The 72089-nt window shown below is 34.8% G+C and overlaps 3 protein-coding genes and 1 long non-coding RNA gene across 5 annotated transcripts; 3 read left to right on the forward strand and 1 right to left on the reverse strand.

Annotated features, from left to right (window-relative positions):
- The first annotated feature begins 18280 nt into the window (after positions 1 to 18280).
- Positions 18281 to 23024, forward strand: LOC107955727 (uncharacterized). The gene is made up of 11 exons (XM_016891535.2): positions 18281 to 18439; positions 18774 to 19022; positions 19416 to 19628; positions 20065 to 20145; positions 20237 to 20323; positions 20424 to 20519; positions 20661 to 20714; positions 20844 to 21835; positions 22040 to 22088; positions 22207 to 22246; positions 22651 to 23024. The coding sequence occupies exons 1-11, from the start codon at positions 18374 to 18376 to the stop codon at positions 22800 to 22802; spliced, it is 2079 nt and encodes a 692-aa protein (XP_016747024.2). The 5' UTR covers positions 18281 to 18373; the 3' UTR covers positions 22803 to 23024.
- Positions 23025 to 23227: 203 nt separating this feature from the next.
- Positions 23228 to 27464, reverse strand: LOC107955728 (protein-tyrosine-phosphatase IBR5). The gene is made up of 5 exons (XM_041116560.1): positions 26941 to 27464; positions 25244 to 25343; positions 24731 to 24788; positions 24270 to 24376; positions 23228 to 23710 (listed from the first exon to the last, which is right to left on the reverse strand). Exons 1-5 carry the CDS (start codon positions 27175 to 27177, stop codon positions 23406 to 23408), a joined length of 807 nt encoding a protein of 268 aa, XP_040972494.1. The 5' UTR covers positions 27178 to 27464; the 3' UTR covers positions 23228 to 23405.
- A 4009-nt stretch (positions 27465 to 31473) lies between these two features.
- LOC121231803 (uncharacterized) lies at positions 31474 to 35211 on the forward strand. Of its 2 annotated transcripts, none has more exons than XR_005929857.1 (3): positions 31474 to 32621; positions 32707 to 34220; positions 34305 to 35211. It is a non-coding gene; the product is annotated as an uncharacterized lncRNA (long non-coding RNA). The 2 variants fall into 2 exon arrangements; XR_005929858.1 differs by having other exon boundaries at positions 31474 to 33160; positions 34078 to 34220; positions 34305 to 35209.
- Positions 35212 to 41900: 6689 nt separating this feature from the next.
- LOC107955729 (eukaryotic translation initiation factor 1A) lies at positions 41901 to 43475 on the forward strand. Its single transcript, XM_016891537.2, has 2 exons — positions 41901 to 42347; positions 42798 to 43475. The coding sequence occupies exon 2, from the start codon at positions 42810 to 42812 to the stop codon at positions 43236 to 43238; it is 429 nt and encodes a 142-aa protein (XP_016747026.1). The 5' UTR covers positions 41901 to 42347; positions 42798 to 42809; the 3' UTR covers positions 43239 to 43475.
- The last annotated feature ends 28614 nt before the right edge of the window (positions 43476 to 72089 follow it).

Below are 72089 nucleotides of genomic sequence, written 5' to 3' on the forward strand. Positions count from 1 at the left end.
AATTAATTTCTCGTTTTAGGAAGAAATATACTTCTCGTTTTAGGAAAAAATTTATGTATATTATAATGATGAAAGTGATGCATGAGACTCAACAATTAACTTCTCTTTTAAGAATAATTACATATAAGAATGACAGAAGTGGCGTTTGAGACCATAACAATCGACTTCTCTTTTGAGAATAACACGTATTTGAGAGTAACAGAAATGGTGCTTAAGACCACAACAATTGAATTCTCTTTTGAGAATAACTTGAATATGAGAGTGAAAAAAGTGGTGTATAAGACCACAACAATCAACTTTCCTCTTTAGAATAACTTGTAAGAGAGTAATGGAAGCAATGCATTAGGCCACAATGATTGACTTCTTTTTGAGAATAAATTTTATATGAGAGTTATAGAAATAGTGCATAAGGCCACAATGATCCACTTTCCTTGTGAAAATAAGTTAAATGTGAGAATGACAAAAGTGGTGCATGAGACCACAACAATCAATGCTTCTTTGAGTATTGTACATAGAAGGAATGTAAGCCTCAATTTAATATAAAAATATTTCTCAATTTAAACTTTCTACATAACACATAATTTAAAATAATAAATTAAAGTTGAAAAAGATATAATAAAGAATAGGCAAAACTTGCTTCAAGATACAAATCAATAATGTTAATAGAGATGTTTAGGTACACACCTTATAAACTGTATTTAGTTCTTAACTCTTACGCAGTAAATTTTCCTTAGAGAATTGCATTCCTTGGTAGGAGGCCCAACCCTTGTATGAAAATAGCAATGCATAAGATTTGTGTTTTCTCTATTAGTAGGTTGGTGTTCAATATCTGGTAGGCTTATATTACCCGCATCCACCTACTTATTCAAGAGCTCAATAATTTTCTCCTTAGAACATGGAAATGACGGTATAGAAACTTGTTCACTATGGCTAAACTTATTTTTCTTGTAATATTTTTATTTTTGTGAATAAAAAAAAATCTCTATGGTGAAAGCAATTTATTTGGTTTTTATATCCCATGATAGTGTCGTTGGTTCTTTTTGCAACCTCCACTAGATAGAAAATAGAGGTAGTGATAAGTTTTGTAGATAATAATGAAATTCATCAAACATTCCTTGCTTTGACCAACTCTTTCTTATCATGAGCTTCTTATATATCTAAAACCTTTTCTCTAAAATGTTGAATGTCATCCACCATGTATTCTTTTGGCTTTTGATACTTTCTTCCTAAATCTATGAGAGTAACCTTCTATTGAGTAGAGAAGAATTTCTCTCTAAACATATTGCACATTTGATTCCAAAATTTCACAAAATTGGAAGTAAGATTAACATACCAAGTGTATGCCTTATCTGAAAAATATTTAGAAAATTCTTTCAATTTCAAGTCATCATCCAACCCAGCTACTTTAAGTGTTTCCACAAACTTCATCACATCTTCACAGGCATCACTAGTCTTCCCATTGAATTGTTTGACCTTTGGAGTAGTATAATCCTTAGGATATGGCTTTGTGGCTACCCTAGTCTGTATGGTAGCTTGAGATCAAAATAAATAAATAAATAACCCAAGTTTTTGTTCTTATCCTTAAGTAACCTTTAAATCTCTTTATTCGTGACATAGCCCTGAGAAGTATTTTCAGAAGCAATTATGGATGAAGTACCAACAACACCAATAAATGCACCAAGAATACTGGGAATAATTCTAACAATAGTGAAAGAAGGATTAACAATATTGGTGTTAGTGTTTCTAAATGAAAAATGATTAAAGAATATGTTGTTTCCTTTGTTGGTGTTCATATATAGAAGAGTTGTCTCATTATAAGTATTCTCATCCCCATTCACAGGTTGATTCTCATCCCCATTCACAGGTTGAATTTGTGGAATAGGATAGAAAGATACAAGCTTCAAAATGGTTTCCTCCATCTGTTTATTGTTCTCCTCCAAGCTTTGTCTCCTCTTCAGAGGCTTGAATCATGTTAATTAGTTCTTGAATGTAGGTAGGAACAACCATATCCTGGTTTTCAGCAAATGTGTCCATGTTTTCTGTAAAATAGTCAAAAAAAGTCACCTAATGCAATCACTCTTCCTAGTGGAGTCACCAAAATATAGAGGGTTCTTTAGTGAAAAGAGGTAGTGTTGTAAACAAGTGAGCAAGATGTGCCAGAAGAAGGCAGAGAGGAAAATTGGAGCAAATACGGTAACACTAAGTGTAGTGGCAATTGGTTGTCCGTAAGATGGGGAAAAAGAAATGTGGTTGATGATAAAGCTTAAAAAATAAAACAAGTTGGGAGAATTATAGAGAGATCTTTGAGAGTTGAATGCCAAAGTGCCGAAAAGTCCCTTCACTAATTGTAAAGGGCTCCTATTTATAGATTTTAGAAAATATAAGTTACAAAGCTAGGTAATTAATATGAGTAATGAATTAATTTTTTGTTACAATGAATTTAAAGGTTAAAAGATAATGGTGAAAGTTTTTGTTGGTGATGTTGATGATAAATAGTAAAGAAGAGTTTATCATGTTTCTAAAATAAGAGAGCACTCAATGTTATAGGAAAATGTAACGCTCCCAAACCCGGCCTAGACGTAATGGCCGAATCTGGCGGCGTCATATGTGAGTGCTTTTTAGAAAAACCTTAGCAAGTCAAAAATCGTCCAACTTGTTACCTTTACTTAAGTCGTGAAATCTCTATTCCAAATATTAAATGAAAATATTTCATTAACGCGGAAGCTCAAACATCATTAATTCATAAATCAATTAGTTTAACAATTTAAAATCCCAAAATAAACCCAAGGATAGTTCGAGTCCAATCACATATTAATCCCAAAACATAAAATTAAATAAAGTAGACAAAATAAAGTGTTTTTCAAAATTCTGTAAATGTCTACCAGTGGTCACCATTGAGCCCTCCGTCACACGGATCCATCTACTGCTGAGGATCACCTGACAAACAAATTAAACAAAGGGGTGAGTTTTCGCAAACTCAGTGTGTGCACCCTACAAACAGATGCATGCAAACAGATAACGGAATATAGTTATTCGGCCTTAGCCATACAGATATCACATGCATAACAGATCAGAATAACAGAGTAAAACCCACCAGCCCTGCACGTCAACTCCGACCAACCCAACACACCATGTGGGGATAAAATTGACCTACTCATCCCTGCACACCGTATATGGGGATATAATCGACCTATTCCAACCCACACACGATAAGGTACCGCATCGCAGCACATATCATAAGTATGTAGCTTTGCTGCCAGATAACGGGCTTATGAAGCCCTTCAAATACTCCCTTCACTTCGTCAGACCCACCCCGATGCAATGAATCATACAAATATGGCATGCTGTAATGCAGACAAACAGATCATACATTTATTTACAGAACAGATCAAATAATCATGCTAAGTATATCATGCAAACACATACATCACAAAATTAAGAGTCTAAATAAGGCTTACCGACCCTACTATAGGTCACAGTCGACTTGGGTGACTCGTGTAACCTTATAAAACATTTCAGATTAAAGGGGCTCACACGCCCGTCTGCCTTGCCCGTGTGGGCCCACACCCCCGTGTCGATCACACAGCCCCAAATTGGCACTGCCCGTGTGGATCACACGGCCTGGCCCAGATTCCTACACTCGTGTGGTTCACCCGTATGGGCCCACACGTCTATATGGCCCATATGGCTTATTTGCCTAAGCCCGTGCCTCACACACGGCCAACGAGCCATCACACATCCATATCTGTCGTGCCTGTGTGGCACGCGCACGGTCTAGCTCATCGAACATACGGTCGTGTATCACCACACGGCCTCCAAACGGGCAGTCCACACGCCCATGTGGCGTCGACAGCAGCATTTTCGGCTTTCGCTGAAATGCGATTTCGAATCGATTGGAGTATACACCTGGTTCGTTTTTGCTGCTAATCCAACCACGAGCACTCCAAAGCCTTCAATGATTATGGTGATTCCTCGCTGTTTAGAACCCCGATTAATGACCCACATAACCTTGAATATCCTCGAATCGACAAAACCGCTAGCAATACACCTAAGCTTATCGAAAAAAAAGGAAAAACGAAGGAGAGGGGGAAAAAGAGAAGAGAATTTTCGACAGCAAGGGGGATTTAGAAAAAAGAGAAGACGGCCTGAAAAAGTTTTTGTTAAAAGAAGGAAATAAGCCCTAATTTTCCTTAAACCCCCCAACTCAAAATTCTGATAAAACCCAACTCTTAACCAAAACTTGCAGCAAAATAAATCCAAAGCCACTGCAAGGATTCGAACGCAGGACCTTGAGCAGCCTGACACTCCTCTTAACCATTAGACCAGCAGGCCCATCCTGTTAAGTTTTTACCAACACTTTCTTAAAAGCCCACTGACCTAAAGTCAGGCTTTATTCAAATAAAAACCAAAATTTAAGCCCAAGTTAAGGCTCGAACTTAGGACCTCCCAACCACACCCCAAAGTACATAACCTCTTAAACCACATATATTTATACCAAAAAGAATCAAAACAAAAGTTTCGATATTTCTATGCTCAACAATTACAAAAGCCAAAATTACAGAAATTTTGGGGCGTTAGAACTCTACCCCCTAAAAGAAAATTCGTCCTCGAATCTTACCTGATCAGAAAAGGTAAGGATACTACTGTCGTATTTAATCCTCTAGCTCCCAAGTAGCCTCCTCAGTGCTATGATTCCGCCACAACACCTTCACCAATGGAATAGGCTTCCTATGTAAGACCTTAACGTCTCAATCTAGAATCTAAATAGGCTCCTCTTCGAACGTCAGATCTGGTCTAATCTCAATCTCCTCCACGGGCACAATGTGCATAGGATCAGAGCGGTAGTGTCTCAACATTGAGGCACGGAACACATCATGTATACGATCTAACTCTGGAGGTGTTCTAACTGATATGCGACTAGCCCTACTCACTTCCGAATCCGGTATGGCCCAATAAAATGAGGGCTTAGCTTACCCTTGCGACCAAACCTTAGAATTTTTTTCCATAGTGAGACCCTAAGGAAAATTATGTCCCCCACCGGATACTTGATATCCTTTCTCTTCAGATTAGCATAGGAATTCTGTCTATCAGAAGCCGCTTTCAGACGTTCTTGAATCAACCAGACTTTACCCTCAGTTTCAAATACCAAATTCGAACCTAGAACATGTCACTCACTCAACTCAGTCCAACACAAAGGAGTGCGAAACTTACAACCATAAAGTGCCTAATACGGTGCCATCTGTATACTAAATTGATAACTGTTATTGTAAGCGAACTCTACTAGAGGCAAGTACTCCTCCCAACTACCTCGAAAATCCATAACACATCCTCTCAACATATCCTCCAGTATCTGAATCACCCTCTCCGTCTAACCATCTGTCTGAGGATGAAATGTAGTACTAAAGTCAAGTCGCGAACCCAAAGCCTCATGGAGCTTCCCCTAAAATCGAGATATAAAACGAGGATCCCTATCAGAAATGATCGAGACAAGTACCCCATACAGCCTCACTATCTCAGAAATGTAAAGCTTGGCCAACTTCTGTAGAGAGAAGTTCGTCCTAACTGGAATGAAATGTGCGGTCTTGGTCAATCGGTCCACAATGACCCAAACAGAGTCCTTCTTAGTAGGTGTTAGGGGCAACCCACTAACAAAGTCCATCGTTACTCACTCCCATTTCTACATCGATATTTTCACTGGCTGTAGCAAACCTGACGGTAACTGATGCTCAGCCTTAACTTGTTGGTACGTCAAACAGTAAGCAACAAAGTCGGTAACCTCATGTTTCAACCCTGGCCACCAGTACAACTCTCGAAGATCTTTATACATCTTGTTCCCACCAGCCTAAGGACTACTATGCGCTTCCCTCAGAATCGACAGTCGCAAATCCTCGTCATTAGGTACACAGATCCTACCTCGGAAACACAGTACCCCATCACTAGTCAGCATAAAATCTGTAGTAGTCTCAGTCTCAACCTGACAAAATCGCATCTCGAGAGTCTTATCCTCTAACTGCTTAGCTCTAATCTATTCAATCAATGTCAGTTTCACTTGTAGCTCTACTAGAAGACTTCCATCGTCATAAAGACTCAATCGAGCGAACATTACTCTCAGATCAGTCATAGCCCTACGGCTTAATGCATCAGTCACCACATTGGCCTTTCCAGGGTGATACTCAATTATACAATCATAGTCCTTGAGCAGCTCAACCCATCGATAATGCGTAAGGTTTAACTCCTTCTGAGTGAAGAGCTACTTGAGGCTTTTGTGATCAGTGTAGATGGTACACTTCTCTCCATACAAATAATGGCTCCAAATCTTCAATGCAAAGACCACTGCAGCCAGTTCCAAATCACGCGTTAGATAATTAGTCTCGTGAGTCTTAAGCTGTCGACACGCATAGGCAACTACCTTACCGTCTTGCATCAAGACACAACCCAAACCCACATGTGACGCATCACTGTAAACCACGAAGTCTTTACCAGGCTCAGACTGTATCAGAACTAGAGTCTGAGTCAAAATTGTTTTGAGCTTCACGAAGCTCTCATGTTACTCGTCAGTCCAAATGAAAGGAACTCATTTACGCAACAACTTAGTCAACGGTGCTGCGATCAATGAGAACCTCTCTACAAAACGTCAGTAGTACCCTGTTGGTCCCAAAAAACTGTAGATTTTTGACACACTTTTCGGCTGTTTCTAATCCAAAACAGCCTCAATCTTAGGAGGATCCACTCGAATCCCCTCTGCAGAAACTACGTGACCTAGAAATGTCACTTTCCAAAGCCAGAACTCATACTTGCTGAACTTCACGTACAACAGTTTCTCACGAAGGATCTACAGAACCACTCTTAAATGCTCGTCATGCTCGTCCTCAGACTTAGAATACACCAAAATGTCATCGATGAACATCACCACAAATAGGTCTAAGTAGGGCTGAAACACACGGGTCATCAAGTCTATAAATGCCACTGGTGCATTGTCAACCCAAAAGGTATGACTAGAAACTCGTAATGCCCATAATGAGTCTTAAACGCCGTCTTATGCACATCGGCCTCCTTTACCCTCAACTGATGATAACCTGACCGCAGATCGATTTTAAAAAATGCTGAAGCCCCTCTAAACTGATCGAATAACTCGAAAGTGGGTACTTATTCTTAATTGTCGACTTGTTCAATTGACGGTAGTCGATGCACATCCTCATTGTATTGTTATTTTTCTTTACGAACAGAACAGGTGCTCCTTACGGAGACACACTGGGATGAATAAATCCACGATCCAACAACTTTTGAATTTGATCCTTCAGTTCTGCCAGCTCATTCGGTTCCATTCGGTAAGGGGCGATAAACATTGGAGCTGTACTAGGAATCAATTCAATCCTAAATTCTACCTCACGGCTTGGAGGCAATCCTGGTAATTCCTCTGGAAAAATATCTGGAAAGTCCTTCATAGTACGGATGTCCTTAACCAATAAGTCCACAGAATCCGAGACACTGATGTAGGCCAAAAATTCCTCACATCCTTTCCTCACTAGCTTCTCTGCTACCAACGCAAATATCACATTACTCAGATAATCCGTCGTTCTCCAATCACGACTATCTCATTATCCTTCTCGGTCTTTAGAACCACCCTCCTTTCGGCACAATCCAAACTTACACGATGCTTCACCAGCCAGTCCATACCTAGAATTAAGTCGAACTTCCCAAACGGAAGTTCTATCAGATCAGTCAAAAATATCGCCCCTTAGACTTCCAACTGAACGTCCCTGAACAATTTACTAACCCTAATAGAATGTCCCTATGGACTCACCACTGAAATCTCACTAGAAGCACTCTCATACGGTATTTTTAAAGTCTCAGACACAGAACATGCAATGTAGGAATGTGTAGAGCCTATGTCTATTAGTGCAACATAAGGTACACTAAGGATTACGAAAGTACCTCCATCCTCACGACGACGTGCAGTATACACAAGCGCAGGCTGCCTTGCCTCAATCAGCCCAACACCTTGGCCCAGTGCTCTTTGTCCTTGGCCTATACCGTTGCCACCCCTAGCCTAGCCTCGGCCCCTAGATGGCTGCTGAGCTACCCTCAGTGACTGTGCAGCCTAAGTAACTGGAGCTTGCAACTGATTAGTCCTTAACACAATGCTCAGAAGATCCACATCTAAGACAAGCTCCAGTAGACCTCCAACACTCGCCCGGATGGCGTTTATTACAAAGCTGACAAATCGCTACCCCAGCAGGTGCAAAGTAAGCCCAACTCTCACGGGCCCATCGAATCTGGCCTTTTTCCTAGGCCTCACCTCAGGCTTCAAACATTCTACATCCCTTTAAGCCTTTCCTCTATCACGGTTCTGGCGCTCAGCGCGCTTAACCTCCTCCGTAATTTTGATCTTCTCGACCAACACGGCAAACTCAAGCTCCCTTTGCGGAGCTATTAAGACCTTTAAGTTATCCCTAAAGCCATCCTCAAAACAAACACAGTGCTCATACTAGTCGCCACCATGCCTCGTGCATAACGGCTCAGCCTCAAAAAGTCAGCCTCATACTCGGCCACCAAACGGTCTCCCTGAGTAAGATTCAGGAACTCACGCCTCCTAGCGTCGATATAATTGGCCCTCACATACTTGCTCTGGAAAGCTGTCTTAAACAAATCCCATGTCAGACTGTCAGGCTGAGTGTCATCCCTAACCGTCAACCACCACTGATATGCTTCATCGCGAAGCAACGAAACAGCCCCTTTGAGCTTCTGCTCGGCAGTAAAATCTAGATCATCCATAATACGCTCCGTGGCCTCCATCTAGTACTCAGCTACATTAGGAACAACTCCAGCGATGCCCCTGAATACCTCAGCACTATTGGACCGGAGTCGTTTCGTAACCGACCCACAACCTCTAGATCCAGCATTAGCCCCAATGACCCTCTCCAGAATTCACAGCATAGCCTGGAACAATGCGTCGTCCCCAGCTACACGGTCTTGAGACTCAGCACCAGTCTCAATAATAGGTGACACTGGAGTCCCACTAGTGTCCATATTAGGGATCGTATCAGATGCAAAAGACTCAACTCGAATCCCTCTACGGCCTCTACCTATGCCTCTAGTACCTCGTCCACGAGTACTACGTGTGCTCATCGTAATTATCGAGTTAATCTGTATTAAAGAGTTTTATGCAAATCAGTCTTCAGTTTCGGTGTTGGTTAACAAATATTTTATGTAATATGTAATAGGGTTTCAGAGTCAGTTTTCGCGAGAAGTAGTCTCACTACAGTTTTAATCCACACTATCTAAAGTGTTTCATTAAAGTACTACCTACAGTAGTCTCATAATACATATACAGTGTTTCAGACAGATACAAATAAAATTTTAGTATAAACATGCTTTCAGACAATACGTAGCAGAGTTTCAGAGAACTTACAAGATCAGTGCTGGAGGCTTAATGTACCACATACTTAATCAGAATATTTGCAAACATTCGAAAGTGTTTCTCTAAAACCAATTTTGGAACCCAAAATTCGCAGTCGAGTTTTGAACTTGGCTCTGATACCACTAAATATAACACTCCCAAACTCGGCCTAGACGCTATGGCCGAATCTAACGGCGTCATATGTGAATGCTTTTTAGAAAAACCTTAGCAAGTCAAAAATCGTTCAATTTGTTACATTTACTTAAGTCGTGAAATCTCTATTCCAAATATTAAGTGAAAACATTTCATTAACGCGGAAGCTAAAACATTATTAATTCATAAATCAATTAGTTTAACAATTTAAAATCCTAAAATAAACCCAAGTATAGTTCGAGTCCAATCACATATTAATCCCAAAACATAGAATTAAATAAAGTAGACAAAATAAAGTGTTACTTAAAATTTTGTAAATGTCTACCAGTGGTCACCATCGAGCCCTCCGTCACACCGATCCATCTACTGCTGAGGATCACCTGACAAACAAATTAAACAAAGGGGTGAGTTTTTGTAAACTCAGTGTGTACACCCCCACAAACAACACGCATGTAAATAGATAACGGAATACAGTTATTCGGCCTTAGCCATACAGATATCACATGCATAATAGATCAGAATAACAGAGTAAAACCCACCAGCCTTGCACGCCTACTTCGACCAACCCAACACACCATGTGGGGATAAAATCGACCCACCCATCCCTGCACACCGTATATGGGGATATAATTGATCCATTCTAACCCTACACACCATAAGTACTGCATCGCAGCACATATCAAAAGTATGCAGCTTAGCTGCCAGATAACGAGCTTATGAAGCCCTTCAAATACTCCCTTCACTTCGTCAGACCCACCCCGATGCAATGCATCATACAAATATGGCATGCTGTAATGTAGACAAACAGATCATACATTTATTTACAGAACAAATCAAATAATCATGTTAAGTATATCATGCAAACACATACATCACAGAATTAAGAGTATAAATAAGGCTTACCGACCCTACTATAGGTCACAGTCGACTTAGGCGACTCGTGTAACCTTATAAAACATTTCAGATTAAAGGGGCTCATACGTCCGTAGGCCCACACGCCCGTGTAGATCACACAGCCCCAAATTGGCATTGCCCGTGTAGATCACACGGCCTGGCCCAGATTTCTACAAGCTCGTGTGGTTCACCCGTGTGGGCCCACACACCCATGTGGCCCACACGACCCACTTGCCTGAGCTCGTGCCTCAACACAGCCTACGAGCCATCACACATTTGTGTCCATCGTGCCCTTATGGCATGCGCACGGTCTGGTTTGTCGAACACAGGGCTGTGTATCACTACACGACCTCTGCACTGGCAGTCCACACGCCCATGTGGCGTCGACAGTAGCATTTTCAGCTTTCACCAAAATGCGATTTCAAATTGATTAGAGTACACACCTAGTTCGTTTTTGCTGCTAATCCAACCACAAGTACTCCAAAGCCTTCAATGATTATGGTGATTCCTCGCTGTTTAGAACCCCGATTAATGACCCACAGAACCTTGAATATCCCCGAATCGACAGAACAGCTAGCAATACGCCTAAGCTTATCAAAAAAAGAAAAAAAACAAAAGAGAGGGGGAAAAAGGGAAGAGAATTTTTGGCAGCAAGAGGGATTTGAAAAAAAGAGAAGACGGCCTTGAAAAACTTTTGTTAAAAGAAGGAAATAAGCCCTAATTTTCCCTAAAACCCCCAACTTAGAATTCTGATAAAACCTAACTCTTAGCCAAAACTTGCAGCAAAACAAATCCAAAGCCACTGCAAGGATTCGAATTCAGGACCTTTAGCAGCCTGACACTCCTCTTAACCATTAGACCAGCAGGCCCATCCTGTTAAGTTTTTACCAACACTTCCTTAAAAGCCCACTGACCTAAAGTCAGGCTTTATTCAAATAAAAATCAAAATTTAAGCCCAAGTTAAGGCTCGAACTTGGGACCTCCCAACCACACCCCAAAGCACATAACCTCTTAAACCACATATATTTATACTAAAAAGAATCAAAACAAAAGTTTCGATATTTCCATGCTCAACAATTACAAAAGCCAAAATTATAAAAATTTTGGGGCGTTACAAAAAGGTTAAGAGGAAAACTCTTAACTACCTCCATATTTGATCCACCAAGCCAAGTTCTTCAAAACATCTCAAAAGTGAAGATAACCCAAGAACCCTGCCATATTTTAGGGTTACTTCCGCTTCTACTTTAGTGAAGTGGCACCATGTGAAACATCTTTCACAGAACATCTCTTGAAACACAAGAAGATGGTTGTCTTGGATGAGAGCTGCTCCTAAATAATGATTATTTTGACTTGTTCCAAATATGAGTTGTTATCAATATAATTATTCTCAATGTAGGGGTTGTTTCGAACAATAGTTATTATGCGGTGATGCTTTTCTTGGTTGGGCTTGGTTAGAATAATGGTTCTTCTGGAAAAATACAATTGTTCTATATACAAGTTGTTCCAAACAATAGTTGTTCTAAACATAGCTATTCCTGAAACGTCGTTATTCTAAACAAGAGTTGTTTTGAACTTTAGTTGTTCTCAAATAACAACTACACTGGATGACAGTTGTTCTACATAAAGCATTGTTATGAACATAACTATTCTCGAACAACAGTTGTTCCTAACAACAACTATTCTAAACAAGAGTTGTTACTCTAGAAGAGATATTAAGTGAAACGACAATGCTAGTTGTTCCAAACTTGGTATATGACACCATCTACCCAACCCGAATCACTTGATCCAGATATAGGATGTTACAATGCAAAAACACTTAACAGAAATTTATACAACAGGCGTAAACTATTCTTAAATATATTTCTTATTGCTTTTGAACTATTATTAATAAAAAAGAGGATAATTAATAATTACATTTAATCTTTGAATAGTGAAAAATGTTATAACATAAATATTTATTAAAAATATACTCTTATGGTGCAATGTACTATGCGCCATACTCCTAAAATGCCCTCTATATGCATAAAATCCCAACTTGCTACTACTCAGGTGCACTCTTGGCTTGGTCCCTCTTGGTGTACCCACTCTTACAGCAGAACCTGAAACATAAACAAACACCTGTAAGTTCAGACGAGCTTAGTGAGTTTTAATTCCAAATTACTTGGAAGTATTTCCAGTTGAATTCATCATCTTGAAGGCTTTAGGTTTCATATATGTTTTTGGTGGATACTTTCCCACAATGACATATACATCTTCATCCACTTCCACAGTTGACTATTCTATTCACTCTTTGGATTGATTCCAGATTTCATCATTCAATATAGATGTCATATCCTTCTCAGAAGATGTACTTCTCAAAAGAATATACATACAAAACCTACCATCGACAGATTTTTTTTTGAACAAACATTGAATACTTTTCCCTCAGGATGGTTACTCACAAACACTATTCTTGGCGGATAATTAAACTGACTAATATTTTAAGAACTTCATACTAACCTTACCTTTGGCGGATTCTCATATTGATTCTGGTGACTATCAAAATACCAATCAAATTGTATCTCAAATCAACCCAAAAATCATAACTTACATTGATAATTGAATGTTTTAATTCAATTTAAAAAATTCCAAACAATTATGTTACAAATCACGAGAACGCTTAACTTGGCAAAACAACTTAGATCCTAGATGGCCTTTATACATGACTGAAAATCATTTATATTTGGCGGTTACCAAATAACTAAGATTACTTTCTTGAATCGCATAGACAAACTCAAGACTGTTGAACACTCACTTGTTCATAATGACGAATACGCCAGATTTTCTGTACTAACATACTAATATGGCGGATTCACCCTTCAGATAACGCTACTAGAGACTCTTTCAAAAGTTTTACTTAGACTATATTTAAATTCCATTATAAAACTAATCATATTTAAATTCCATCATAAAACTAACCAAGAAGAGAGATCATTAAACTTACCAATTCTCTATCATCACATTAATTAGCAAAAAAGTCTTAAAGTTTACCCAGGTCACAACACAAAAGCGTTCGACCAGACTTCGTCACAGGGGCGTTACAGATTACATATCACAAATAACACAGAATAAGCCACACATTCTTCATCAAATACGCCATAAAGACCTTACAGAACATGCCAGGAAGATGTCACAGAGAATTATGTGTTTGTTGTCCTGTCCTACCTTAGAGATTGCCATGGGCTTCTCCCACATAGTCTTATACATAACTTCATGCCATAATCTACTAATTCAGTCCATATCTTTCTAGAGGCATCACCATGAGTGTTTTTATTGACATACAATGCCATGGGTCTTAGCCTCATAGACTCACACATCCTCATTTCGTGTTCTGTCAGTCTGGTTTGTATCTCATCGGAGGCTACACCATCAGTGTTTTCGTGGTCAACGTGATATGCATGTTTGATTAGCACTATACCTGCCTTATCGGAGGCATCACAAATGGAAGATTTACTTACTTAACACCACATTTACTTACCTAGATTTGTGCACTCATCTTACTGATTTGCACTTTTTTTATTCATGTAGTAACATTACGATGCTTTACTTACTTACTAAACATTTGAAATGACATTAACATAAGTATTTCTCTTATAAATTTAACATGCATGAGTTAGGATAAGGACTCACCTGAAACTCACCTACTATAGTTTGGAGTTCTCAAACTCGAACGTTCTTTTCGAACCAACAACAGCAATTGCTTAAAGAACATTAAGCTACCATTAAAACCCATTTACAGACAGATTGCTAACATCTCAATTACAGATGACCCCCATATAGGGTCTCTTATTTGTATCTTACTATTTATACTTCATAACATATTTATTCATTCAAAAACTCTACATGCAAAGTTATCAGACTTACCAGGAGATGGAACATCTACTGATTAACTCAAATACTTGGCTTCCAACTTAATAAAGAATAAGAGAACATTTAAGTTTAAGAAGAAAAACTATAGAGAAATATTGAAGGAAGAAAAACCATCCCAACGTTCCCTTCCTACCATATATATATACACCCAATACCTCTTAATGGATCTTGACAAGTGACAAATGTATACATAAGTTATCCCTTTAATATCCTTTAAAAATCAAAGAAAATATAAAAGAAATCTTATGTTGATGTTATTTGACTAGTCAAACCATTCAATTGACTATCAACCAATCACGTTGAAGAACCTGTTTTGCATATCAATCAAGTAAACTTGGTGTATCTCACTTATAGTGATAAAATAGCGTTGCCTTAAAGACATTTTAACCCCTTATAGCTTTGACATATACATAGTAGGTGCATCATGCTCAACCAACATTTTGAGGCGTACTATTAGTTTGTCACACTCTTTCTTTAATTGAAGAATACTTTATGAATTAAATCTTGAGAAACTTCTATGGGCGGGTACTCTATGCGCCAAACATTAGCTAGCCAGAAGTTAATAAATTGGCGAACTAACTACCAGAGTGTGTCAAAACAAACAACTTTACATCTACACACCTTCTTCTCGAATATTTCAAATTTGGGGTGTGACATGACAACATAATTTCCTAAAATATAATATTATTTATATCAAGGAAAAGATAAAAATGATAGTAGCCAAAACTGAGTATCTACACAAACCATGTCTATTAAAGATAGCATAGGCCACTCCAATTTCTACATTCCCTTTCTTCTAAACAACTAAAGCAATCTAGGCATGTTATGATATGGTGCAATATTTCTAAATACTGTGCCCTGCAATTCACGAATATAGCACACTCTATCATTTCTCCATTGTTTTTCCTGAAAAGCTTGTAACCATTACGCTTGAAGGTTTTGAGCTCTACAGATGACATTGATAGGATTCACTTCATGTCCTTTAAAGTAGAAGTTATTTCTATGAATCAATAAGTTCCATAAAATACAAACTATCATATGTTAAACATCCTCTATGTGCAAAGAAGTAAGGTTTGTGTTGAAACCTTTCCCTCTAACAACCACATGCAAAATGAAACTTCTAACACTTATGTGATCCAATTCTGTTAGTTTTAATTAGAGGTGTGCATGGGCCGAGCCCGCCCGAAAAATGGGAGGGTTTGAATAAAAATATAAGCCCAAAAAATGGGCTTGGACAAAAAACGAGGCCCATTTAGAAAATGGGCCGGGCCCCGGGAAAGATTTTTTTAGCCCGGGCCCGGCCCGATTTTAATATTAATTTTTTTTTATTTTTAATTTTAAGTAACTTTAGTACTTTTACTTTACTCTTTTTGTTGTTTTTAATGTTATTTTGATTTTGTAAAACTTTTGTTATTAATATAATTTGGTTCTTAATTTAGTTCTAATTTGTTTCAATTTTAATATAATTACTTTTTATTATATTTTTAATTTACGTATTATTTTAAAAATTATTTTAGTCTCATTTTTTATTTTTTTTGTTTTAATATTTGTTTTTATGTTTTTAAATGTATTTGATTTATTATATTTTAAAGTTTTTTATTTAATAAAAAAACAAAAAATAATTGATATGGCCGGGCCAGGTCGAGCCGGGCTCGAGCCTACCATTTTTTTCACGGGCCGGGCTTGAACAAGTTTCTAGGCCCATATTTTGAGTCGGGCCAGGCCTGAGCCTTGAAAACTGGACGAAATTTTTTTATGGGCCCAGCCCATACACGCCTCTAGTTTTAATCCTATATTTGATCCTAGCCATACTACTCTTGCCAAATCACAATATAGAAAAAAACGTTCATAATATTTTGTATGTTTTCCACAAAAACTACATGCCATATCAAACCCATTAGTTCTCTTCCCTAGTTCCTCTTTGCAAGGCAATGCTTTCACATAAATCTTGTACAATAATTAACTGATCTTATAACGAATCCTTAATTTCCATAATTTCCTCCAATCAGTAGCTGTACACTCCCTTATAATATTATCTTTATCCCCTGCCATAACGTTATGATCTAAGCATTTATATCCTGATTTGACTGAGTACTCTCTATTATTGTTGAGAGCCTACACCCTTTTATCCATTCCACCAAAAATAGATAATGATCTTGATCTAAATGTATTTACAATCACTTGACCATATAACCTCACTAATCTATTCTCATCCCATTCCTCACTCTTGTTTGCAATCAACTCAGTCAAATTAACGTAATTGTTCAAACCAATGACTACAATATCATCTTTTTCATGTATATGTCCACTTGAAATGATCAACTAATTTCCACTTCTTATTTTCCAGTCTATCCCTTGTTTACACAAATCTCTACCATGAAGAATGTCTTTTCAAACCCAGGAGTCAAAACTTTTACTTGTACCATTATCATACCCAATTGTTGAACAATACTTCTTATGCATAGTATTATGAACTAGTCAATTGTCTCCATTATAAATTCTCCAGGCCGATTTAGTTAGAAGAGTTTGATTCATTAATCTAGTTTTTCAAATACTAAATCCCCCTTTAAATTTTAGCTTCCATAGCCAATCCCAGCTTTTCATATGAATCTTTCTTTTGTCAAACTCATTGTTCCTGTGAAAGCTTTATATAATTTTATCATTCTAATAAGATACTTTGACTGGAGCTTTAAAACATGAGAGATAATATAAAGGTAAATTAGTTAATATGAATTTTATGAGAGTGAGATTTCCTCTTACTGATAAAAGATTAGCTTTCTAACCTTAAAACCTGCTTTATGATCTATCCATAAAAGGTTAGAAAAATACTAACTCTTAGACTTCATTTTATAAAGTGGGAAACCAAGTACTTATCTTTTATTTGAAATTTAAAAAAAAAATTAAATATGATTCATGGTTAAAATATCGTTATATATTGTTTAAATGTTTTTTTCTAATCTAAATGTATCAAATGCTATTATAAATATAAAATTCTTTTTTAGATAATCTTAATAGATCATATTTGTTTTTCTAAATAAATAAAAAAATAATATATTTCAACACATTTAAATTTATATATTTTTACAATGATAATAATACTTATATTAATCAAATTAAAATTTGACAGACAAGGGTTGGTGTAGAGGTGATCATGGGCCGGGTCGGGCCGGGCCCATACAAAATTTTAGGCTCGTCTACTAGGCCCGGGCCCGGCCCGGCCCGAAATATGGGCCTAAAATTTTGCCCAAGCCCGGCTTGAAATAAAATTACTAAGCCCGAGCCCTGGCCCGACCCAGTCCATATTAATTTTTTTTATTTCATTAAATAAAAAAATTTAAAAATATAATAAATCAAATATATTTAAAAACATAAAAACAAATATTAAAATAAATAAAAATAATACTAAAACAATTCTTAAAACAATACACAAATTAATAATATAATAAAAATGGTTATATTAAAAATTTAAAATAATTAAAAATAAAATAAAAAATATATATTAATATATAATTCGGGCCGGGCCGGGCCGGGGCCGAAAAACTCTTACCCGAGGCCCGGTCCGTTTTCTAAACGGGCCTCGTTTTTTTGCTAAGCCCATTTTTTGGGCCTATATTTTTACCCAAACCCTCTCATTTTTTGGGCAAGCCTTCGGGCCGGGCCGGGCCGCCCAGCCCATGATCAGCTCTAGGTTGGTGATATGTTATAAAAAAACAGACGAAATTATAGCAAAATTTTTAAAGTTGTCCATTTCATGGTTATTATTATTATTTTTTGGTCAGACTCGTTTTCATTCGTTTACAAAAGATACGATCTCAGTGTTCCAGATACTTCCCAATTGCGAAACGCCAGCAAATGCGTAAGGAAGACCCAAGACAGCCGCGCATATTAGCTTAACACGTGTTAAAATGTATGTACCGCCTCTTATCCTAAGCTACCCGTTCCTCCTATATATATAAGTAAATTAAAACCCCGACTACTCCGTAATTTTGCTGTATATTTATTTATTTTTGCCCCTTTATGTTAATTGCTCCTCAGGAAGAATATTCCCTCCCCTGTAAGAGAAAATACCCATCAATTCCTCAGGTAAAAACAAAATTCCATCAATTTTCTCAATCTGGCTCTTTTTTCTCATCCTTATTTCTTCATTTTAAACCTTAATTTGCATGTAAAAATTTGTTCAATTCTGCTATAAATTGAGTTTTTTTTTCAATTTAAATAGCGATCTGGGTGCCGAAATTTAGTTGTTAAATTGACAACCTTTATTCAACAAACTTCAATTTTGAAGTCAGATATTTGTTTGGGAATTTTAAAAAAGGAAAAAGATTGTGTTTGTGATTGTGATTGTGATCATGAAAATCTTTTGCTTTAGAAAGTGATTAAAAGTTTTTCTTTTTCTCTTTTTTATTTAATGTTATAGTGCAACACAGAAGAGGGAGAAAATATGGTGAATGTGACTGTTATATGGAGAGGAAACAAGTATATGGTGGAAATGGATTCTGGTGCAAATCTCAAGGAGCTAGGCGATGAGCTGCAGAAGTTGACTGATGTTAAGTCGGATACTATGCGCCTTATTGTTCCCCAATTGTCGGGCAAAGGCTCGCGAATGCTTCACCCTTTCTCAGATGAGCATTCATGCTTAAGTTTGCAAGAGGCTTCAGTTTTCATGGTAGTGTATATATCCATTACAAGGTTTATTGTTTAATGCTAAGTACAATAAGCTTCCTTTCACCCAAACGAGAGGCAATTGGTGAATATGCTAATAGTCTAATCCCTATGAGTCACAATTTATGTTCAGTTGACAATTGGATTTTGAGTTTCAAAAGCCTGAGCATGTCTTTTCAGTTAGAAAGCAACTTGTTTGTGTTGTTTTGTTCATATTTCTTAGCCTCGGGCGTAATTGTCTTTGGTTGAAATTTTTCACAAGAATGGTTTGGAGGATTATTGCTAAAGAGGTTGAAGTAATTAACAGGAAGTGATATATGGGCATGTTTAACTGGATTTTTCACACTTGTTTAACATTCTATGCCAACTTATGGTACTTTGTTTCATCTAATGTCAGGGAAAATCTGTCAGGATGATGGGGGTATCAGAGGATGAAGTTGACCGAGTTATACAAAACTCGAAGGTAGACATGAGAATAATTGGATTCAGTGAAGAGGAAAGGAGACTGAGGCAGCGAATGTCAGATGGACCCTCCAATGTTCCAATAAGACTTCCTCAAGGACCTTATATCTTTTGTGATTTTCGCACTCTTCATATTCCAGGAGTAGAGGTACCTCTGACTTCATTACCATTGACAATATGAATCTAAGTAAAGAATAATTGAAAAAGAAAGGCCATTGATGCAATCTTTGTTTCTCAAGATTCACTTGGATTATATTGATAATTAAAATTTTACACAAAAAAAAAGCACATTTATTAGTACTGAGGGTTATCGGGATAGGAGCGTTGTTGGTAACACAAAAACTGTTGTTATATCTTCATGGTTGGTGTTACAAATAGCAGTTCTATGAAAAAGGTAGCCTCTGTTTGATGAAGAAATGATTTTTGGCTCTAAATTCCTGATTTTGCAAATTAAGAGATGCATAAGTGCATCAGTCATCTTAAATTATGTTATCTTTCATGTACTATTTGTCATTATGTGAATCTAATGAAATGACAGGCAACCATTTATCTTTTCTGATATCCTGATTGCTGTCTGTTACCAGTTACACCCACCAGCTTCTGAGGCATTAAAAAGGATGCACATGCTTGCTGCAGACCCTGGAATCATTGCTATCATGAGCAAGGTACCATCAGATCCATATTTACCCGTACTAATTTGGTTAACTGACTCTTGTAAGCCCTGCTAAACTAATTTCTGCTTGTTCTTTTACAAAGCATCGATGGCGTGTAGGAATAATGACTGAGATGGCTCCAGTTGGTTATGTTGGTGTGAGTCCCAAATGCATTCTAGGCTTTAATAAGGTAATGGCCTATTTTAGCTTAGAAAAACATCATATCTTGAATCTCTCAACTTCTGTACTTCCCATTATTTTTTATTGTTGATCCTTATTTGTTCTTTCAGAATCATGGAGAAGAAATATCTCTCCGTCTTCGAACCGATGACCTCAAAGGATTCAGGAAATATGAGAGCATAAAAAAAACTCTTCTACATGAACTTGTAAGCATTCTTGAACAAATTTTAATTATGAGTAGTAGAAATGTTACCAATGATTAGTTATCGTAATCCCAAAAATGGAGGGAGGTGGTAGAGAAAAATTAACAAATGACTGATTGAGAATTGCGCTTCTTTATATTTCAGGCTCATATGGTATTTTCTGAACATGATTCAAATTTTCATGCCCTTGATAAACAGGTAAAACTACCTTTTCTATGCACACTTTTATAGTAGGAAACAATGCTTCATGATCAAATTATTGTCTAGACAAAGAAACATTATCTTGATCTGATATTACTCTCTCTCTTCCTCTCTCTTTGCTTGCAGTTGAATGAAGAAGCTGCTAGCCTAGACTGGACCAAATCTAGGGGCCACGCTTTAAGTGGAATCAGACACTCGGAGAACTATGAAGAATATTATGTTGAAGATGGCAGAAATTCTCAGAAGGTTGGTGGAAATATGTCAACTTTGCTGGAAAATGCCCGTGCGTCTTCTGTAGCTGCTGCTTTTCGTCGTCTGATAAACACTCCTGCCAATGTGGACGCATCTGAAACACATGATGAGCCAGAACCTGATGATTCTGAGTTGGTTATGGATGATGGAGATGAAAATCTAGATATTCAATGTCAAATTAGGGCTCAGGGGAAACATGCTTATGAATCAGATTCTGATGGCCTTGCTGACAATCAAAACAAGTGTGAGCCTGATCCGGATGATTTGCTTCATGCTGAAACTCTGCAACTGAAACATCATTCTGAATCCACTGAAAACAGTTCTCAATCTCAGATGACTCTTGGGAAATCAACAGCCATGAGTTCAAATGAAGAGCCTGATCCTGATGATTCGGGTGCTTCTTCAAGTTCTGGAAATGTGGTTGAACCTGTGGTGATGCCAGCTCTGGACACCAAGATTCAGACAAGTGAGACCATAGATGAGCCAGATCCTAATGATGTAGAAGCACAATCTAGCATTTCGGGATGTGTGAACAGAGCAAATTATGATCCTCGTCATCACATAACAACTGAAACCTTGGAAGATCAAGCACATTTCAACCAAGGTTATAAAGAACCTGATCCTGATGCTAAAGCAAATGAAATACTACAAGCAGAGCCGGATCCAGATGATAAGCTATTACCACAATTGGGAATATCCAATATGAAAATTGATGAGCCAGATCTGGATGATCAAGAATTACAGAGAATTCAAGACACTGTGACTGGTGTTTGTAGCCGTCTGCAAAAGGCCATTGAGATGTTGCGGGCTGAAGTCAATCCCACCAAGGCAACTGTTGTTCTGCAAACTCTTTTTAAGATTATTAGGTATGTTTTCTTACTTGACTATCCTTAAATTCTATATCCATTTCCTTAAAAACACAATTAAGCATTGATACCATGTAACTGGGCCTGCCTCTTGCAAACTCCTATAGAAGTAGTTCATGCTTATTCCGCCTATCATATTTTGTTGTCTTTGTTTTGTGAACTAAAATTACCAATAAAGGCTGGAATTATTTTCTTTGTTTGCAGAAATGTGATTGAACACCCAGATGAAATGAAATTTAGAAGACTTCGGAAGGTAGAATTGTTGTTACTCTTGTCCATGAGTTAAATCTGTTGTATTAACTCTTTTATGTAGTGGAATCCCTTTTTTCATCCAATCTTTGTGTGCTTACTAATAATGGTGTATGTTGCAGGCCAATCCTATAATCCAAAGAAATATTGCAAATTACAAAGGTTTGTTTCTTTTTATTCTTTCCCCTTCCTTCCACCTCTTTATTTATTTTTGATATATTAAAGAGGCTTTTTCCAGTAGAATTTTAATTAGATTAGGAGGAAAATGTGCATTTCTCTAGTAAGGATAAGAGCAAACTTTCTCAAAAAACTATATTATCCAGACTCTGCTATTTTTTATTGAAGTATCCATGTTTTGACACATTTGACATGGTATGGGGGCATGTTTCTCCAAATACAAGGGGAAACTTTAAGAAAGAAAGAAAGGATACTCAGTGTTGGATATGTACTTGTATTTGAAATTCACCTTCAAGTCTGGGTAGCATAGTTAAAGAGTGCATTAGAATGGAGTTGGATGCAAAGAATTTAAGGCCATCTTTATTGACAGAGGTTTTTTGTTGTTGCAGCTGCCATGGAAATTCTTCTTTTGATTGGTTTCAGTGAAGATGTTATATTGGATGAAATTGGGAAAGCAGAAACTTACCTAGTGTTAAAGCGGAACGACCCTGGTCTTTTATGGCTAGCCAAGTCCTCCCTTGAAACATGTATTGCCTACTAGTTTTATTATAAACCTTTGAAATGTGTGTTAATATATACGGCTAAAAGACATTCAAAATGGTGAAGAAATTGCATAAGAGGTAAATTGTGAAATTGTGTGAATGAACAGACACAGATATAGATGCAGGATTCTGCGTACTTGTATCGTAATAATTCCAGAAATTATTTGTAAAGAACTAACTTGGTTTGGAAATGTTGCAAGTCAATGATGTAAATTTCTTTTCCTTTGTACTTTATTTTTATAGGATGATATGAGAAGAGACATAAATTTATCAATGCCTCGTTGTTTAATGTTAATTGAGTAATATGTTTATTTACTTGCAGTACTCCTGTTAAAATGGGAAGCGCAGCATATTACCTACTATAATGGCATATTACAGGAAACTGTTCATACTGCTTCAGAACAAGAACGTACTAATATGGAAATGAAGAAAAATAATTAGTATGGATGCATGGATGGACGTTATCTTTGTATATGAAATTTGGGACGAGCCATAAGTGTGGGCTTCATTAACATTCAAAGCCACCCAGAGAAAGAAGGTACCAACTCGCCAAATCTAACAAGTCAGAAAATTTAGACATTTACTGGTAATTTACAGCCATTTTAAGTGTTATCCATTGAAATATCACAGCCACTAGGGTTGGCTAGGTTTTCATAGACATTTTTCTGGGTCTGACTGGCTCCAAACGTGAACTCGTGTGGTAGCAGACGGGCAAATATAGATGCACCGCCGAGATTACTGAAAGCAGGAATAGGAACAGGAACAGGAACCGGAACTGGATCTTTTACCTCTGAGAGGCTGAAGTTGAGTGGAGCTCCACCAGGTTGGAAGGAAAGCAGAGCAAGATTGCTACTATTTGATGATCCATACAGCTTTTGCTCATATTCCTGCAATTGCTGGTAGACGGCTGCCAGTCACCAAACAGCAAATGACAATCAGAGTATAGTACAAAATAATATATCAAAAATTAACAACGGAAAAATCACATATGAATAAACATCACAAACTATTAAGTCTACTGGACCTAATGTTTAGCTTGAGTCATGCAATCATGTACGCAAGTTCTGAAGTGCAAATTTCCTATATCCCCGAACAGCGGCCTCAAAAGTCTATAATATCTAAACTAAATTTTAATCATACTGAAATTTGCAACACTTGCTACTTTTTACACAAATACATTATACATGATTACTCGTGAATAAAGCATTTCTACCTCCACATTCTCTCTCAAATGGATGTTAAACACTAGGAAACATAAGCATCAACCCTTCGCACGAGATCTAACAAATTCGGACCGGAAACCAAGAACATAGTGATGGCAGCAGCATTAGACCTTTTCCTCTTTCGAATAATACCAAGTAGCATTCTTAAGTTTTAAATTAAGCGAATGAATTCAATCAGCTAAGGTAACAACATAAAATGGCTTCCATAAATATTAGGTAATCTAAGTCAAAGCTAGTAAATACCTTGACTTATATCAACAGATGGTCTCCGTTCTTTCACCCACTGGTAGCTTTGTGGAAGCCTCCATCCTTTAGATTTCATCAAGAAAGCTACTACAATAGCTGGTGACCTGTTAGAAAGAATATAATCATCCTCACTAGCAATTTGTTCCATTTAAATAAGCGTAAACACACCTGAGCATTTTTGCCTCAATGCTAGTCGATCCCCCTTCCCCAATTAAAAAAAAAAAGAGGTATTACACACATACCAAGCAGGTAATCTCCCATTTTCAGGGGTGAGGTACTAGGTTCTTCCACCGTAGTTTATATGCAAAATCCTATTTTCAGCATTCAAATTTGAATTTCTTTCTTGTATAATATAAGATAAAAGAGAAAGAGGAAAACACTGCTTCAACATACTCATGTTTGTTTTAGTGTGCATTACTTGGATAACAAAATAATGGAGCAGTAAAATAAAAATCAACCTATTTTTTCCTGACATGCAGTGAACAAGGACTCGAGCCTTATCCCTCTCACATTGCTCTGCAGAAATGAACCACATGTCATAATATACCGATGAGAAAATAAAACTATGCAACATGTCAACTCGAAGTGTCTGAGCTACTACAATGCAACTACCAAACATTATTTACTTATTGTTCGTGTATCTGCAAGCAAAACTCTCCAACTTCCATTTTTAACTAGGTTAATGAAAGGGCATCATGAGCAGAGCAAATCACACAAGATTATCAAGTTGGAAAAAATGATTGAGATGTAAAGAAAACATTTCAGCAAGGTTTCAAATTTGTGAACATGCAGAGCCCCTAGGAAGCATATATATTTAATTCTGCTCAGATCAACCTCTTGAAATTTGCAAAGGAAAAAATGTTTGAGGCATCAAAGAGGGAATACCAAAGTCATGCACAAAAGAGGTGATACCAAAATTAACCTTTTGACTGTAAACTGAAACTTGATAATACAACACAAACATTCCGCACCTAAAAATTGTATTGCATCATCAAATAGTAAAATTTTGCCATCTTGCAGGCAGTGATAGGTAAAGGAATTCTTGTAGAGATTTTGACAAGCAGGTACAGTCTGCAAAGAGATGTTGTAAATAATATAAGAATATGCCATAAGTGTAAGCTAAGATGCATGATAGCCATTAATATGTATTTAAGCAGATGCAACATCAAACAAAGAGAACAAACTGTACAATGAAAACTGAAAAAGAATGGATCTTCACACCATCACCCTTACCACCTGCCAAAACGATCCTTCCAATTCCCTCCCTGATGGCATTGGAAGGTGGTTAGAGTATTACTATCAACTTAGTTTAACAGTTATGATTTCCAATATCAAAAGCATATCCTGTGGAGACAGTCCCCAATTCCATTTTCTCCTCATCCCTAATACCATTCTTTGATACAGAAGTGTTCTTACTGCTTTGACCCCATTCCTACAAAATTCCAATTTTTGCCCTTGCAAATGGCAAACAGAATATATGGGTTTGGATATTGTGTAAATCTAACAAAGAAGCTATTCATTGGCTGCTATGTTTAGCCACCTTCTGATTCTATATGTATGATGGCTGTGAATAGAATTGTAATTTACTATCGAAAGGACATCCCTTTACTATAGTGAAAAAGTAGCTCAGTACATCTTTCTCAATAATGCTGCATGTGATCCAGTGCCATGCAAGGTTTAATGTTGTATAATTCTCCATTAAACACTACGAAAATCTTAAAACCTCAATTTATGATGAACCCTCAGGTTCTCCTTTCAAAGGCTAAGGACTAAAAGATCAACAGAACTGCTCTTAGGACCATTTGACTATCAAATCTTACCATTATTTCTAGTTCTAAGTTTGATAAATTGCACCCTCACATCCTGTTCTGGTGTTGCCTCATCAATATCACACATTTTATGTCAAACTTCTTCCCCAAGTTTCCAGCTTAAGATCAATAATAGTGGTCTCAGCCTCATCCGCAAATAGAAAGCACCAACGAATATTACCCATTATTTATCCTAGATATCCAGTTTAACTCAACAGTAAGTTTACCCGAAAGGTTAAGGCCTAAAGTAGAGTCTCAAGGAAAATTCATTAAAACTGGATAGTACACCTATTAACTTCACACTATTCCCAAAGCTATAACTAATCTTTCATTCATACCACTAACCATGCAGATAATCATAAGACTTCCATAATAGGTAGTACAACTGACATAGGAATTTTTTAGATCAATGTAATTACAAGATCCTCCTCCATTAAGCTTTGGTTAAGCTATAAACTAGGAAAGTGGTTATGAATATTTATCATTTAATTAACAAAATTCTCCATTCTCACTCCCTTCCATTCTTCATGCTAAGCAAAGCCACCCTTTCTATACTTAGAAACAAGCAAAGGCAAAAGGAACTAAGTTAGTTACTAATTTCCTACTTCCGATGCCAAATACTTGGAATGCAGAAAACCCATCAATATTATACAAAAACAGCAGCATAAAAACCTTAAACATACAGCACTAAAATCAATTCCTAATTTACCCTTTTTATATGAATTAGAGAACAATCATAAGTCAACTTTTCCAAACTACATTGGATCACAAAACCCATAAATTTAAATATAAAAACCATAAGCTGATAGTAATACCATAAGCAAACATACACATTAATGAAAGGAGAAGAAGGGGCCTACATTAAGGACATGAGTAATTCCCTGGGTCTTTAGAAGCTCAGAGCGAGAGGCGTTATCATAGCTACCCAAATAAAGAAAGCCAGGCAAGATGAGGGAGGGAAAAGCACTGACTTGAAGCGATGATTTGTCAGAAGAGAGGGGAATTCTATGGCCACATATCCCACAAACTTCCTCTTCTTCGTACTTGTGATAGTGGCCGCATATCCCACACGGATTCTCCCTTTCCCTCTTCCTCATCCCCACTCGCCTCCCCCCAACAAATTTTCGATTATACCCAGATCAACAAAACCAACAAGGATCAAAACCAGAGTGTTTCTTTTTAAGTTGTAGGAAGAAGGGATTGTTAGAATGATAATAAAAGAGGGAGAGTGATGAATCCAGAGTACTTTGAATGGGTTTTCGTACAAAAAGGAAAGAGAAAGGATTAATATAATGTTTTGTCTCCCTTGACTCTGGGAAATGAAATTCAAGAACCATACAGACAGTGAGGCTTGCCGCTTACCTTATCGGCACGTGCGTCAATGTACTCATCAAACACCCCATGTGCTTTCTTCTTTTTATGTTCTTTTCTCTCTTTTATAACGTCATTAAATTATTTATTTTTCTTATTTTGACTGAAAAATGATGACTTCTGGTAATCAAAATTTTAATTTTTAAGTTTTAAAATTGGTTTGAATTTTAATATTATTTTTTATGATTTTATTAATAGAATAAATTTAGTGTTATTTATAAATTAATTTAATTTATTTAAATATAATTTGATGGTTGTGAATTTTTTTAAAATTTTAAGGTTAATTTAATAAAATTTAATTGTTAATATTATTAATTAATTATGATTTTTTTAAAATAAATCCTAATTCTTTAAAAATTTGTCAAATAAATGTATTACATTAGACAAATAAATATATATATGTATAAGATTAAAAAAAATTATCAAATAATATATTAAGCTAGAAATTATTTTTTTCATTTAAAATTTGTAATAAATTTCAAACATATTATTTTACTTATAAACAACTTCAATTATTTTAAAATCTTAGGGGGAGTTATGAAAAAAAAGGGTTTTTGATCATTTTAATTATTGTTGTCAAAAAATATTTTTGAAATAATAAAATATTTATTCAGACATGATATTGTAAGATAAAAAAAAATATGTTAGATTTTTTAATAAGAATAATTAAACTAATTTCAATTAAAAGCATTCATAAAATGCCAGAAGTCAAAATATTTTATTTGAGTTTAAATTGCAATTTAAAAATATAATTTAATTAGTCAAAAAAATATAATTTAATTTGAAAAAAGTTATTTTTGGCTTGAAATCGTAATTTAAAATTATATTTTGAATTTAAAAAATAATTTTGAAGCCTCAATGATAAAGGAAACTTTAATTCGTGTCACTTAATTTTATATTTTTTTAATTTAAAAATATTATATTATTACTCATTCGCAAAATTAAAATATTAAAATATTAAATGTAATAATAAAATACATTGCATCCTACAAAAACTGAATTCTATGTCTTAAAAAAAGATAATATTGAAAACCTACGTGAAATACCAAAAAGACATTCAGAAAAATTAAGCTGTAAGAGGTAAAAGGATTGGCGGTGCTTTAAACACGAGGTCCTGTTTAATTTATTGGGACAGTGATGTCCTAAACCTCTATTTATAATCCACCACATCAACCATAACTTCATCTCAATTATAAATTTTGTATTTTTCAATCAAATATCATTTCCTACATTGATTGTCTTGTCTTGTCTGTCCACCTATTGTTAACTTTTTAAAAGGTTTATGTTTATTATTATATTATTATACAAACTTTCTAAATTATATATCTACTAAAATAGTTTATTTTTTTTAGTCAATTTTCCTGCCGACTTTTTTTTTCTATCCGGTCTTTTAAATTTCTTTTTTAAATTATAGAGAAATAGATTGTTTTTTAAGTTGGACTTGCTTTTCACCTTTTTTTTTTAATTTTTTAAAAATTATGGTTAGGTTTTTTATTTTTGTAAAGATTAGGATTATAGTTTTTTTAAAGACTTAGGGTTAGGATTTTAAAGGTAAAATCATGAAAGTTTATTAGTATATTTGAGGGGTTGAGGATGTGTTAGCACGACTCATAACACATACATTTCATATGTTATGTCGGGATAGGACTATTACCTCAAAAACTCATCCTATAGAAATCAGGTTTCGGGGTGACAATGTTTGATACAATCATGAGTCAAAGTCTAAGTGGAGTTCCTAGTCGGCAGCCATAATGCGGTCATGGGTTCGAGTATAATTGGGGCCAGTTGACAATTGTTATGCGGTCACGAGTTCAAGCTTTTTTGATACCCACAAATGATGCCTTATATATGTCATACATAATATGGAGGCCATAATTATAGGGAAAAAACGAAGGGCTTTCTGGTGTAATCAACATAATTGTTTTCTCTATTTCCAAGTAGTGGGCATCTTTAACCTTTCATTCTTATCCAAAAGTTGACACCGAGGTGGACACAAGAGGGCTCTCAGGAGGAAAGCGGATGTTTCGATGAAAGTAGAGGTCAAACTCGGGTCGAAGCAGTAGCAATTGTAGTTATTACTGTGTTGTTTAATAACGACAACCATTGTCCCCCGAAAAGGAACATCACCTTTACTACACCAAAACAATTGCTCCCAACCTGAGAGTCCTCCTATGTCTACGGTAGTGCTGACCTTTGGATAAAAAGGAAGGTTAAATATATCGATTACGTGGAAATGGAGAAAAAAATTACGCCAATTATAGTAAAAAGCCCTACAATGTAACCCCGAAATATGACTTCCACAAGATAGGTTTCTAAGGTAATAGTCTCATCTTGATAGGATATATGAAATGTGTGTGTCTTAGAGCAATATTGCATCATTGATAACTCAAGACTACCTTGAATCAAAAATTATATTAGCGACGAAAATTTTTAACACTGAAGCGGTGAATAAAACAAAAAGAGAGAAATATTGTAAAGTGGAGGGATGGAAGCCAAGAGAGATGATGCTTTTGGGATAATGGAGTATAGAGGGGGAGCCCCATTTTATAAGCACGGGGGAAAGGTAAGATTGTAAAGGAAAAAATCTCTTGGTTGAAAACACGTTGCAGGACTAGCGTTTTCATCGAATATCTTCAAAGCGTGCTTCAAATCTACCAAAAATTTCCCAGGGTCAGTAATACTCTTCTTTCCAGACTTTCTGAAAATGTTAGAGAAAATTCATCTAGCTGGGCGAGCTTCCCTGCTGACAGGGCAGAAAAGCATACCAAGCTGGACACGTTTTCCACTGTTTTAGAGGAAAAAGCGTCTAGCTGGGCGTGTTTTCCTACCATGTCAGCAAGGAAGCTTGCCTAGCTAAACATGTTTTCTCTAAGATTTTCATAAAGTTTGGAAAAAAAAAGTACCTAACCCCGGAAATCCCAGATAAAATCTAAAACACATTTTGATGCACTAATGCCCTCTGAAGCACATGTCTAATTTCAATTAGTGATTTGTGAAACGCGTTTTTGAGCACTGAATAGCGTTTCATTACCATTATTCGACGAAAGCGCTTCACCAAAAACGAATTATGAGCCATTAATTACCTCTCTCCTTGTTTTATTTTGCTATTAAAGCACCTAAATATTCAGAACTTAGGCACGCAATAAATTCATATCAAACATCAAAGAGTTGAGTTATGAGTTGTCTGCATTTTTTTGGATAACCGTTTGAAGATTTTTTTGGTTCTAAATATCCAATTCGTTCTAAATTGAAATGAGACGACTAGTGAAATCTGTCATTTACTATGACGGTCAAATCTGTAATACAGAATTCGATGTCGCATTTGCAGGGGCCCAGACCATGGAATTGACATTTAACCGTACCCTTCAATTGCGTAAGCTACAGACTAGAATAAGGAGGAAAGTCAGAGGTTCGAATCGTGGAAGAAATTTTGAGCTTGCAATATAAATATCTGGCATCGGTTGACCCCTTTAAGTTGGAACTATTTGATGTGAAAGGCGAGTTTGAGCTGGAGGAGATCATATCATCACACTGCTCAAGCAAAAATGTTGTAATGGAGTTAAATGTCAAGTTTGTTGAAGCTGATGGAGCTGGTCTATTTTCAGCCACCGTTGCAGGCTAATGTTGGAATTGAAACTGATAACAAGTTAATTTTATGCTTCTAATGTATTTATTTTTGGCTAATTTTTTAATAGAATGCTACTAAACTTATGATTTCTTGCTTAAATCTTATAAAGGGATGAAATTGGAGTGAAAAAATTTAAAATCAAGCAAAATGAGCTAAATTGGAACAAGAAGCAAAAAATAGGTCGAATTAAAAACATTGCAAAATTAGTGGCTAATTAAATTAGATTTTTGAAGTTTTCAAATTTTATAAATAGAAAAAATCTAATTTTTAGTTGATATATTCTTAGGATGAATCATGCTAAATTTAGCATGTGAAAAATATATAAATACCTTGTATTAGGTGTATGAAAAAACACTTGAATTGAATTAAATACAATTTTCTTTCTTTTATTTCTTCCAAACGTCTGTAGCTTTTGAGCTTACTTCCTTTTCATTTCATTTTCTTATTTTTTGTTGAATTGCTTTGTAAGTCCTTTTTCATTTTCACCTATCACCATTACACCCAAATCCACTTATAAACCCCAATTGAGTATGATTAATTTCATGTTCAACTAATTCTTATTTAGCTTTAGGCCAGTCATTATTTCAATCGAGAATCGTGAGATATGAACCTGCACTAAAACCTTACAATACGATATTCATTATTTCTCCAAAATATGGGATAGTCACAATCGTCCCTTAAAGTTAATTTAATTTCAATTCAAAAAGCACGCGTTTGGTTGGAGTTGTTTGGCATACAATTGGGAAAACGAGATGGTCGTCTGTCGAGTTTGAATTCCCATAAACATGTCCAATCGAAAAAAGCTAGCTAGATTCTGTTAAAAGAGATAATGATTGAATTTAAACAATCCACGCAGTTGAGGCCGTTAATTCTAGTTGGGCTTTTTTAGATCACAAGGCTGCCGAGATATTAAATTGTGGGCGTGTGTTACGTGGTTAAACAATTGGTAAGGGTTGGTTTATAGGTCGTACCGGAACCAACTACACAAGGAAAATTTGGAGGTTGGGGTGTCCTTAATAGATATAACCAGCTTATCGTTCAGAAAGGAAAATTTACTTTCAAGCATCAATTCGATTTCAGAGTGTACCGAGGCTGAGGCTAAGTATTAATATATTTGATTCACCAATTTAATTTAATTTCCTTTATTTTATTTTGTAATCACAATTTTGTTTTTATTTTATTTTATTTATTAACTAAAATCCCTTTTTTATTTTTTAGCTTTGCAACGCATAGATAGTAGGCACGATAGCTGCCTAAACTTAGAAATTTGGTTACATAAATAGGAAAATTATGAGTCTCAATGCTTGTGGGATCGATCCTACTACTCTATGCTACTATTTAATTAAGTTAGAGCATAGGAAATTATAATTGGTGATTTCAACGCCCATCAAAAGCTAAAACAGAAAGTCCTACTACACGGTTGTGCGGTGGGTTCACTAGTTTGTTACAAAGCTTTTACTATAATGTCCCTAAAACATCAATTGGTAGACATTCGTCGGTTTTCAACACCAATTTAAACTTTGGCGACCACTATTAATCAGGGTATGAGTGTAACTCGAATCTTGTCATTCGGACACGACATTCAATCAGTGTTTTTAATTTTAACTTCGGTGGATCAATGTCTTAGGGTGGAAGCACTTATACAAGGGGCATCAACCTACATCAGTTTGCACTTCGATGAAAATTTTATCTGCCAATTAGGGTATAGAAGAATCGATGACTTACTCCCTACGATCTGGTTCGGTGAGGGTACATCGAACATTTTAGGTTGAAAATGACAATGAATGCGCAGATCAAAAGATGTAGTCAAGGAAGAAAGGGCAGTTGATGCAGTTGATGGATCAGAGTCAAACCCCAATCCAATCTGGTAGTTCAGTTCGGAAGTAGAAATCTTTTCTGAATCAGAGCAGGTTTCAACTGAGCTAGAACTTTGCAGTTCTGACAATAACAGTTCAAACAATACTCTAGATCTGGATTAGTGATTCAGGGCATACAAACCTCTATCCCAAATGACAAACATTGACCTCTCTATCGGTGGTGGTTTAGAGTTTTGAAAGCTACCGCACAGAACACTCGACCATGTAAGCTTATCGTCAGATGTTCGAGTATTAAAAGTTGGCATGGAATACCATAACAAATATGCTTTTATTGTTGCATTAAAATGGTATAACTTTAAAAATGGCATGAACTATCACGTCACAGAATCCCATTTGAAGAAATTTGAGGAAAAGTACGTAATGCGAGAAGGGAGGTGCAAATGGAAAATCATGGAATTTTTCGGAAGAAGACGGACTTGTGGACGTTAAAGAAGTATTTTGGTCTACATACTTGTGTTGCAGCAGATGCACAATACGATCACCAGATATTCTGATATAATGTATCCTGATCGGGGTTTTTTTTTTCCAAAACATAACTTTAACTCGTATTTTTTAGGTGTAAGTTAGGATCATTCGAGGTTAGACTCCGACATGATATCTGACATTATTCTACCTATGGTGAAAGTGAGTCCTAGGATTTTCATCTCGGTGTTGATTATCAACATTCTTAGCCAGCATGATTACATGTCATCGTACTATAAAGTATGATATGGAAAACAAAATTCTATGGACAAGTTACATCACGGCTGAGACATGTCGTACAATAATTTATGGTAATAGTGTTAGGTACTGGATCGATACGTACCCGGTTTTATAGTCGATCTGGAAATGCACACAGCGTACTTCGAGAATCATCTGATCATTAGAAAAAGAGTATTCCACCAATTCTTTTGGACCTTCGATCAATGGAAAGAAGCTTTCCGGCACTATAAGTCTTTGGTACAAATTGACGGCATGAGCATCGGTTATTGATGGTCGTTACCCAGGATAGTAATAAGAATATTCTACCAATAATATTTGCAATAGCTCTAGGAGAAAAAAATGGATGGTTGAGATTTTTTCTTTATCCGATTGCGCCATCATGTTTGCCCCCAGCCTGACATATGTGTCATCTCTGACAGGGGATATGGAATCTTGGTCGCTATTGAACGACATTGTAGCCTTTGGGATCATATGCATCATAGGCACTGTATGCGAAATGTCGGCTCCAACTACCACTCAAAATGGCCTTCGAAAAGTGAGCCAGGTCAAGTCATTGACATGAGTATGTAGTTGCTACTATTTCCATAATCATGTTATACCATACACCGTGAGTTGTTTTCATTCATGTATATACTTTTCCCGACAGGGTAAGAGCTATTCCAACATCATTTCCATGAAATGTTGTATTACTTACACGCCATCAATCGCTACGGTGTAGCGTACCTCACCAATATACCTTTCGAACAATGGACACAATAGTATGACAGGTGTCTACGATATGGGCACATGACGACGAACTTAGCCAAATGCATCAATTCTGTACTAAATAGGACTCATCATTATCGATAACCTCAGTTGTCAAAGAAATGTACTTTTTCCTAGTTGTTTTATTTTCAAAGCGAGAGGCAACATATGCTGGGCAGATTGTGAACAGACACATTTGGTGCGAGGATGTCATGAAAGAAATTAGACGAAATACAGCGAGAGCGAACGCTATATATGAAGTGTGCCATTCGTGTCAAAACTTGCAATTTCGAAGCACGGGGTACGTTAGGCCCGACCAGGACATGTTAGAGGCATCATATCGTGTCAAGCTACCAGAAGGGACTTGCGATTATGGAAGATTCTGGGCACTTTAATTCCCATGCGCACATGTAATTTTCTCATTTGTGAATGTACAAATTGAGTATACTTTTTATATTAACGATGTGTACATACTGAAATACATGTACAGTGTATGGAGACCTGAATTCTCACTCGTCCTAGATGAGAACATGTGGTTACCAGTGTCTAACACATCATTCGAGTTGGCCCCGAACATAAACTTGCGTCGTATCCCAAAAGGTTGCCCGAATTCACTTAGATACACACCAATATGGATATTTGAGAAAGAGACAATCAACAGAGGTTATGAGGGTATTGTAGAAACCCATGGCATACAAAGGTAACATGTTCTGGATTGAGGGGTATATTGGGCCTTAAATGTTTCTAGCATTCATTTTTTTTGTGCGATAGAAAATTGATTATAATGTTTTTTTTTGTGTAAAAAAATATTCTTTCTTTTTAACTTCCATTTCAATTGTTTCGCCATGGTCCACTAACATTTACTTAGTCTTGAAATTACTATTTTGAATGCACCTTTAAGTGCCAATTATAACTTCTCGGGACTTAAACTTTTTTCCATTTTTACGAGTTACTCATTGTACCTTTATTAATCACTAGCTCATTAAAGGTGCCTATCCAAAGTTACATATTTCATATCAGATATTAAATATATGAAAATTTACATTAGAATTTAACAAAGACAAATATGAGTTACAATCGAAATAAAAAAATTATTGTTTTCTAGTGATGTCGTCTATATTTACATCACAATAAGTAAATAAAAAAAAACATTATTGGCGTCGTTGGGCCGAATGTGTGTCGTAAGGTAGTGGCTAATGATTGCGCGTAGGATTTCTGCGCACAACTAGTGGTGTCAGCTCCTCCATTGGATCGTGACCATTATCCCCATCTTGACCTCCACCCTCGTGCTCATATTCATTTTCACCGTCTTCTTCATCTTCCAATGCATCATCTCCACCCTCGTCTTTGTCTTCATCTCCACTGCCTTTCTCTGTGCTTAAGTGCGATGTTGTCCTAGTCTTCCATCGTGTGTCTTCCATTCCACGATAAGGTGGTTGCGCCAATGTCCCACCTTGATAAAAAAATGATGTGGTGGGTGTTTGTGACACAATCGGTGAATAACTGTACGATGTCGCAAAACTTGGATACGTCGGCATTGACCCGAACATCAAGACTGGCATCGATGACGACATTGGTATCGACATTAGCGTCTCCATCGGTGACGGTACTAAAACAACATTTGGCTCGATGTTAGGGACGAAATTGCCCTAAAATATGTACTTGCAGAAGAGGTATAAGTAGGATGCTGTTGTGGTACATATTGTGGTATCTAGTGAAAAAAAACACAGGGTTAGTGAAATTAACAAGAATAAGTGAAGTGAACTGGTCGGGGTGTGGCGTAGACATCAGCTTGGGTTGGAGCCGGTGATAAACCCGTCGTTACATTTTTGTTGGACCTACGCTATTAGGATGCTTGCCGTTGCCTCTTTTGACAAAGTTGCCTACTACTTGTCTCCACCGATAGCAGATACAGCTTGTCAGTGACTCTAAACTAGAGCATATACTCCAAACAGTCCATCGTGTTTGATGAGAAAAATGGTTCGCGGATGGGTAAGAATTTCATCTTACGATCCCAAATGTCAATGTACTCCTTGTGGCAATTTTGTCAATTCTCGTCGTTCTTACCTCATAGATCTAACTTGTACAGTGCTTCTATGTCTCGTGGTGGCGGTGGAATTTATTGCCTACACCCGAACTGTCGTATCACTCAATTCGATTTGTGTATTTCTACCACTACGTACACTATCAATGGTACCTTCGCGTCCCACAAACTCCAATTGGCAAAAAATTCTAGTATACATTCTATGATATCTAGTTTAGCTTATGAAATTCATTCAAACTGTTGTGCACAATTGTAAATTTTGCTATGTATGAAATTTTATTTTACAAATCATTGCATAATTATTAGAGGTTTGAAAAAAATAAGTAACTAACCTTGGCTTCCAAATGTTTACCTAACAATAACTAAATATCTTCTTGCTGCTCTGGTAGTCCTACGTAACTTGGTCCATGGCTCCACCTATACAAGCGTATGCTAATTCAAACATGTCATAAATAAACAATATTTAATATACAAACTACATATTTATTAAGAAATGATTTTTACCTTGTCACCAATGGGAATATATACATGTCGTCCACTCAGGGATGTAGAAATGATAATCGCCACCAGGCCTACAACTATAGCAGGAGCAGGCAACCACTGATTGATATCTTATTTGGTTCTATCGCCTAACACAACTCCTAGTACAATATGGCCAACACAGTTGATCCCCAACTCATTTATCCGCTTTCTTTGAAGTCGATTAAGTGTAGTAACTGCCTTATGTGTACCAAATTTTGAGATTTATCAGGCATTAAAATATCCTCGATTAACTTCAGAATGAATGCTCGAGCATATTATTCTTTGACAATGTCGGGCACATTTAAAGGAAGATATTTTAAATTCATTTCCAACCACTTCATATCTATCTAATCACCATAAAACTTATTCGACACATTCCCTAAAAATGCCTCAAAAAGGTTCTCTTTACCAGGAACGACCACTGGCCCCATGACGATTGACCCATACACGTGTAAATCGAGTTGTAAAGTTATGTCCTCAAGTGTGATTGTACACTCACGGCATGAAAGATGAAAAATGTGTGTCTCGAGCTTCCATCTTTCCACCAATGCGCTGATGAGTGTAGGATCGAATTTGTAGCCCTCGAGCATACGAGACATATGCAAGAATCCCTCCTCTTGCAAGTAACATGAATTTCAGTATCTAGGCTCTTTGACAGGTTATGTATGAACCCTTCCAAAACATGATCATCCACCTATTTATATCTACAAAAAAATTTAATTTAAAATATTTTCAAAAATAAAATACTTTAATTTTTTTCAATTGAAAATAATGAAATTTAAATTTTTTTTCTTACCATTATCGCTTGAGTGGTGAAAATGTGCTTGTCATTGAAACGAATCAAAGAGGTTGCCATTTGTGATAATTTAATCAAAACAAATAATATACAAAATAATTAAATTAAACTATAATATTTTTAAACAAACGTATCGGAAAAGTTAAAACAAAACTTGAGAAAATTTAGAGAATTGAGAAAATTGAGAGAGTTGAGAGTTTAGAAAGAATTGAGAGAGTTGGATTTGAGTGAACAGAATGAAAAATGACCTAGTATTATAGGAAAAAAAATACCGTTGGGCCCTTCAAAAATTTTACTATTGCCAACGTTAAAAAAAATGAATGCTGGTGGAAAATTCTCTTAAAAAATAGTCTATTTCTTTAAATTAAAAAGAAACCTAAAAAATCCAAATAAAAAAATCGACATATATAACTTATTTAGCCTTCCAATTTATTTTTGATTTTTTTATACTAGTTGTATATTTATTTAATAATCATGGTGTTTAAATTATATTATATATTTATATCACTTAAAATTTTTATATTACAGAAGTGTTAAAATGTTTATATATTAATATAGTTCTTGTGGGTTTTTAATTAAAATAATTACGAAAATGATAAAAGTTGTAGATTAATTATAAATATTGGTCATTTTTATAGTGTTATTAGGTGTCGCTGACCTATTAAGTGGTGCCACTTTAAATTTCACACACTTATCTGTTAAACATTATCGGAAGAAAAAAATTCTTTTAAATGGTGTCACCAATATGTCAGGTGAAACAAAAAAATATATGAATATTTTTCCTAAATACCAAATAAATACCATATGAGAAGAAAAAAAATCATGTTTTTAAAGTGGTGCCAGGCGACATCAGATTTGAAATTTTTTTAAAAAAATTTGAACCGACGCATCCCACTAGCTAAGTTGATAGGCACAATAAAGTCATTTCTATTCCCAAAGACATGTTTCAGCTTCAGGTATAGTGTTGTTATATGTGCCTTGATTAACTTAGCTATTGCTTGGTAAAAGAGGCTTTACACACTGCGAGTAACCATGTTGAATTAATAAAAGCTCAATTTTGGTTTCTACAATGATTGGCTTTTTTTTATATAACAACAATTTTTTTTAAAAAAAGAAGTTCAAACCAGTGTCGCCACTTACAAAAATGACGTTTTTTTCCCTATATGATATCTATTCTATATTTAGGGAAAATACTCGTATATTTTTGGTGTTGCCCGACATATTTGCGGCACCACTTAAAAAAATTTCTCTTGGTAATGATTGACAAATAAATGTGTGGAGTTTAAGGTGGTGTTGTTTGACACATTAGCAACACTTAGAAATACTGTAAAAAATACCTTATTTTGTTAAATAATCTATAATCAATACTATTTTCATAATTAATTTTTTTATATTTATTTTGATTAAAAAAAACCCAGTTTTTGTATTCTTTTTCTCATGTCATATTTTATATCTTTTTATAAGAGGCATAACTACATCAAAATAATTTTAGATAATATAAATTTAAAGTTAAAAATAAATATAGATAAAGTTTACACATCACTTAATAAGATAAAATTCAAATCTAAATACTTAAAGTGTCAAAACCTAAAATTTGAATCCAACTTATTGTTCATTAGTTGAGGATTTACCTTCCCATGAAATTTTCTGGGTTGGAATTGCAAAAGGTTACCTATTGTGATGTGTGGTGATAATGATTTGTTCTTATCAATAATGCGTGAGAAGAAAAAAATTGCAAACACAGTTAAAGGCCTTTCAACTTTTTTTCATTCGATGGTGTATTCAATATTGTTTGGTTGGATTGGAAAATGGTTAGTATATCAGTTCTTAGATGGTTTTGAACCGATTAAATTGAGAATCGATACAAATTAGTTAAATTGACGATTGAATCGAATATTTTTGAAACTTTTAATAAATTTTAATAATTTTTAATTGGACTGCTTGAATCAGTTGAACCAATTGGACCAATAAATCAATGATTTGATCAAATCAACCACCGATCTGTTGGAAAATGTGTCCGTATTGTAGTAAACATGTAACTATTTTTATTTATTTATTTGAATGATGAATAAATAAATGAAGTTAATTTCACATTTCAGTATTATGTCTTATGTATTTCTATCTTTTATATTTTGCATGCATAGCTAAATTATGACAAGCAAATATTAGCTCATTGATTGTCTAAGTTCAAATTGAAGATAAGTGACATTATAAGAACGTTTACATTGCGAGAAAGACAACTTACTTCAGTAGATAATCTGAATGAGTCCGTAATCCCATAAAAGAATCAAAGTGAGCATTTGATTCAAATACTGAGAAGGATCATTATGTCGTTTACAATTACAATTGGGGAGATGGCTAGTCTTGGCTATCGGAGTAGTTGATTCCACGAGTAGAAACATAGATGTATTCATTGGTAGAATGATACATTGGATTGAACCTAAGATGAATTAATTCTGAATCTGTTTGAGAATTAATTCACTTGTGATGTTCATGGTGTGATTTACCTAAATCCCGAGTTAGTCACTGACCATGTGTATGCAGCTTATGTGATTTGATATAAGTGGAGACTTATACTCTAAAGATGATCAAACTAATAGCTGGTATGTTGGGTATATGGCTTGTGTGTGCATTGACTTTACTAGCAACAGTAGAATTCATAACTCGATTAAAGAGTTAATGATATTCTCTCATTGACATTGTGTGGAATGATAAATATGGAACATGGCCACAGGTTGTTTGTTCTTGAACGAGCAATTTATCATAGTCAGTTGTTGACACTGATCATATTAATCATTAAGAAGACACAACGGTAACAATGAGATAAAATAAAATTGTATTGAGTGAACGGATTTAGCTCAAAGGAATCAAAGATATCATATGAGGGTAACATACACATGACGAGGTCATTAGACAAAACAGTTGGATGAATTGTTTTCATAAAGAGTATTTAATAAGGAGTTTTCAATCATGATACTTTTTGTGGACTGACTCCATGATTAAATAATTGTGAATTATTGGACAATGCTTCTAAACATAATTAATAATTACTAGAGCCTAATTGTATTTGTCCGATTGGTCCCTTCATTAGCTCAACAAAAGCTCGACCGGATTGTATTGGAATCAGAAGAAAATTCTACTACTTTGGAAATAATTTAATTGAGTTAATTTATTCGATGTGAAATTAAATTAGATTGTCTTCAGAATTTTTCAACTAGAGAATTTGATTGAAAAATTTTCTTGAAAAATTAATTTGGAAAGTCTAAGTGATTTTTGGATAAATTAAATTTGATTAAGTAAAATTAAATTAATTAAATTAATTAAAATTAATATGATATTTTTGAAAATCAATTTTCAAGTCTGACAATTGGCCCAATGGGTAATTGAACTTGAAAATTGGACCTGAGATCGTAAATTGGGTCTGGGAGCCCTAAATCGAGACTAAGACCCAAAAATGGTCGAACTGGGCCCAATATGTGAAATCAGGTTGACAGTCCAACAGGTGTCTAGATTGGACCAGTCGGGTTGTCATTGACTTGTACCGAACCGACAATAACCGAACCGACTCAGGGTGCCGTAAGGGTGTCGCACCTGCATCACCGAACACAGCAGTGCCGACGGTTGGTCTTCGGTGGTGGAGTAGTGGAAGAGTTACACTCCTATTGGAACTCTACTAGAGAATTTGATTTCAGATAACTATTCTAAAAATAATAATTTAATGGTTTAATATTAAATTAAATTAAATTTAATACTTATATTAATAATATTTTATTAATTTAATATTAAAGTGATTATCTTAATATTAAATTTAATTTAATACATTTTATTATTTTAATAAGATTTAATATTAAAGTGATTATGTTTAATCATAGTTGAATTCTTTAAATTCTCCCTGTAAAAGAGAACATTAGGTCATTATTTTACCCAAGACTTGAATTCAAGAGAAAGTTATAAAGAGAAAATTCTCTGAAAAAATTAGTTTAGAGAATTTTTAAAGATATTTCTCTGATTTACAATTTGACTCGAAAGTTTAGAAAAATAACGAAATTACTCTACTGATAATTTTTGTGAAAAATTTTCTGATTCAAAATGAGCCCACACTCGAACTTAAGAATAGTGGAAAAAACTACTCGGTCGAAGAGTTTATCTTAGACGAATCGAAAATGTACAATTTTGATTAAGTGTTTATTATTTTAAATATCACAACCAAGATTTTATTTTAAATTTTATTTTTTCTAAATTTATTTTCCCTTATATTTTTCAAATCAATTTTTTTCTAACACAATCTGGTTTTAAAAACATTGATAATATTCATGGATGGGTAAATAGGTTTTCTTCTTGCAGAAAACCCATGATATAGATTAAGAGGGATAGAGAGAGAGACGCACAAAACTCGGGCCGGCACAAATCAATTACCCAAGCCCAAGTTTTGAGTCTTGAGCGTGATAGCCATATGTTAGCGGAAGTCTTAAGCTAGGGTTTGGAGTTTTTGGAATTTGTAGACAAAGAATCAAATTCCTTTCTCCCAATTTCTATTTATCTTCTTCTCCTTCTCTTTAGTCTTTTACGCTGCGGCCAGAAAGGTATTCATTTATTTTCTCTTTTTTGCTTCAAAATTTCATTAATCAATTGCAGTAATTTGATTTTGAATTTTCCTTTTTGTTGCTTTCTGAAAATTTATCATTTAACGGTTGTGTCATGATGATTGAGTTTCTGTTTAATTTCTTGATTATATTTGAGTTTATCAAGTCTGATTCCAACTCCTAACTTTTCATAAGTTTTATATTTACTGGATTATTTTTCCCTAATTCCTTTTTTGTTTATCTCTTATTAAATAGAATATACAATTTCCCCCAATTTTTTGTTAGCAACCTTGTTTAATTTTTATCATGATGTCAGAATTATTAAAATATCTCGTTTGTTTCGTGCATGATATGTTGATGTCAATATCTTCCATTGTGACGATGTTGTGCTTTTTGGCGCTTGTAAAATGACTTGTTTTTTTTTCTTTTTGGGCTTTTGGCACATCATAGCAAGAAGAAACCATGCCGAAGAACAAGGGAAAGGGAGGAAAGAACAGGAAGAGAGGAAAGAATGAAGCTGACGATGAGAAGCGTGAACTTGTGTTCAAGGAAGACGGGCAAGAGTATGCCCAAGTGCTTCGTATGCTAGGCAATGGCCGGTGTGAAGCCATGTGCATAGATGGTACTAAGCGCCTTTGCCATATCCGAGGAAAGATGCACAAGAAGGTTTGGATTGCAGCTGGTGATATAATTCTTGTTGGGCTTCGCGACTATCAGGATGATAAGGCTGATGTGATCCTTAAGTACATGCCCGATGAAGCAAGGCTCTTAAAGGCATACGGTGAGCTTCCAGAGAACACTCGTCTTAATGAAGGTATTGTCGATGAGGAAGATGAAGGAGGTGCAGATGATTACATTGAGTTCGAAGACGAAGATATCGATAAAATATAGGGTTTTGGAATTGGTTTTGTTTGAATGATTTGCTTAAATGTTGGAAGAGAGATATGGTGGATGCTGTTTAGAAGGCTACAATATGTGTGATTTCTCCTGTAAGGTATTTATATGTGCTGAATGTGTCAACTATTAGATATATGTTGTTACTTTTACTGAAACCTTGTTCCATATCTCAAATTTACTTTTGACAGAAATAATGAAAGTTTAAGCTTATTATGGGCTGTTTGATACAAATGTAAATGCTTTAAATGTGTGTTTGATAAAAGATGTTAGTGCTTTCATACAAATCCTGGGTTAAATACAGGCTTGGGTGAAGTAGGTTAGGATGCATAGATATGCATACCATTTCTAATTTCTCCTCAACATCAATTTAAATAGCTTTTATCAATTAGAGAATTAGTTTAATTGGTATTGATGATAGAAGATGTGGGTTTAGACATGAAATGTCTTCATCAGGGAATTTGATTAGATAGGGATTTGGGAATTAATGAGATTAGGAAATATTAAAGAATCATATACTTTTAAATCTAAAGTAGATAACTTTGATTTAAAAAAATAAATAAATTATGCACTGCTTTTTTCATAATGATTGGGGTTAAGGGTGATGAGGATATAAGGGATTGAATTCAAAATCTTAAATGTGACACAAACACTTCATGTCATCACAACAATGCTAAGAAACTTGCCAATATGGTAAAGATCTGTTGGTACATTACAAATAAATTGTACTACTTACTCATAATTAAAATGTTGATAGGTTCCTTAAAATATTTTTGGTAAGTTCGGTTGGGTTTGGACTGAACTCATACATGGTATCAATATCATAATAGTTATTCAAATATGAAAGCTATTCTCATTATGTTAGCTTATTTAGATTTATTTAAATTATTATTTTTCTTAAAAAATATAATTATTTTATTATGGAGTTAATTGCACCCTTTTTCTAAATTAGTTTCTAACTTTGAAACATTCTAATTATTCTAATTACGTTATAAACAATGATTTTTTGTTATTAAAATTATTAAGGGGCTGTACATCACATAGTAATTGGACGGAAGTGTAATTACTATGGTAATAATTACATTATTTTGTAATTACATTATCTTGTAATTACAAAGAATTGTAATTTTCTAGATGTGTTTGGTTGATAGAGTTTAATTATATTGTAATTTCTTATGTATTTTTAAAAATATTAATTAATGTAAACATATTTTCGATATGATAAAAAAAATCCTAAACAAGTCTAATTTTATAAAAAAAAAATATTTTGGCCAGCCATTTAAATTTTCAATTCTTTTTGCTCTTGAACTTGTTTGTTTGTCAAATTATCTTAAAATAGATGAAAAAGTTAAAAAGTCTGTTAATTTGTCTAAGTAGCAATCCAATGCATGTCTATGAGTAATTATTTAATTTTTTTTAAAATTTAAAAATATTAAAAACTATTTTATAATTTTATATTTTTTAAATAAATTTTAATAATAAATTTTAAAGTTTTTTTGAATTTTTAAATTATAAAAAATTAATTAATTTGTGACAACATTCACATATATGCTAGATCAACATCAATTAACTTTTCCATCCATACTGGATGGTTTGACAAAAAAAACGTAAGTTTAAGGGCTATTAGAGGTGAAAAATTAAATATAGAGCTAAAATAATTTTTTTTGTAAAGTTGGAGTGACAAATAAGTTATTTTTTCAAGACTAAAACCAAACCATCATATGTAATATATTAGTCAAAGAAGTAGCCGACAATACAGTTACTAATAAAAATAATAAGAATATACAAATTTATCTAAGTGCTCTAGCCTTCCATATTTGTGAGGGTATTCCCTTTTTAACATCTACCGTATATTTCTTATCACCATTTGTTCTTTATTGACCAAACTATTTTTATAAATAAGCTATGATGAAAAATTGTAACATTTTTTTTTATATAAATAAGGATGTTATTTTTTTTATAATATATAATATGGACACGTAAATAAGTTATATTTATACTTTTTTTTCACCATTTTTTATAAATAAACACAGGGTAAATTACACCAACAGTCATTCAACTTTGATGCAGTTGACAAAACAGTCACTCTAATTTCAATTCAGTCACTTAAGTTTTGAAAAATAACAAATCAATCACGTACCCATTAACATTTTCTGTCACAGGCTTAGTGGGACTGCTGACGTGGCTAGTTAACTAGTTGATGTGGTCAGTTAACTTGCCACGTTGAATGAGGCAAAGTTGAGTGAGTATTTTTTTTTCGTCCTTCATTTTTTGATTTTTTAATAAATATTTTTACTTTTTGTGTAGATGGCCCAATATGTTTATGTTTCTTCTTCTCCATCCTAACAATCTCTATTTTCAAATATGGTGATCTGCTTCTTTTTCACTAATACGGATATGTTCAACTTTAAAAAAAAAAAGAGATGTAGTTTCCATTTTCCATGAAAGAGAGATGATGGTCAACTTTAAACATCACCATCATCCATTAATTACCGTGGGTCTAAACCTCACATGGGTATAACCAACAAGATGCATTAACTGACAAATGAGTTTCCATTTCAATACAAACCATATGTTCCCAACAAAACACCCACAATCAGATAACTACGAAACATCACCATGGTAGTAAACTGATAAAAAAGTTTTAAGACAAAAGGTAATATAGAAAACAAAAACCCCATATAGAAAAAGAAAATGGAATCAACAACAATCGCACTGTTTTATCCCTAAACCATGGTAGATTCTAAACCTAAGGTATCTGGTACGAAGAAAAAGAAGAAGAAGAAATAAAGATGACCTGAGAAGAGATGAGATGGTGCATTTTGTAACGCCCCCACGCCCGAGACCGTCGCCGGAGTCGAGTATGAGGTGTTACTAAGCTTAATTTAACATTTTTAGAACTTTGGATTATTTGTTTCTACATTCATAGCTTTTAAGCTACTTGCGTCACAGTCACAAGAAAAATTATATCTCGAGTTACGAAACTCGAAATCAAGATCTGTAAATTTTCCCTGAATCTAGACTCATATAAATATCTACTAATTTTTTTATAAAATTTTTGGTAGGGCCAATTAGTACAGTTTATTAGTTAAAGTTACCCCTGTTTCAGGACTTGACTGGTTTGACCTCTATTTACTACGAACCACATTTCTCTCTGTACAAAATTCATATGACTATGAGGTTTGTTTCTCCTAAAACTAGACTCAATAAGGATTCTGAGGATATAAAATACACCACCTAATTATATCTTTACAATTTATGGTGAATTTCTAAAGTAGGAACAGGGGATTCAGAAACTGCTATGACCCTGTTTCACTAAAATTCAAATATCTTCTAACATATAATTCCTTTACCTGTTTCATTTGTTTCATGTGAAACTAGACATAATAAGCTTAAATTTGATATGTATTCCATCACCAAATTCAATTGCTATGATATTTAGTAAAATTTCAAACTCACGTCAGTGTTGCTGCAGTATTCTGTTTATGGCAAATTTCATCCCTCTTATGAGTTTTTATGCACTAAGTATCTTAATAATTTTCCTTAACATCAAACATAATCTAAACTTACCATTTTCATAATTTATCATTATCAAATATTTTCTCAACCATTCTGTCACCATATCATAAGATCATTTACACAAAATAAGTATATTGCTATACATGCCATACTTAAATTTACAAGCCATTTACCAAAAATCTTTCGGATAGTGTGACTGAGCCTTCGACCTATCCCGACTCCTGAACTGGCTTGTCCAAAACTACAATGAGTAAGAAGAAGGGAGTAAGCATAAATGCTTAGTAAGTTCATATGTAAATAATAAATAACATAACAAACAATCAAACTAATCTGTTGCGGAAGCGACGATAATATTAATAACAATATTATCAGAAATATTTAGATAATTATTATGCCAACAATTATACTAAGAAAATTCCCAGTTAAATTGGAGGGGTCACAATGGTCCCGCTTAAAACCCAACAACTAGACAGAACTCACTTAGATATTTATAGCAATAATAACTAAATAAATATAACCAACATAAAGCTATTAAATAAAAGCAAACAAATAAGAAATAAAATACCAGAGTTTTAACGAGGTTCGGCCAATTTAGCTTACGTCCTCGGACACTACCAAATTAATATTTCCTCTAGAAATATTACAAAGGAGAAGATTTTGGGATGATACAACCAAAGGGGGAGGGGTTCTATATATAACAAACCAAACCCCCTCCATTTCTATCTTTTCCTAATGTGGGATATTGCCAATATTCAACAAATCTCCACCTTGGCGATATTCCACATCTTCGAACATCTTCTCATAACACAAACTTCAATAGTGTCTTCAAATTTGCAACCAATCGCCTTCTTCCCTTTTGGTAGTTGTGCCAGCTTCCACGTCTTGTTTTTCTCTAGAGATTGCATTTCCTCTTCCATTGCACCTAACCATCTATTATTCTCTAAACTCTGAATGGCTTCGGTGTAAGTGGATGGAATATTATCAACAACTGGAAGTGCATAAGCTACCATGTCAGTGAAACGAGCTGGTTTCTGAATTTCTCGTCTCTGCCTTCTGACTGCAATTGGCTCTGATTGCTGTTGAGGTTCTTGGGTTGAAACCTCTTCCTCATCTGACTCTGCATCTGCCAATGAAGAATCACTAGTGGTACCTTCTGCTGGAATTACCACACTCTGCTCAAACTCCACCTGCTGCGGAGTACACTCCACCTGCTGCGAAGTACTACTCACTCCTTCTGGATTTACCTTATTCAACATGGCAGATTCATGAAAGGTAACATCCCTACTGATTATCGTCTTCTTTGCCTCTAGACACCACAAACGATATCCCTTAACACCAGCATTGAAGCCCATGAATAGAGCCTTCTTTGCTCTTGGATCTAACTTTGATTCTTTCACATGATAATATGCAATAGAACCAAAAATGCGCAAGGTGTCATAATCAGTAGCAGGTTTTCCATACCATTTCTCCAAAGGAGTCTTGCCATTTATAGCAGATGATGGCAAATGATTGATGAGATGTTGAGCGTACGTCACAGCCTCAGTCCAAAACTTTCTATCTAATCCAGCATTAGATAACATACATCGAACTTTCTCCACAAGCGTTCGATTCATACGCTCTGCCACCCCATTCTGTTGCGGTGTTCCACCTACGGTGAAGTGCCTTACTATGCCACAATCTTGGCATATCTTCAGGAAAGGATCGCTTTTATATTCTCCACTGTTGTCTGATCGGAGAACCTTAATCTTTCTTCCTGTCTGATTTTCAACTTTAGTTTTCCACTTAAGGAAAACTTCAAGCACCTCATCTTTGTTCTTCATAGGAAACACCCAAACTCGTCTGGAAAAATCATCAATAAAGGTGACAAAATAACGTCTTCCTCCAAGTGATGGAGTCTTGGACGGTCCCCATACATCAGAATGCACATAATCCAGAATACCTTTAGTATTGTGAATCCCAGTGCCAAATTTCACCCTTCGTTGTTTTCCCAGAACACAATGCTCGCAAAATTCAAGTTTGCAAGTCTTTGTACCTTTCAATAATCCTTGCTTGGCTAGAGTTTGCAAGGATTTTTCACCAGCATGGCCCAAACGCATATGCCACAGCTGTGTTGCCTCAGCGTCCTTCTTGGTACTCGTAATTGCTGCTGCTGTTGTCCCGACCACTGTACTACCTTGGTAGTAATACAGATTGTTCTTTCTTATGCCTTTCAACATCACCAATGCTCCTGAAGTTGCTTTAAGAACTCCATCTCGTATTGTCACAACTAGGCCTTTAGATTCTAACGACCCCAAAGAGATGAGATTCTTCTTCAACTTTGGGACATATCGTACATCCCGCAAAATTCTAGTAGATCCATCATGACTCCTCAGTTTAATTGAACCTATCCCGGCTATTTTACATGTGTTATCATTACCCATGTAAACAACCCCTTCATCTAGTTTTTGAAATTCAAAGAACCATTCCCGAATGGGACACATATGATAGGAACAACCAGAATCCATGATCCACTCATCTGCATATAATGTTGAAGATGTCATACTAAGAGAAAAGTCTGACTCTGCTTCACTATTGCATTCTGCAACATTTGCATCTTGCGGAGTCTTCCCTTTTTTCTTCAATTTTGGACAATCTTTCTTCCAATGTCCTTTTTCTTTGCAAAAAGAACATTCATCTTTGGCAACAGCTCGACCTTTGGACTTTCTTCTCTTCCCCTTAGACTGACTTTGCTGACGACCTCTTGTTACCAATGCTTCCACTGCTGCTTCACCTGAACCTTTCAACTTATCCTTTCGGCGTAGTTCATAGCTATACAATGCAGCAGTTACTTCATTGAAAGTTACTTCCGATTTTCCATGAAGTAGAGTAGTTTCAAGGTACTCAAACTCCTCAGGAAGCGATCCCAACAACATTAATGCCAAGTCTTCGTCTTCAAAAGTCACATCCAAATTCAACAAATCAGCCACCAGCTGATTAAAATTGGTAATGTGCTCGTTCATCGTGGTACCAGGAACATAATTGAAACGAAACAGTCTTTTCTTCATATGCAACTTATTTTGACTGTTCTTCTTCAAGAATTTCTCCTCCAATGCTTTCCACAATTTACTTGCAGAAGTCTCTTTACTGAATGTATACTTTTGCTCTCTGGAAAGACATGATCGAATTGTACCACATGCCAATCGGTTGATGGTCTTCCATTCTTTATCATCAACCCCTTCTGGTTTTTCTTCCTCAATGGCAATATCTAGACCCTGTTGAAAGAGGGCATCTAGAAGCTCACTTTGCCACATGCCGAAATGACCTGTTCCATAAAAAATTTCCACTACAAATCTCGTATTTGCAGTTCCAATCCTCGGCAAAATGTACGAAGTGGAAGTTGTTGATATGGATGGTTTTTCTTCTGTCATTTTTGCCATAGCTTCTACTTAATAGCCACCAAATGCAGAATACCCACAAGCTTTAGGAAATGTTTCTGATGTGTAAGATCAGACTAAGCTGCAAACACAGAGCATACTACAAAACCTTGGCTCGGATACCAATTGTTGCGGAAGCGACGATAATATTAATAACAATATTATCAGAAATATTTAGATAATTATTATGCCAACAATTATACTAAGAAAATTCCCAGTTAAATTGGAGGGGTCACAATGGTCCCGCTTAAAACCCAACAACTAGACAGAACTCACTTAGATATTTATAGCAATAATAACTAAATAAATATAACCAACATAAAGCTATTAAATAAAAGAAAACAAATAAGAAATAAAATACCAGAGTTTTAACGAGGTTCGGCCAATTTAGCTTACGTCCTCGGACACTACCAAATTAATATTTCCTCTAGAAATATTACAAAGGAGAAGATTTTGGGATGATACAACCAAAGGGGGAGGGGTTCTATACATAACAAACCAAACCCCCTCCATTTCTATCTTTTCCTAATGTGGGATATTGCCAATATTCAACATAATCAACATTAGCATATATCATCAACACACTTATCACATTTTTTTAATCATTTTTCATCATCTTATTACCTTATCATGGTTGTAATCAACACTCAACCCGAGGGTTAAATACATACCTGTCCAAAATATCTATTTCTCATCACTTACCAATACGTCTCTTTTCATCTCGAGTATTCCTCCATTTGAGTAAAACTTTACCCGTTGAACACATCGGAATATAATTCGGATACATGGATAATTTGCACATAAGTGCCTCATATGTAATCAAGCTACCATGTAACCCGCCCATAAGTGAACTCGGACTCAACTCAACGAGCTCGGGCGTTCGCATCCATAAGTGAACTCAGACTCAACTCAACGAGTTCGGATGCCTAGTTACATCTCACGAACTCGGACTCAACTCAACGAGTTCGGACATTCGCATCCATAAGTGAACTCGGACTCAACTCAACGAGTTCGGATGCTCAACCATCCTAGTGACATGTCACTTGTATCCTAATCTATTCCTAAGGTTCAAACGGAATTTTCCTCGAACACTTATCCTTGCCGTCTTCCGTAGAATGCCGAAATCAATACTCGGTAACAATTATATTTAACAAGTAGCTCACATAATTTACATATTATTTGAAATTAACCACAAAGCATACATTTCATAATGAAATTCAACATAACACATAATTAATATCAATAACTTAAAAATAACAATTATGCTACATTATTTACACATGAACTTACCTTGGTACCAAAATACAAAGATTTTGCAATTTAGTCCACAATCTTTTCTTTTCCTCGATTGAGGTTGATTCCACGTCTTTCTTGATCTAAAATAACACATTTAGCTCATTTAATACTCACATTATCAAATTAATCCTTAACTCAAATTTTGGCAAAATTACAATTTTGCCCCTAAACTTTTGCATATTTACATTTTTGCCCCTAGGCTCGGGATTAAACTTTATTCCTTATTCTTATGTTTTACAACATGCTGATCACTTTTCTCTTCTATGGCAACATCAAATTCTCACTCTAACATGTACTTGTGACTATTAGGTATTTTTACCGATTAAGCCATTTTACTCGTTTTTGCTTAAAATCGAGTAGTACAAGTTGTCTAACATAATTTAAAACCCCATATTCTATCATAAAACATCAAAATACACAAATTTCACCTATGGGTATTTTTCCAAATATAAACCCTAGGTTGAATTATTGCTAACATAAGCTTAATCGAGCTACCGGGATTCCAAAAACGTAAAGAACATTAAAAACGGGGCGCGGAATCACTTACTATGGAGCTTGGAAGCTTGAAACAAACCCTAGTTATGGAGAACCCTTGAAATTTCGGCCTAATGAAGAAGATGGACAAAAATTGGCTTTTAATTTTGTTTTTAATTCATTTTAATAACTAAATGACCAAAATACCCTTACTACTAAACTTTCCAAAAATTCCTTCCATGTCCTAATTTTGTCCATGAACTTAAAATTGGTCAAATTGATATTTAAGACCTCCTCATTAATATTCCAAAACAATTTCATACTAAAAACTTCTAGAATGCAAGCTTTGTAGCTTATTCGATTTAGTCCCTACTTTCAATTTAAGCACTTTAGGCATAGAATTTCATCACGAAATTTTCACACAATCATGCAATCATATCATAATCATCAAAATAATTATAAAATAATTATTTCTATCTCGGATTTGTGGTCACGAAACCACTATTCCGATTAGGCCCTAATTCGGGATATTACACATTTGGCCGGATATGGCGAAGAAAATCTCTCGACTGTTTTTATCATTAGAACTGTTCTTTGTGAAGCTTGCCTCATCATCGCCTTGATCCATAACCTTTTTTTTTCTTTTCTCGATTCCTAATTTAGTCACGGCTCTCAAATCTCTTGAAACCTTAGACCTTTCTCATAATTATCTGTTCGAGAAATTACTGAAATCGCTTACGAATTTAAAGTGACTCGACTTGAGTTACAACAAACTCATTGGGTTTCTACCGAAACTTTCATTTAGCTTATTGGAACTTGCTTTAAAAGCAAATTCTTTATCTGGGTATGTCTCGAAATCAACTTTCGATGAGTTAACTCGGTTAGAAGTTGTTGAACTTAGTGGCAACTCGTTTTCCAACACCTTGGGAGCATAGTTCTTCCACAACCTCATGCTGCTGCTAAACCACTCTAGAATTTTTCTCTTGTTTTCCTCCTCCTTTTCTTTTTCTTTTTTACTTCTTCTTCTTCTTCTTCTATGCTTCTTCTTTTTCTTTTATTCCCCAGCCTAGCTAGGGTTTTAAATTGAGGTCGTTTACACAGTAGGATGCTATGTCACTTTTTCGTTACGTCTATAACGAAAATTGGTTAAAAGGACTGATTTGTTATTTTTCGAAAGTTGAGTAATTGAATTGAAATTAGAGTGACTATTTTGTCAACTGCATCAAAGTTGAGTTACTGTTGGTGTAATTTACCCATAAGCATATTATAACACTTTTTATATTTTTATAACACAAATTAATTTTATAATATATTTTTTACCATAACTTTAGAATTTAAATAATATAATCTTTAAGATTTATAATCTAACTTTAGAATTTTTTAATATAATCATCCTAAACACTCATACATGTTTGTACTTATAATATAATTTTTATAACTTAAACTTATCTAAAAATAATTTCTTATATTAAATCATGTATGAGTGATTGAAAAACCATAAGGTAATTGGATTTGGGTTTAATTACCCACTTAATTACTCAAATTCTCATCCCCTTAAGATTTGGAAAGTGCAATTGGGTGTTTCAATTTCAACCTAATTTAGTAGGGTCCACCAATTACAATGATTACCAAACATGTTACTTTTCTATAATTACAAGCAATTACACTCAAACCAATTATTAAGTAGCTTTCCAAACACTTCCTAATATAATGATTTAAAAAGAAAAAAGTTAAAGAAAAATGGATACTCTAAAAATTTTTGTTTTAATTTTTTCAATACTTTTACAAAAAAGGTCTGTAACACCCCAAAATTCATAAGGTTAGAATTAACAAAATCACTAAGAAATTAGTCTTAGTCTTGATGGTTAAGAGTTTAGTATATTGCTTAGAAAATTAAGGTTCAAGTCTCGCTCTTCCTATTTTTTTTTGTTTTAATTTTCAGCAACTAAGGAACAAACTTAATCTAGTATATATATTAAATGTGGTAGAAATAAACTAAGAATGGGTAGTAGCTTAAGTGGTAAGGCTTTGCATTTCCCTCTTGTCCCTAAGTTTAAATCATGCCACTCTCCTTTCCATTTCTTTTTTTGGACAACAAGAAAGGCTATTTGCCCAATCAGCCCCTCCAATTTTGAAACCTTAAGTATTTAATAACTTTTCTTAATTATATATTGCTTTCAATTCCTTTTCAACCCTAAATTGAACTCTCTTTTTTCTTCTCTTTAAATCCTTTATCTTCTTTTATTCCCTATTTTTCTTTTCACAAAAAAATACATTCTTTGCTGGAAATTGATCTTCTAAAATCCCAAATCAAAATCGATTCATGATTCAACCTGTTCTTCCTCCGAGTGTTGAATTTATCATAGATAATCTTCAAAATCCCATTAAGAATCAGTAAGTACGCCTCAATCCCAATGATTAGATTTCAAATCTTTAAAAATTTTTATCTAATGGTAATCTTGCAATCGATTAAACGATCTTTCTCAATTTTCAATCAAAACTTTCAACCATCTTGTTTTATCTTGAAATCAACCATTAATCCTTGTGTAATTGTCGATTGAAGGACCTCTTGAAGGTACCCTGAATCAGATTTGAATGAGAGGGACGTCACTCGGTCTCCCGGTGAAAGGTGTGTGTTCTTTTACAAGTGAATTGGGGAAAAATCGTGCCTAAGATAGGGCCATACAGGAATGTGAACCACATGACATGTCCCCATACAAACCTTAGGATAGTTCGCTTCTCACATGGGCATGACCCTTCAACACGGTTTGCCATATTGTGTATAGACCACACGGGTGGACTACACGGCCTACCACATGACCAAATTCCTTGGAAACCCTAGTGTAGTTCGTAAACCACATGGCCTTAGTTTGTTACGCGGCCGTGTAACCTTTCCACAGGGGTTGTGGCATCTAACACAGCCTAGCCACACGAACAAGTGCCCTATTTTTCAAATTTTACAGTTTTACCCAAAATTTTGTGATTTATTCAATTTAGTCCTTAATTGATCCCTAAACTATTTTTAGTGTTTTATTTTATTCAATTAAGTCCCTAATAATACGAGTAATGTTAGAATCCATAATCTGATTAACTAAATTATTAATATTATGTAAATAGTATGATTTTTCCTGTTTAATCCCTGTACATTATTTAAATTATTTTTAGAGTTTTCCCTTACTCAATTAACTCCCTTATATTGTGTGAATTCTGAAATTTGTGTTTAATGCCTTAAGGGATCTTATTACATCACATAATACGTGAACATTATGTGTTTTCTGGTAAAGTGAAACTTCTAACTTGAAAGTGATAATACTGGTACCACCCTGCGAAGAACATGATAAGTATGTTAAGTGTTAGTGATGAATTGAGTACATGTTACATGTCTACGACTAGTGTTGATTTGTCATAACACAAAGCATGAAATAATGCATTGCATGGGGTGAGACATTGTACGGAAGAAGAGTGACAATTTATTAAATCTACAAACAAGTGGTGGCTCGTCCACAAAACCCAGTGGCAGTTTGTTTAATCTGCGAATATGTTGTGCACCCACAACAAGTGGTAGTAACTGCAAATGTTTTTTTATTATCTAAAATACTAGTGGTTTACCCACATTTTTCTTCTCAAAGTGACAACTTATCTACAAATCAGTGGTGGCTTGTCCACAATCCGGAGTGATATGGTAGATGGGTTTTGGGGAACTCATAAGTGAGGTGTGTAGCAGAGTTGGTTAGGACTTGCCTATTAATTTGAAACTACATTGCATTCATAAGCACATGCATATAAAATTCTAAATACCGAAATAGATAAGTGAAGTGTTTTATGTGAAAAATTATTAATCTAAGGTGCTTTATGGGTGTTTTTAATCTCAAAATCGCTAATCCATGTGCTTTATTTGTTTTTCATTTTATTCTGGTTTTTCTTATAATGGAACTCACACTAAGCTTCATAGCTCACCCTCTTTTATTTTTCATCCTTTCAGATAACCCACCAAGTTAGGATGCGGACACGACATACAGAGGGCTCAGAAACATTTTATTTTTATGAAATTATTATTAGGCTTGTTTTTATAATTTCAGTTATTTTGAAACTATATTGTTTTATATATTTTGTGGCATGAGACTCATATTTAGGGTTATTTAGCATGCATGACATTTAACTTAATTTTAAAATATGACTTTTATTTAATTAAGGCATGAAAAATAGTTTTATTAAAACCAAGTAAAAATCACTTTTTCGCTACTAGGTCATAATTAAATTCTGTCTAATAAATACACTAGAAGTTAACTAAGTTTTCAATGGTAATCACCTTTTACAAGAAAAATATTAAATTAATCATATTTTATCAACCCATGAGTTGTTATTTAAAAATAGACTAAGTCTTTCTAAAAATAAACAAATGTTTTAATTTGGCTATTTAAAATCTCTGATTTCATAAGGCCATCTTGGTGGCCGATGTAATCTCCTGGATTCGAGCCTACCGTCTAGACCAAGTTGGGAAGGTTACAAGGTCTTTCTTCTTTAGTTTTGCTTTGTTTTTTGTTACTTTTAAAAGTTATGCAACAATGTTTTACACATTTTTATAAATTTCATTTTAAATTATGACACATAAAATTTGATGTGCCGTTTAATGGTTAAATTAACATTTTTAATAATGGAAGAACCTAATTGATATAACTTTGATAGTTTGGGATATAATTAGAATGCTATGAATGATAAGTTTTGTAACAACCCATTTTTCAGTGAAGTCGGAACAGTAGTTTCGAGACCACAAATTTGATCCGAAAATAAATATTTTTATTTTGTTATATTGTCCATATTATGATAGATATGTCGTGTGAAAATTTTGATACGAAAATTTTATCGATTAAGTGTTTAATTATGAGAAGGACTAAATAGCACAAAATGAAAAAGTTGAATTCTAGTAGCTATAAGGATTAAATAGCTATGGAATTCAAAACTAGAGGTCCTTATACGGTAATTAGACCATTAAAGAAAAGCATGTAATAATATGCCATATTGAATGATAGAGTTTGCTTAATTTGAATGCTAGAAATGGTTGGTATTTGGATGTGAGTTTAAGTGCAGGTTATTGGTGTGATTTTGGGTGAGAAATGAAGCTAGAAATGGCTTTATTTTGTCCACACGGGCAGAAACACAGGCGTGTTTCTAGACCGTGTGTGACACACGGCCTGGGACATGGGTGTGTGGTTAGGCCGTGTGTCCCCTGCACCTTAAATTTTGAGAAATAGAATGCTCAGAATTGAGCATAGGGGTAGAGACACGGGTGTGTGTCTCAACCGTGTGTGCTACACGACCATGACGACCTAGAACATGGCCGTGTGAAACCTGCACCTAATTTTGAAAAGAATTAATTAACCACATGGCCTAGCACACGGGCGTGTGGCATGACTGTGTGCATAAGTCAGAGAGTTACACGGGGTCGAACACGACCTGTAGCACGGGCGTGTCCCAAGGTCACACGGGCATGTCCCTTAGATCACAAGGGCGTGTGAGCTCTACACCTTGGAAAAATTTTGTAATTTTGCGAAAAATTCTTAGAGCTTTCAATTAAGTCCCGACTCAATTCTAATGCTTGTATTGGACCTTGAGGGTCCATTTAAGGGACGTTACGAATGATTTCAAAATTTGAATAGTAACTTGCATGATTTATCTGTAAATGTTTTTGAATGTTTTAGTAATGCTCTGAAACCCTGTTTCGGTAAAAGATATGGGTTAGGGGTGTTACATTTAGTGGTATTAGAGCTACGGTTTAGCTGATTTTCGAATTTGACATAATAAACACGAGTTTAGCTATACATGCCATTATATAAATTGATCATTTTAAATGTGTTTTTTATATAGTAATGTCATCCAACTGAGCTAGAGTTGAATCTGAGGTAGCTGAGAGCAATGCTTCAGCTTTAGTTCAAAGAGTTACTTCTGTGTCTGGTAGTGAAAGGCACATGTCTGAGGTCCGAAGTGAGGAGGCAAAACAAGCCTTCTTTCAATTGATGAATGAATGGTTTACCGAGGACTTAAGAACAAACCCCGCTGTACAACGACCTCCCTCACCTGCTCATCAATTGGTTCCTGAGGTACCACAGGGTGCTGAACCCGCTAGAATAGGTAAGCCTCTAGTAGATAAAATTAGTAAACATGGGGCGGAAGAATTTAAAGCTACTGAAGATGATGATCTGAAAAAGGCTGAATTTTGGTTGAAAAATACCATCTGAGTTTTTGATGAATTATCTTGTACGTCTGTCGAATGTCTGAAATGTGCAGTATCTCTACTGAAAGATACAGTTTATCATTTGTGGAATACCATAACTTCAGTGGTACCGAGAGAAAATGTTACATAGGAATTCTTCCTGGCTGAATTCATAAAGTAATATGTTAGTCAGAGATTCATGGATCAGAAAAATAAAGAATTTTTAGAACTCAAGTAGGGAAATATGACTGTCTCTGAGTATGAACGAGAATTTGTTCGGTTGAGAAAATATGCCAGAGAATGGGTTTTGACAAAGGCTGAGATGTGTAAACACTTTAAAGAGGGTTTAAATAAAGATATCAAGTTATTGATTAGAATTCTTGAAATAAAGGAATTTATGGTGCTAGCCGATCGAGCACACAAAGCTGATGAATTGAGTAAGGAAAAGAAATAAGCTGAAAGAGAGCTCGGATTTTTGAAAAAAGAACTATGAGTAAGTCACAATCATTTGCTTCTAAGAAATTAAAGAAGTATTATGATCGTGTTACCACCTCTACGGGATATTCTGGAAAAGAGCGGGGCTCTCAACATTCTAACCCGAGGTATTCATCTCCATCTGTGACCAGTGTGGGTAGTGTTGGTAATCCTAAACCGAAATGTAAGCATTGTAACAAATTTCATCATGGGGAATGTCGGTCTAGAAGTGGAGCTTGTTTTAGATGTGGTTCACTTGACCATTTTCTTAGAGATTGTCTAGAAAGAGTTGAAAAAGAGATAGAACCAGCTCCAAAGCCTAGTAATCTTGTTCGAGGGGTAGACTACTCTGTCATCCCGGTAATGTTAGTGGTAGTCGAAGTACTACCAGGGATACAGCTGTTAAATGTGAGGCACGAGCACCTGCGAGAACATATGCTATTCGTGCTAGAGAAGATGCCTCTGCACCAGACCTCATTACTAGTACATTTTCCCTACTTGATATTGATATTACTGCATTTATTGATCCTAGTTCCACACATTCATACATATGCACGCACTTAGTGTCTGTTAAAAATTTACCTGTTGAATTCACTAAATTTGTAGTTAAAGTTTCAAACCCCCTGGGCCGGTGTGTTATGGTAGATAAAGTTTGTAAGAACTATTCGTTGATGGTAAAAGGTCATTGCTTTTGGCTGACTTGATGTTATTGCCATTTGACGAATTTGATGTGATTTTGGGAATTGATTGGTTAACCCAATATGATGCAGTGGTGAATTGTAAATAGAAATATATTGTATTGAAATGTGAGAGTGGTGAATTACTTCATGTTGAATTTGATAAACTGGATGGATTACCTAATGTGATTTCGGTAATATCAGCACAGAAATATGTCAAAAAAGGTTATGATGCTTATCTTGCATATGTGTTGGATACCAAAGTATCTGAGTCAAAGTTCAGTCAGTGCTAGTTGTATATGAATTTCTTGACTTATTCCTAGAAGAATTACCTGGTTTATCACCGGATAAAGAAGTGGAATTCTCTATAGATCTTGTTCCGGGTACAACACCTATACCTATAGCACCTTATAGGATGGTTCTTACTGAATTGAAAGAGCTGAAAGCATAATTGCAAGAATTGATTAACAGAGGTTTTGCTTGACCTAGTTTCTCACCTTGGGGTGCGCCGATTCTATTTGTAAAGAAGAAGGATGGATTGTTGAGGCTGTGCATTGATTATAGACAGCTCAACAAAGTTACAATAAAGAACAAGTATCCATTACCTCGTATTGATGACTTGTTTGACCAGTTAAAATGTGCCACTGTATTTTCAAAGATTGATCTCTAGTCTGGTTACTATCAACTAAGGGTAAAAGATTCGGATGTGCCAAAGACAACTTTTAGAACCAAGTATGGACACTATGAGCTTTTTGCGATGCCATTCGGTTTGAAAAATGCACCTGCAGTGTTTATGGATTTGATGAAGAGAATTTTCAGCCTATATTTAGACAGGTTTGTGGTGATATTTATAGATGATATTTTGGTTTACTCCCAAGATGAAAATGAACATGTTGAGCATTTGAGAGTAGTGTTGCAAACCCTGTGAGAGAAAAAATTGTATGCCAAATTTAATAAATGTGAATTTTGGCTACGGGAAGTTAGTTTTCTCGAGCATATAGTATCTGCTGAAGGTGTCACAGTAGACCCGAATAAAATTTCAGCCATTTTTAATTGGAAGCCACCGAAGAATATGTCTGAAGTCTGAAGTTTTCTGGGACTAGCTGGTTATTATCGGAGGTTTGTAAAAAGTTTTTCAATGATAGCTTCTCCGATGACCCGTCAATTGCAAAAAGATATGAAATTTGAGTGGGCTGACAAATGCCAGCAAAGTTTTGATAGATTAAAAGCTTTATTGACAGAAACACATGTGTTAGTCCAGCCTGAATTAGGTAAGGAATTTATAATTTATAGTGATGCATCATTGAATGGTTTAGGTTGTGTTTTGATGCAAGAAGGTAAAGTAGTAGCCTATGCTTCAAGATAGTTAAAACCACATGAAACAAACTACCTGACACATGATCTTGAGTTGGCAGCCATAGTGTTTGCATTGAAAATTTGGCGGCATTATCTGTTTGGTGAAAAATGTCACATATTTATGGATTATAAAAGTTTGAAGTACTTGATGACTCAGAAATATTTGAATTTGAGACAACGCAGATGGCTTGAATTATGAAAGATTATGATCTTGTTATTAACTACCATCCGGGAAAAGCCAATATGGTTGTTGATGCTCTGAGTAGAAAATCTCTGTATACTTTGTGAGCAATGAATGCCTAATTTTCATTATCTAATGATGGTTCAATCATATCTGAGTTAAAAGCTAGAGCAACATTTTTGCAATGGATCTCTGAAGCTTAGAAAAATGATAGTCAGTTGCAAGCAAAACGAATACAAAGTGAATTGACTCCTGACTCAGAATTTCAGATCATGACTGATGTTTATGTATTATTCAGAGGTAGAGTATGTGTATCGAAAGGTTCAGGAGTAGTACAGAAGATTTTGAATGAAGCTCAAATGGTAACATGTCTATACATCCTGGTAAGAATAAAATGTATAATGATCTGAAAAAGATATACTGGTGGCCGGGAATGAAACGAGATATTTCTGAGTTTGTATCTAAATGTTTGATATGTCAGCAAGTAAAAGTTGAACATCAGTTGCCTTCTGGACTATTACAGCCAGTTACAATACCGAAATGGAAATGGGAAATAATTACTATGGACTTTGTATCGGGGTTACCATCGTCTCCAAAGAAGAAAAATGTCATTTGGGTAATTGTTGATCGGTTGACAAAGTCTGCACAATTTGTTCTAGTATGTATGGATTTTTCCTTGGATATATTGGCTGAATTATATGTTTATGAGATTGTCAGATTGCATAGAGTGTCTGTCTCCATTATTTCAGATAGAGACCCTCAATTTACATCTCAATTCTAAAGCAAATTGCAGGAAGCTCTGGGTACTCAGTTACACTTTAGTACTGTATTTCATCCCCAGATAGATGGTCAATCTAAATGTGTTATACAGATTTTGGAAGATATGCTTATTTGTTGTATACTTGAGTCTGAAGGTAACTGGGAAAAGTATTTACCTTTAGTTGAATTTTCTTACAATAACAGTTATCAGTCCAACATCAAAATGACACCGTATGAAGCTTTGTATGGTCGCAAATGTAAAACTCCATTGTATTGGACAGAACTCAGTGAGAAAAATTTACACGGAGTTGATTTAGTTTGTGAAACCAAGGAAAAAGTGAGAGTAATTCAGGACAGTTTGAAAGCAGCCTCTGATCGTAAAAAATCTTATGCTGATCTGAAACTAAAAGAAATAGAATTTCAAGTTGATGACAAAGTATTCTTGAAAGTATCGCCTTGGAAGAAAGTTCTCTGGTTTGGTTGTAAAAGAAAACTGAGTCCACGGATCATTGGACCATATGTGATTACAGAAAGAATTGGACCGGTTGTATATCGGTTAGCTTTACCACCAGAACTTGATCAGATTCATAATATTTTTCATGTGTCTATGCTACGACGGTACTGATCCGATCCTTCATATGTTATTTCTCCGAAAAAGGTAGAGATTCAGCCTGATATGACTTACGGTGAAGAACCAATCAGAATCTTAGCTCGGGAAATAAAAGAGTTAATAAATAAAAAGGTAGCATTAATAAAAGTTCTTTTGCAATGACACGGTATAGAGGAGGCTACTTGGGAATCAGAGGATTCGATGAGGAAGCAATATCCCAACCTTTTTACTGGTAAGATTTTTGAAGACGAAAATCCTTAAGGGGGAAGAGTTGTCACAACCCATTTTTCAATGAAGTCGGAACAATGGTTTCGGGACCGCAAATTTGATTTGAAAATAAAGTTTATTTTTATTTTATTATATTGTCCGTATTATGATAGATATGTCGTGTGAAAATTTTGATACGAAAGTTTTATCGATTAAGTGTTTAATTACGAGAAGGACTAAATCGTATAAAATGAAAAGTTAAATTCTAGTAGCTATAAGGATTAAATAGCTATGGAATTCAAACTAGAGCTCATTATACGGTAGTTAGACCATTAAAGAAAAGTATGTAGATTTTTGGGTGACTCATCCATGGAAAAATTAGAAAAGAGTAGGGACTAAATTAGAAATCACAAAAATTAGAATATGATAATTAATTAAAAAGAAATTATCATCTTATTTTTATGTCTTCTTCCCCAAAATTTCTACGGAAACCTTAAGAGAGAGGAAGAAAACTTTCCAAGCTTGAAAAGGTATAAAATCAAGTCCCGTTTTTAGTAATTTTTATATTTTTGGAATCGGGATAGTCTAATCTATCTATTTTGGGGATTAATTTGAAAAGTTATCAAGGTATGAAATTTGCATCATGGATGAATATGCTGAAAATTTGAAATTTATGGTAGAAAATGAAAGATTGTTGATAGATAAACAATTTTTACAAAGTGATTTTTGATGAAAACATGATTTAGGGACTAAAATGTAAAGTTGTAAAATTTGATGAAAAATTCTGAATTTTTATAATACATGTGCTGTAAATTTTGTAATGGGATTTTGGTTAGGCTTGGAAAAGGGAGTAAATTGCACAAGTTTCATTTTCCGAGCCTAAGGACGAAATTAGAATTTATGGAAAAGTTAAGGGCAAAATGATAATTTTGCCTAGAAGTAAATTGAGTCTAAATGAGTATGAAATATGAAAAATTGATGATTAAATCTATTTATATAGATCTGAACAACTCACATTCGAGGTTAGATCGAGGAAGAGAAAAGGTTTCGGATTAGTAAATTACTTACGCAACAAGTGTCGAGGTAAGTTCGTGTAACATAATCGAGCATGTAAATATGTTAACTTGAATGTTATGATTGTATGCAATATGATTTACATTTATGTGAATATTATTAATGTGTGAATGATTGCATCTTCGAAAATGTTGGAAAAAGGGTAAAGTCTCGTTTGAATATTGAATTCCGATGAATATATATGCTTTCTCGAAATGAATGAGGTCCTGCATTTGTTGCTGACGGGATTTAGCTCGGACGAGTAATCCTACTGACCTCGTTATAGAAAGGATTTAGCCCGGATGGTAATCATGATATAATTCCTCTCGAGCATATGATACAATTAGGATTTAGCCTGCATTGATAATCCTAATTAAGCTCTTCTGAGCATACGTTATTTAAAGGATTTAACCTGTACTGGAAATCCTATTATACATCATGTAGCTTGAAAGTGTGTTCCTTGATTAAATGCCCTAATGGGTACTCCTGGAAAAGAATTGACGGGTTATTGAGTCGTACACCTCGAGTGTACCATTTGAACTTCCATCGGGATTTCAATGATTCAACGAACATAAAACTCTTGACATGGTATGAGAATTATGAGGTGAAATGATAATGGCATGAAATAATATTGCATGATGAGCTCATCTATCCTGACTTGATGTATATGAAGATTTTTGTGACTGACATGTTTGATTGAATGCATGTGTTTAGGCAATTATGCCAAATGGATGGAAAACATAATATTGTAAGGTTAGAATTAATAAACGGGATTGGTAAGTCTAGTTTCCGTTATACGAACTTACTAAGCACGTAATGCTTACTCCATTTTATTTTCCTCTGTTTTATAGTGCTCGGAAGTTCGTGAAGGTTGGAGATCATTGGAGCATCATCACACTATCTACTAGCTTATTTTGGGTATATATAGTAAAATCATTTTGGTATAATGGCATGTATAGGCTAACTTGGCCATAGATGGCTTAAGTATGTGGTTTGTAATCTAGCCATTGGAATGGCTAGTAATGGTTGTTTTTGATATACTTGTAATGTCATACTATGGTAGTTATATACATGTTAAAAGGTTGTTCAAATTATGCCTATCATATGGAATATACCAAGGTAAGATTATAAACATGTATGCATGTAAGAATATGCCATATTGAATGATTGAGTTTGCTTAATTTGAATGCTGGAAATGGTTGGTATTTGGATGTGAGTTTAAATGCAGGTCATTGGTGTGATTTTGGGTGAGAAATGAAGCTAGAAATGACTTTATTTTGCCCACACGGGCAGACACACAGGTGTGTGTTTAGACCGTGAATGACACACGGCCTGGTACATGGGTGTGTGGTTAGGCTGTGTGTCCCCTGCACCTTAAATTTTGAGAAACAAAATGCTCAGAATTGAGCACAGGGGTAGAGACACGGACATGTGTCTCAGCCGTGTGTGCTACACGGCCATGACGGCCTAGAACATGGCCGTGTGAAACCTGCACCTAATTTTGAAAAGAATTAATTAACCACATGGCCTAGCACACGGGCGTGTGGCATGGACGTGTGCATAAGTCAGAGAGTTACACGGGGTCGAACACGGCTTGTAGCACAGGCGTGTCCCAGGGTCACACGGGCATGTCCCTTAGACCACACGGGCGTGTGAGCTCTGGACCTTGGAAAATTTTTGTAATTTCGCGAAAAATTCTTAGAGCTTTCAATTAAGTCCCGACTCGATTCTAATGCTTGTATTGGGACTCAAAGGTCTATTTAAGGGATGTTACGAATGATTTCAGAATTTGAATAGTAACTTGCATGGTTTATCTATAAATGTTTCTGAATGTTTCGGTAATGCTCCGTAACCCTGTTCCAGTGACGGATACGAGTTAGGGGTGTTACAAGTTTAGAATGAGAGCCATAGTTTAGGGATGCCTAATACAATTATCTTTTTTAATTTAATATTTAGTAATTATATACATTTTTTGCTATCATATATAATCTTTATATTTACATTATAGGATAAGATATAAAAGAAAAAAATATTATAAATTTAAAAATGAGTCAAAATTAAGCTTTGAGTTTTAAAAATTGAGTTTCGTTTATATTTTAAACCAGGTTAACTTTTTAAAATAAATTTATTTTTTCGAATTTAATATTTTTATCCAAACTCTAAATCAAACTTTATTCTTGAATAAAACATACTTAAAAAGTTAAATAATGGGTTTTTTTAGGCCATAAAGAGTTAAGTCATAATTATATAAATTTAATAAAAGCTAAATGACATTTTAGTGTGTTTTAATAAAAATCTTTTATATATATGATGAAATAGCAAAAAATTATTATTTTTACTTGTCTAAATAATTTAAATAAAAATTATAAAAAAGGTTTATGGTCTTGTTTGGCAATTGGCTGATAGTTAATAGTTGATATTTGTAAAATGACAAATAAGGGTATGATACATTTCATTGTTAAGTATTTATTTGTTTATAATACTTTTATCTTTATTGGGTGTAATTATTGAAATAAAAGACTATTACCAAGGAATTAAAACATCCATTATGGAAATTACTTAGTGTTTTTGAAAATTTAAATAAACAAATTTCTTAAGTTCCTTATTTGCAAATATTAACCTTGTGGAGATTTATAAATATTACCAGTATATCAATATAATTGTAAACTATATTCTTAGTGATAATCATGTCATGTTCTTAGTATAGAAATTAGTGATAATTATGTCATATTTAAAATAAATTTGTCAAGTAAAGTTACATAAGAAATCATTGTACACAAGTAAATTGAAAATAAATTATGAGTACATAAATATTTAAGGATGAATGGACTCAATTGAAAATTTCTCACGGAAATGTTGATTTTTTAGATTCACGGTGGAGTTTTTTTTTTTGAGATTACTTTGGACTTTAGATGTGGAAATGTAAATGGAAGAATGAAGCCTACTGATATCTTAACACCCCTATTAGGTTTGAGAGCATGTGGCAAACAGAGTAATTTTTGAGCAAGCATGGTTAGATATATCATTCCACATATCTCATTCCTAATCAACTGTTGAAAAAAGTTGCTCATCCTAACACTTTTTGTTTTGGAGGTTTTAGCTCAATAAGTTCTTATAAACCCCCATTCACCAAACACTACAATTAGAGGGTTTGATTACCCAATCCTTCATTTGTGCTCAAATTAACTAAAAAAAAGCTCAAAATGTTGTTTACCAAACACCTCGTAAATTTGATGCAATGTATAATTTATAGTATAATAAGTTTCTAAGTATCATTTCAAAAAAATATATGATTCTAAATTTTTTTATTTATAATTTGATATAATAAATTTTTAAGGAGATATAATAAATTTAATAATATATCGTTTAGAATTTCTTCAAAATATTGACTTAATTATCTCCGTTATAATTATTAATTTATGCATTAATACTTTTTATTGTACGTAAAATTATTATAGTATCTGCTACAAACTTATTATTTACATTTTCTGTTTTGTATATTTTATGCAATTTTAATCAATTCTATATTTAGTTTAGTTATTTTAGTTAGATTAAATATATTTTTAACATTAAAATTTTATATATACAACAACATTAACTCTGATATTTAAAAACTTATATTTATTTGGTTATAAGAATCTATATAACTATATATAAAAGGATCTTTCTCATGCTGATGTCACGAGGCTAAAACTTTAGTATGATAAACCATGCAACTTTAAATAATTTCTTTTCTTCAAATTCGCTTAAGTAAACTTAACACTCGAAAGATGAGAATTCACAAAGGGAATTCTCTAAGGCATAGAAATAAATATGAAGCAAACTCAAAGACAAAAAAGCAATGAAAGAACTAAATAAGCCATAAGAAAGCAATGCATACAAGGTGTTTGAGTAAATGCTCTCAAATATATTCAATAACTATGAATGGAATGGTTGCAAATGAGGGGAAATGCCTCTATTTATAGTTGAGTCCTTCCAGGTCCAATAGTATAGTTTAAAATACATTGACGGTCAAAATTAGAGTCTATCTATAAGATGAGAGTCCTAGGGGATTTAAACTCTATACAATCTTATCTTTTAGGATTAAAAATATTTAGCATGGTAAAATATAAGTTACTTCCATATTTAATAGGCTATGTAGATAGGCTTTCAATCTCTCTAAGTAGCGGGCCAGTCCTATTTGGCCAACTGAACCCTTGTGAGCAAGATGGATAATCCAAATGTACCTTGGATGCGGGCTTCCTTGCACAACCTATGACATTCTCCCCTACTTGTTTTTATGACGCCCTTGTTGCATCCTTGGAATGGAACTGGTCTATATTGTCTTAAAACTACCATAAAGCCTCGGTAGGTTCGCAACTAGCTTGTTAGGAAGTCCCTTCCATCGAACAAAGTACTCATGCCTCGGCCTCGACGAATCACTCGATCTACCATGGTGCATTCAACTTCACGATCATAGAAGACCTTTACCACCATTGGTGCTTGTTCAGACTTGCTTCAATTTGGATCCTCTTAATCCTTATGGAAAGGCTTAAGCATACCGACATGGAACACCGGATGAATCTTGAGTTTTGCTGACAACTCAGGTTTTTAAGATACCCTCCTCAGAACTTTAAAAAGTCCCTCATACTATTGTACAAGCCCCTTGTGCAAGCCAGTGTGGTGCAAAATCAAGTGCAATTTAACAAGGACTGAGTCACCAACTTGAAACTGCACATTCCTATGATTCTAATCAACTTACTTGTTGCGTTTACTTACCTTGTGTAGGCAAGCTCTGGATAAGTCATTCTGCTCTTGCCAATTTTTAGCAAATTGATAAGCTACTGGATTTGGTCTTGTGTAATGGGTCCGTAACACCCCTTACCTGACTCGATTGTCAAGTCCGAGCAACAGAGTACCACATTCGTTCCAGAGCAACTATTACAAATTCACAGTAAAAACATTATTTTTACTTCATCAATCATGCAATCAATCAATAATACAACATAGAATAACATGAATATTCTTTTTTGAGTCTTATACGAGCATACGGATGCTTTAAAGTCAACCCAAGATCAAATAAGGGCCTTTTTGCAACACTCTTAAAATTTCATATCAAATATTTTATAAATAAATAATTCAAAAATTCAATCATATCATAAACACCTAGATATTATGATACATAACTAAATCCAATTCTTAATTGAGCTTATAAAAACTCTATTGTTGACCTATAACACCTCTATACTCGATCCAACCTTCAGGACCCGGTATATGACTACTACATTTGGTTCCAAAGTGAGCTTAGCTGAACACTAAGTAATTTTAAACGTTTAACTATAGCATTTACCTTATTCCAGTCAATAATATAATTTTGAATGTTTGGGGTCATTATCGGTTAACTCTTTATGTTTGAAAATGATTTCAAATATGGTTTTTAATCAAAATAAGGGGCAAGTATGGGTATTAGAACATCATTTGTCCAAATTCTCATTTCAACAATTTTTGAGTATATAAACATCCTTTGTATCCAGTTATCCATTGAGGCTCATTTTTAACTCAATTTGAATACCATTTATCCAATTTACATTTTGTATCCCTATTAACCTAACTCAGACTCGAACAGATACACGAATCTAACCAATCAAATCAGTTTGGCACCCAGTGCTTCATCGAAAAATGCCGATGTAAATGGTTTAAACTCAATGCTCATCAATGTGTCCTCATTGGTATAACTGAAGTAATTTAACACCTAGTGCCTCATCAACATGTAAATGAAATAACCTTGAACTCTTCCTATCCAATGACATGCCAACTATATCCGGCTCTGCCTAAATAGATAATAGGATAGCAGTTTACTCAATTTCATTTATAAGCCAATTTCTCAAGTCAATGCTATTATTTCATCAACCAATTATCAATTTGTATGCACAACATTATAATTGTAACAACCCGTTTTTGAGTCAAATCGGAACAGTGGTTTCGGGACCACAAATCTGAGGTTAAAACATTATTTTAATATTATTTTTGGTATTTACAGCATGTTATTTGATATGTGTGAAAGTTTTGTGAATTAATTTTATCGTTTAATTAGTCAATTTGAGAAAAATGACTAAATCACGTAAAATGCAAAAGTTGCATTCTACTTGCTAAAGGTGTCAAATAGCTTTGGCTTTTAAATATGATGGCCTTAAATGGTAATTAGACCATTGATAGTGCTAATGGACATTTATGGACATTTAATGGATGTTTTAAATGGTTTTTCATTAAGGTTATAATGGTAATTAGAATAATTATAATGTGTTAAAGAAAAAAAAAACAATTTTGAGTTCATCTTTCTAATGTTGGCTGGATGTTGAAGAAGAAAAATAAGTCATTTTGCTCATTTAGGGTTTGGCACATACATAGCTTGATTAAGATCAAGAAAGAAAGAATTCAAATTTAGATAGGGGGAAAAATAAGGTTATCGAGTAGTCAGCCCGATACGATAATTTTGAATACGAGGTAAGTTCGTATAATTGAGCTTAATTGTGTATCTATTTGTTTGATGGATGAAATTGAGAGAGTAATTATTCTATTGGATAACTGTTGAGATTGAAAATGAAATGTATGAATAGAATAAGGCAAGTTACCAAATAAGACCATGACTGGGCTATGACAAATCGAATAAAAAAGACCATAACCAGGTTATGACATGTGAACGAAAGACCACGGCAGGGCCTTGGCAATGTATGTGTAAGACAATAGTTAGACTATGGCATCGAAAAAAACGATAGATTTGTATCGCAAGCACTTATAAATAGGAGTGGTTTGATAAGAGTATTGATGAGAAATAGAAATGTAATGGTACAAGTATGTATGGAAAACTATTCAAGTATCGAGATAGATGAATGTGAGAACTCATGAATAAGGATATGAATAAATTCTATGATAGCTCATGAATTGATGCTTTAAATGTTGATGATATTATCTATTTTGAATTGCTATATGAATATTGTGATTATTTCCTGTTCGAATACGAACTTATTAAGCTTTATAGCTTACTTTGTTAATTTTTGATGTTTTATAGTTCTACAAAGCTATCTCAGATCCAGGGATCATCAGAGACTTCATCGTACTTTCGATCATCTATTTTGGTACTTTTGAAATTATGTATATATGGTATATGGCATGTATAGGCTTGAGTCATTTTGGTATATTTGATGGATATTTAATTTTGGCCATTTGAGTTGGCATAAGATGTTGAACTTGATGATGCTTATGAATGTGCAAATAGTTCTATTTTTAATGTTTGGTAATAGACCTATAATGAATGAGTGGGATTGAAATGGTTATGTATGTTTGGATTGGTTTTGCTAAATGAATTATACATGTGAATTATGCTTAGTAAAGCAAGTTAAATTGTTTGATATTTGAATAGGTAAATGGTATGGAATTGAGTATTAAATTTAGTTGAAATGGATATGGTATGATTATGTATTGGTTGATGAAATTTGGCTACATATTTTTTTACTTAAAATGATACCAATTGAGTTTACTTAGGTATGGGCAAAAAGAGTGGCAAATTGGCTTTGCAAATGGCCTATTTTTGTCCACACGGGTAGAGACATGGGCATGTGTCTCTACCGTGTGCGAATAGGCTACACGGCCGAGTGTCCCCTGGTGTTGAAACTGAACTTAAGTCAGTATGCTCTACACGGTCTCACACACGGGTGTGTGATAGGCCGTGTGGTATAAGTCAGTATACCCCCTAAATGGCACAGGGCATAGCACACGGTCATGTGTGGCCATTTCATAGGACACACGGGCTGGACACATGGGCGTGTGGTTGGCCGTGTGACCCAAGTCAGTATACTTTCCAGTTTTCACACGGCCTAGCACACGGGCGTGTCCTTGGCCATGTGATGCAAGTCAGTATGTATGCCTTGTTTCCACATGGCTTAAGACATGGGCGTGTCTACTAGTCGTGTGAGGCACACGGCTTGTTCACACGGGCATGTGACCCTTGTATGATTGAAAAATTTATAAGTTTTTCAAAATTTTTGTACGTTATCGGTTTAGTCCCGAACCACTTTTAAAGTATGATTAAGGCCTTGTAGGCCTTTATAAGGGACAATGTGACTGTTTTGAATGATATATAAGAATGAATGCTTGTGGTTAATAAATGTAAGCTAAATGTTATATATTGATCAGAAATGCCTTGTAACCCTACTCCGGCAATGGGTACGGGTTAGGAGCGCTATATTTTATTGGTATCAGAGCTACAATTTAGTATATTCTAGGACTAACGTAGAGTGTGTGAGAGTCTAGCTATACATGTCATATATACTCTGCGATAGTGTGATGATTCCTGACAGCTTAAATTGTGTTTTCGTATAGTATGGATCCTGAACGAGCTATAGCGGATGATTGGGCCGAGTTTAATTGCAATTCAACAAACCAAAAATGATGTAGAGAGTAATGCGCCAGCTTCTGCTCAAGGGACAACGCCTACTGAATCTAGACTCATGACGAGTAGTCATGGAGGCGAGGCTAAAGAACCCTATTTCCAAAAGATGAACGAATGGTCCACACAATATGTCCGGACGAATCCGACTGTTCAACAACCCCCACCCCCACCTATGCCTAAAAAAATTCCT

Source organism: Gossypium hirsutum, chromosome A07 (assembly GCF_007990345.1).
Source record: "Gossypium hirsutum isolate 1008001.06 chromosome A07, Gossypium_hirsutum_v2.1, whole genome shotgun sequence".
Taxonomy (NCBI): Eukaryota; Viridiplantae; Streptophyta; class Magnoliopsida; order Malvales; family Malvaceae; genus Gossypium; species Gossypium hirsutum.

Coding starts and splice junctions, on each gene's coding strand:
- LOC107955728 (XM_041116560.1), bottom strand. CDS start 27,177: ATGAGGAAGAGGGAAAGGGAGAATCCGTGTGGGATATGCGGCCACTAT. Junction 25,344..26,940: donor GAATTACTCATGTCCTTAAT/GTAGGCCCCTTC, acceptor ATCTCTTTGCAG/ACTGTACCTGCTTGTCAAAA. Junction 24,789..25,243: donor TGATGCAATACAATTTTTAG/GTGCGGAATGTT, acceptor TCATTTCTGCAG/AGCAATGTGAGAGGGATAAG.
- LOC107955727 (XM_016891535.2), top strand. CDS start 18,374: ATGTTAATTGCTCCTCAGGAAGAATATTCCCTCCCCTGTAAGAGAAAA. Junction 19,629..20,064: donor TTCATATTCCAGGAGTAGAG/GTACCTCTGACT, acceptor GTCTGTTACCAG/TTACACCCACCAGCTTCTGA. Junction 20,324..20,423: donor GCATTCTAGGCTTTAATAAG/GTAATGGCCTAT, acceptor TTGTTCTTTCAG/AATCATGGAGAAGAAATATC.
- LOC107955729 (XM_016891537.2), top strand. CDS start 42,810: ATGCCGAAGAACAAGGGAAAGGGAGGAAAGAACAGGAAGAGAGGAAAG.